The sequence below is a fragment of the Lathyrus oleraceus genome, chromosome 6, assembly GCF_024323335.1.
Source record: "Lathyrus oleraceus cultivar Zhongwan6 chromosome 6, CAAS_Psat_ZW6_1.0, whole genome shotgun sequence".
NCBI lineage: Eukaryota > Viridiplantae > Streptophyta > Magnoliopsida > Fabales > Fabaceae > Lathyrus > Lathyrus oleraceus.
Genome location: NC_066584.1, coordinates 374,138,862 through 374,210,950, shown reverse-complemented (window position 1 = coordinate 374,210,950; position 72,089 = coordinate 374,138,862). Strand labels below are relative to the sequence as shown.

The window sequence follows — 72,089 nt, the reverse complement described above, 5'->3', positions numbered from 1 at the left end:
GGCTTATATCCGACCCCGAATCGGTCCTTCTTCTCGGGGGACCTCCATCATTTTGCCCCAACCAGGAGCCTCTCCGTTCTTAACCACCTCAGTAGCCTGCTTGTACGAAGCGATGGATGGTTTCTCCTCTTCTTGCTTAGCAAACAGAGCATTCTCCACCTTGACGGTTTCAAATGCCTGACTAGGCGTTTCCCATATCTCTCCATCCATCTCCACATACTTAAACGAAGACAGGTGGCTGACAAAGATGTCCTCCTCTCCGCAAACAGTAACGACCTGGCCCTCCCAGATATACTTGAGCTTCTGGTGCAAAGTCGACGTAACTGCTCCCGCAGCATGAATCCATGGGCGACCCAACAAGCAACTGTAAGCTGGTTGGATGTCCATAACATAGAAGGTTGACTTAAACACCTCCGGGCCAATCTTTACTGGTAACTCCACCTCTCCAAACACGGCCCGTTTTGACCCATCAAAAGCACGCACTATCAAATCAGTCGGGGTCAAAATCAGCCCATCACAGTTTAGCTTCGCTAGGGCTTTCTTAGGCAACTCATTCAAAGAGGAGCCGGTATCAACCAGCACATGCGAAAGCACGGCTCCTTTGCATTCCATTGCAATGTGCAAAGCCCGGTTATGATTTCTCCCATCCACGGTCAAATCCATATCAGTAAAGCCCAACCCATGGCTGGCATGCACGTTGGATACGACCGTCTCCAATTGGTTAATTGTAATCTCTTGAGGAACATAGGCTTTCTTCAATATTTTCAACAAAGCCTCCCTATGCCCTTCTGAGCTCAGTAACAATGAAAGAATGGAGATTTTGGACGGAGTCTGCTGCAAATGATCCACCAACTTATACTCCGACTTCTTGATTATTCTCAGAAACTCTTCAGCTTCATCATCAAATTTGTTATCCGACCCCGCAGGCGCCGGTGTCATCACAGGAGTATTACCACTATCTGCCACAGCCTTCCCCTTTGCCCTGGCTAAAGCCTCGGCCTTTTCTTTCTTCTCTTTTTCTTCCTCCCCCCTCCTCAAAGCGTCGGGAGCAAACAATCTTCCGCTGCGAGTGAAACCACTGGGACCGGCATTATCCACCTTTAGCACGGTGGTTTCACTAGCGGATTGTTCCTCCAACCTCTCACCATTACAATATACCTCCCCACCATAATGCCAAGGTACGGCATCATCTTTGTCATATGGAATTGGCCCAGGTACCGTGATGGTAACTGGAGCCTCCTCCACCAGGTTAGACAAATCAACCGGGTCATAGAAATGGTTATGGTGGAGACCTCCTCCTTCTTCCCTTCAGACTTCTCGATCACAATCTCCCCATCGTCCATCAGCCCCTGGACATGCTTCCTCAGAAGCTCACAACCATTTGCAGAAATAGTGCACTCAGCACACTCAAACCCGCAGCCCGGGTAAACCCCATTTCTTAACAACTGCCTCTTGACCTCAGCCAAAGGCGTCTTCAGCTAATCAACATCAAATAGCCCAACTCGACTTTCCTCAGAAATTGCATTCACCCCCCTCTGACCATGCGCAGGCATGGGATTTGCGTTGACATTGGGAGATGGCGCAAAATTAATGGCTTTGGAATCCACCAGGTCTTGAACTGTGTGCTTAAAAGCTTTACAGTTCTCAATGTTGTGCCCTGGCGCACCCGAGTGGAATTCACATTTATCATTCTCATCATAACTGGCTGGCCTTTGATCAGGTCTCAAAGGTGCCAGAGTTCTGGTCTGCACAAGGCCCAAATCCTGCAGCTTCTTAAACAAGAAAGCATAACTCACTGGAGGCCTATCAAATTGACGATCCTGCGCTCTGCCTCGGATCTGATAACCAGCCCTTTGTTGTCTCTGCTGAAAGGGTTGTTGTCTTTGTTGCTGTTGCTGCTGTTGTTGTTGTTGCGGTTGTGCTGAATGAGACTCAGCAGGAATTGTTACCGCAGCGGTATGCTGGAAGTAACGGTCCCTACTGGGTCCACGTTGAGTGTACACTGCACTGGTGTCTCCTTCCTTCTTCCTCTGCCCGCCATTATTGCCAAATGGTTTCTTCGATCCTGACGAAGAAGAAGACGCACCCTGAATCTTGCCCAACTTCAACCAACTCTCAATTCTTTCGCCCGCCACCACAATGTCTGAGAAATTGGTCACAGGACAACCCACCATTCTTTCGGCAAACGGCCCCTGCAAGGTCCCCATAAACAGATCTGACATCTCCCTGTCCACAAGAGGAGGTTGCACCCTCGCAGCCAGTTCTCTCCATCGCTGAGCATACTCCTTGAATCCTTCGTTATGCTTTTGAGACATACCCTGCAGCTGGGTACGACTCGGAGCCATATCTGCATTAAACTGGTACTGCTTGAAGAACGCATCCCCAAGATCTTGCCAGCTTTTGATATCAGAAGATCTCAACTTGGTGTACCATTCCAGGGAGCCCCCAGACAGGCTGTCCTGGAAAAAGTACATCCACAGTTTTTGATCTGCGGTGTATGCCGAGATTTTGCGGACGAATGCCTGGAGATGGGTTTCCGGGCAAGAACTGCCATTGTATTTGTCGAATGCGGGCGCCTTGAATTTCTGGGGGATTACAATCCCCTCCACCAGCCCCATGTTGGACATATTTACCACCCCAGGCGTGGCATAGCTCTCCAGCACTTTGATTTTCTCAGCCAGCAGCTGAATTTCCTTGTTCTGAGGAGGAATGTCATAAGGCACAAAAGGCTCATTTCGCATAGAGAACTGGTCAGCCTCTCTATCTTCCTCCTGATCTTCGTCAAAACCATAAAACGGAGGCACAAAGTTGTCTTTCGTATTCTGCCCCGGTTGGCCACCAACACCACCAGCATTATTCACCAGACCAACTGTTGTTCTCTTTCCACCATCACGAGATCCCTGCCCCTGGTTGGAGACTCCATCCAGGTTGACCCCACTGTTCTGAGCAGAAACCCGCTCGAGTTTCTCAACCTTATCTGCGAGAGCCTTCTGACCAATGGCAAAACCTTGCATTATATTGATCAGTTCGGTCATTTTCTCCTTCAATTCCAGCATATCAGCACTGGGAAGCTCCATGAGTCTGGGAGTGTTTCTTCTTGTGTAATATCTGTGAGGGCGTGTTGAGTGCAAAGGTACTGTCCTTCGAGCGCGAGCAATGATTCCTGTCACAAGCAAGCACGTTAATAACAAACACCTGCAAAATAAAGCACAGTCATTATGATTAATGCATGTATGCAGTGTCTATCCATATGAAGGACACTTTGTCTCTCGACCCTGGCATCATCGAGACAAATAATAAGCCGGCATTAACATTCTGATATTCAGCGTTTGATTTTATCGTGCAGATCGGAGATATGTGATTTAGCATGATTCCCCCCAACCATGTGTGTGCTTGTGTAAGTGCATACGGTAAAGCAAATAAAGCTTGTCAACCAATCACTGAATAGAAACCATCATTACATAACCAAAAAGTGCACAAACAGTGCCATAGTCATACATCAACCCGATAAAATCAAATACAATCCTCCAGAATAGGAAAGAAATACAGACAAGTGAATTCCGTCAACAAGCCTGACGGTAATCCAACACAAATGAAAGATCTAACTAGATGAGAGTCCCACAGATGGCCCTATCTCATCTTCCATCCTCGCGAACTCTGCGGCGAACCTGAGCTCGGTATTCTCCTGCTGTAGTCTTCCAACTTCCTTCTGATGAATCTTCATCTGCCTGAAGTAGTGGTCTCTCTCAGCCATATAGTGATCTCTCTCTGCAATGATCTTTAGCTTCTCTGACTCCTTGACCTGCAGCTTCGCCTCCCACTCAGCAATGAGACCTCTGACTCTGTCATCTCTCTGATCCCGGACAATGATCTGCCTCCTCTTCTCATCTTCTATCACCTTTGATGCTCTGAACAGCTTCTCCTTAGTGATATCATGCTCCTTTGCTGAAGATGCCAAAGCCTGACTAACCTTCCCATAGTAGGCTGTATCCATCTCAAATCGCTTGGTCTCCAAAGCATGCCGCTTATCCTGATCTTCCATCTTTGCTTTGAGCTCCTGATTAACTCTCTGAACCCGAGCGACACTCATCTCCAATTCCGTCTTCTCTGCAAGTAGCTGATCTCGTTCCCGCTTCACCTCTAAGAACTCATCCATGCTGACAGAAGAACTTGGACCCTCAATCCTAGGACACACGGAGTCACCTCCAGGGAACGGTAGAAATGTAGACTCAATCCTCTTCCGCAACCAATCCTCAAATAGTGGAAAATACCGGCAGTTGACTTTGCCATAAGGAACCTTACCCTCCTCTGGATATCTCGCCATTCGTCCAATACCTGCCTCAACTTGGTCTGGTTACCATCAATCGGGAAATAGAAGGACTCCTGAATCTCTCGCCCGAGAGGAGGACCCTCTATAGCAAACCCCATCTGTCTCCGGAGAAGCATCGGGTTGTAATTAATGCAACCCTGAACTCCCACCAAAGGCACATTAGGTAAACTCCCACAACTGCATATGAAGTCCTGACCAGCTAAACCATTATGAGTCCAAGCAATGTCATCAGCCCGCAGACCCATCAATCGGAAGGACCACTTGACACTAGGGTCAATCTGAACAAAAGCACCTCGGGAAGGCAAATACCCCATGAACCATCTAAAGAGCAACCGAGAGCAGCATCTGACCAGACCCCCACGCCTCTTCTCATTCCTGTTATGCACTGAATAGTACACATCTCCAATCAGGGTAGGAATAGGGTTTCTCTGTATAAACAATCTGATAGCATTATGGTCCACAAAATTCTTCTGGTTAGGAAACAACACAATCCCATAAATGCTCACAGCAATCAGAGCACAGACCGTCTTCCAGTTACCCACAGCAGCATGTTCCTTGGCATTGGCCTCCAAGAAACTCAAATGAAACCCGGGTAGCTTTCCTTTTTCCTTCAAACCTTCCTTGACCATTTCCGGACTCAAATAAAGAGCACGTGAAATTCCAAGGACATCTGGCTCTGCTCTGGTGACATGAAAAGGAATCTGATCACGGATCTGAATACCCAGGATGCTGACATAATCCTCCATCAGAGGTCCCAACAGATAGTCTGGAAAAACGAAACACCTCAACCCAGGGTCATAGAACTGAAGAAGAGTGTGGATGGCGCTCCTGTCGCAGTCAGTGAGTCTGAAAACCATCTTCAGAATACCGCCGTATGACTCTCTAAACATTCCCACATGGTCAGGAGTAATCAATGCTATCATATCCTTGAGCACACCAATCTCTGGATCAAAGAAACTGTAAGCAATGTTGTTCTTCAAACCGGTCCTCATATTGGAGCAGAAAATCTCTCAACCAGAATCTCGATCAAAAGTGTCCCTGCATATGGGTAAACATGGGTTAGATGCAATTAATGCAAAATGTAATGATGCTGATGAATGAATGCAATGCGTTGCCATCCTCCAAGCCATCTGATCATTTGCACTGAATCTGGGCTCTGAACTGATCATAACCATCTGAGGAATGTACAATCCCAATTCTGACCCACGGGTTCCGAAATAAACGGAAGACAGATACATCATCATCACCATCATCACCAAACCATATCCGAGTAGACACATCACCCTTATCTGAATCGGCCCGGGGAACCCGAAATAAACGGATCCCCACTGATAAAATATCTCGGCCCGGGGAATCCAAAATAAACGGATCCCCACTGATAAATCACGGACAGCACTCCGGCGTCACGGCAATAAATGACCATAAATCCGACTTATAATTATGTCTCTGAATCACAGATCAAAAGTCACCATCTGAAGGCTATCTGAACAAACATCTGACAGAACAACCCTCCCCTCACAGGTAAGTTCTAATCAAGTCATCCTAAGGCGGATAATAGTCTCGACAAATCGGGCGGAGATACTCAATGGGTTTGCCCTTTCGGGTGTGCCATTGTAGCTCCCTTAAAATCGTCTAAACCAAAGATCCGGGAATGATCGGTCACCAGAGTCAACAACTCAAATGGAGTTACTCAAACAAAGCGGAATATCCACAGAGATGAGCACTATCAAGTGAGCCTCGTCCGGCTTGTGGCACATCACGCCGCCAGGCACATGTTGACTTAACATGAAAGAGGCAACGTGAGACCACACTAGTCCTAGGTGTATACTCGGGCCTGGGTTTTAGCCCCACTCAGAACACCCACCCCACACAACAGAACCACCTGCAGAGGACAGCAACAACATGATAGTATGATGCATGCAAACATTTAATGCAAATATATACACATTGGTTAGAATAATAAATGCAATAAATAACACAAACAAGCAACCTAAACTAATCCTAGAACGCTAGGAAGGACTCGCTTAGGGACGATGGACCAGCATAGGTCTACATCGCAAGTCCCCAGCAGAGTCGCCAGTTGTCGCATCCTGCGAAAAATCAACCGGCGAGCCTAAAAAAAACACACAGAGCCGCCACTAAACGTTATTTATCCCAAGATAGGGAAGGAAACGCTCAGAGAAACCTGGAAAGACATGGTCTCGCGACCAAGAGAATGGGTTCGGGAGTCGGTTACGCAAGGGGAAGGTATTAGCACCCCTCACGTCCGTCGTACTCGACGGGATCCACGTCCTAGAATAAAGAAAAGGTTGCTAAACATCACACACACACACGGGGAACGCAGGTGGGGTTAGGAGGAACGGGCTCGATAAGGCGTCGCACCTTATGCCTACATATCTTGTCTGGAACGAGAATCAGAGCCTCTGTAGTTCGGCTTACGCACGCCAAACAACACAAAACAATCATACAAACACACAAGGGTGGCAAACATGGAGCCCGACAACCACTGGATGGAATTACGTCGGCATCCGAACCAAAACATACTCAAAAGGGCAAACGTGGAGCCCGACTGCCAATCACTGGGCTTACGTCGGCATCCGAACCCAAACATACAGTTAGATAACAAGTAAACGCACGCAAAAAGAAAAAGTTGCCCGGAGTGGTCTCGCACGACCACCTGCCTACATACCTCGTCTGGCACGAGGATCAGGGCGATGTAGTTCCCCTGAAAGGGACTAAATTGCTAACCAGAAACCGGGGAAAGATACACAACTAGGGAGCTGAGACTCGAGCCTAATGTTGTCATGCATCGTTAACCCTAAGTTCGGTTTTCTATCCTACTTGCATAAGCAAACTAACCTAACCAGGAAAGAAGCTAGCACACAAGCATACAATCATATATCATCAAATGAGAACAGGTATCTCAAACAAGCATGTCAATCAGATATCCACATAACACGCACTATAGCCAAACAAGGGGCTCAATCAATCAGGTTTGACTGCCTAAGCAAGTCGTCTGTACCGGCTGTGTTTGCTCTTAACCTTGCCATTACGAGGCTAAGGTGAAGCAGATGAAAGGGTGAAGTGAGGATCAGACCTCACAGCTCTTATCCCTAACCAGGGAGAGCTGACAAATGAGCATGGGTCCAGAATAGGGGAACCCTTCTATACTCGATGACTCTGACACAACAGATCTTGGGCTTTTGATCTCAATGCTACAACCATGTAATGGGAGCAAGGAGAAGACTCACTGAATAGTGGGGGACAGGTTGCTTGTCCCTACCTTCCACCAATTGCCTTGCTTGAAGGACTTTTCCTGCTTGGGCTTAAAATAAACATACACAAGCATTGCCTCTTAAGGAGGACTTCAGACAATTTGCCCGGCCCGGTAACAGCCGGGTCTCCAGACTACATGAAGTAAGAAGGTTATACCTCTATGCAAGTTGCTTAAGCAAAGCAAAGCAAAGCAATAGTTCACAAGGAACTGAGCAACTAAAGTACCTGAAAACAATCAACCTCAGTCAGTACTCAATCAGACAAACTGTAAAGCAAACAGTTAAACAGCTTAAACAATACAACACAAAACAAGCCCAAGGCTTAAGCCCAAGCTCCAACACCTACAAAACAATGTTATGTTAGTGTACAAACATCCACAACATCAATTAAAATCAACTTGTATCATTCTCCATGTACATTGCTTTTTTGATCCTGAAAAATCAAGCAAATATTAGCAACTAGACCACTAGGCCAAGCCTAGGGTCCAAAAGCAAGAAAAAACTTAAAACAGCAAGGTATCCACCATCCAACATCAAATTATCATCAAACACAAGCAAACATCATTGGTCTCATGTTTATATCATCCATCATGTTCAATTCATACACAAAACAATCCATATGAGGTCAAATGAACCACCAAGCATACAAACAGAAGTATTGCATTCAAATCCCTATCAAAATAAATCCAAAAATTCTCAAATTAAATACACCTAAACAGGGGTCAATCAAGGTCTACCATGTCAAATTTGAGCTTAATTGGGCAAATGAAACCATGTCAATGAAAATCAACAAAACAGACACAATTTCATGCTTCAATTCACACCATCAATGCATACATCCAATTCAAAAATTCATATCTCATTGAAAACAAAAAGAAATGGATGAGACCAAAACAGGGAGGTCACACAACGTGTCTAGTTCATGCATATCAAATTTCATGGCCATACAATACAATATGAGGATTTCCCAATCAATCTACCAACATGTATCACATGAGCTTGCAATTTCAACAACCAGAAATGAAAAATCAAGATCAAATTGAAAATGCAGTGAAAAATTCTACAAAAATTCATACAACATCCTAACATATCAACAATTCACCATGCCAAATTTCATTCAATTCTAACATGCATAGGCTATCCAATTAAATTCAACAAGTTGACATCAAGAGGTGTGACACAAATTGTCACACCTAAGTTCCAAAATTCATATCTCAATGATCAGGTATCAAAAACTCATGAAATTTACATATAAATGAACATCATCCAGTCAACAATCATCACAAAAATTGTCAAGAATTTATTTTACATTATGAGCATTTCACATTGGATTTGGCAAAACATGTACAAAATGACACATACAATCAAACCTTAGGCATTTTAATTTTCTACACATGCAAAAAAAATCCACAAAAATCATGATAAAATTCTACACATTTCCAGAAGAACAATGCAAAAAATCTCACCAAAATTGGATAAAAAACGAGTGAGTTATGAATTTCTAAAGATCAGGCATCAGAATGAAATGAAATTGTGAAAAAAAATGAAATAAATGGTGCCAGTGGCAAACTTGTAAATACAGCGAAACATTTGAATCTGGCGCCTATATAAAACCGCGCGGTTTCGCTAAGCGAACCGGAAGCTTCGCTAGGCGAACACTCATCTTCTTCAAGCTTCGCTAGGCGAATGGATCACTCGCTAGGCGAATACGCGATTTCCTCGCGAAAAAAGACGACGGAACAGTGAACACAACACACACTTACGAACAAATTTTCACATAATCATGCAAGCAATATACCGATCGAAACGTCTCGTCATGTAGAACATCGAAACAACAAGCATTCATCCTAAATCTACTCATGCTAACCGGATCGAGCAAAAGAAAGTTTATCATCAAAAGTTCAGATCTACATATCTCATTCAATTCTTAACGAAAACGCATGATTCAAGTTGCAGTGTGTTCTACGTTGCAAGATCTACCTAAACCACATGTCAATTTCAAGAATCGAAAGGTTTGAATTCTGACCTTATGAAGCAACAGTTGCGAAATCGAGCTCCTCAAGGCTCCAATGGTGAAAACAGATGGAGTTTGTTGATTAGGAAGGTGAATGGAGAAGCTAGCTTAGCTCGAAACAGCTCCAAGTGCAAGAATCATGAAGATGTCATTGTTGTGCAAGCCTTTGGACAGTTGGAATTCTTGAAGATTTGGCCACGAATTCTGCAAAACAGTTCACCACAACCACATGTAGAACCTGAATCAATCAAAAACGAAGCAAATTGATGAAGATTTTGTGAAGAAATGTGAAAAAAAAAGTGATGAAGTTTTGAGAGAATTTGAGAGGTTTTGGAGGGAAATTCAGTTTGGATCTTGAAGAATGAAATGTGGTTAACAAATTCTGTTATGATTAACAATATATACCATCTCCTTAATCCACTTCTTAATCCATAATTACCAAAATCATGTGGTTAGTGCTAATGAGCTTTTTAAGTGCAAGGGCAAAATGGTCCTCTCCAAATAATGCAATGTGACAGCAAATGACAGCTCAAACAAGTTCTATTTGGCATATGGAGTGTATTAGAATTGGCCTTGCATTCAAAAACCATGAATTTGCAAAATGTCCATTTTTAGCACTTCATTTTCCAAGCCCAAATCCAATTTACATTCCTTAGCCATGAAATGAATATTCAAACACCCTTAAAATGCCATTCCTGAGGTGTTGGAAAAAGTCCCATTCAAAAATTCCAATTATTTTGAAAGTTGGACAATTTTGCCCCTGGTCCAATTCAGCTGTCCAGTTGAAAAGTGACTTTTTGCCTTGGCCATTTTTGGACAAATCCAATGATGCACCCTTGAAGTACATGTCAAATGGAGTTTGTGCATATAAAGAACTTGCAATTTGGACAATCCATGTGGAAGTTATGGCCTCCTGATTACGGGTCATTTTTGAAATTCACTGAGCCCCAATTTCCAAACCATACATTGGATTTTCAAGTTCTTGGACTTTTTGGAAAGGTGAGAACAAGATCTACAACTTTCATGTTGAACAAATTTTCATTTGAAGCTTCCTTGGACACGTGGCTTTGAGGTCCAAAACTTTCCATTTTTGGAAACTTCAGTTAAAGGTCACTTTCTATTTTTGGCAGTTTTTGTCCTGACTTGATTTCCTTCATTTTTAAGCTTTGAGATGTCATTCAACACTTGTTCCAACATGATTGAAGTGTCTTCAACTCATTTTCACCTCCAAATCCATCAGATCATGTACAGTTGACCACGGTTGACTTTTCATCTGACAGATGAATTTGGCAATGCATAGATCACATTAAGCCCCAATCTCCAACTGAAATGGCTCAAGGGTGAAACCCTAGCCTCAATAAGCACAATATAATCACAAAATGAACCCCACAACCATCAGAAACCTCATCTCCTGACTAAGCCCTGACTGGCCCAATGCAACTGATTAGGGTTGACCAGTGGTCAAAACCCTAATCTCAAGGAATCTTCTTCAATCTTCTGATGACATCCAACCATGATGATGATGATGTATCAATTCAATCAAGATGAAGATCAATATCCATTGAGAATCATAAAACCCTAATTTACAGCCCAATCCTCAGATGATCCATGACCAGTCAATAAACCCTAGGCTTGCACTTTACTTCCTCAGCTTCTGATCAAGACTTGGGAAGATGGCTTGCACTATGTAACCACATGCTATGCAATACGAGATGCCTAATGCCCTAAAATGATATGCAAATATGTTAATGTTAGTCCCAAGAGAGGAGGGCAAATTTTGAGGTGTTACACATACTCAGCCATATTGTTGGTACACTCAAAACATAGTCTAGCGGTGAAAGGCGTATGGCCACCCTTGGGGGAAATGATCACGACGCCAATACCGTTGCCCAATGCGTTAGACGATCCATCAAAAACCATAGTCCATCGGGATCCCACTTCGGGTCCTTCATTCGGTCCAGGTTCTTCATAATCAGTAACAAGCATGACATCCTCATCTGGGAACTCAAAATTCATAGACTGATAATCATTCACGGCCTGATGAGCCAAATGATCAGCTAGCACGCTTCCTTTGATTGCTTTTTGGGTGGTATACTGGATATCATACTCTGTTAAAATCATCTGCCATCTTGCTATTCTTCCGGAGAGGGCGGGTTTCTCAAATATGTATTTGATAGGATCCATCTTAGAAATCAACAAAGTGGGTTGATTCAACATATACTGTCTTAGTCGGCGAGCAGCCCAGGCCAAAGCACAGCAAGTTTTCTCGAGCAGTGAGTATCTTGTTTCACAGTCGGTAAACTTTTTGCTAAGGTAGTATATGGCATACTCTTTTCGACCGGACTCGTCATGTTGTCCCAACACGCACCCCATTGAGTTTTCTAAAACGGTTAAATACATGATTAGAGGTCTTCCCTCAACTGGTGGCACCAGAATTGGAGGTTCTTGGAGGTACTTCTTGATTTTGTCGAAAGCTTCTTGACATTCATCATTCCATATCATCTCTTGATTTTTTCTCAGTAACTTGAAGATGGGTTTGCAAGTAGCGGTCAAATGGGAAATAAATCGGGCAATGTAATTCAAACGTCCCAAGAAACCTCTGACTTCTTTATCCGTACGGGGAACTGGCATCTCTTGAATAGCTCTCACCTTGGCTGGGGTCGACCTCAATACCTTTACCACTGACAATAAAGCCCAAGAGTTTACCAGATCTTACTCCAAAGGTGCATTTGTTCGGGTTCAATCTCAACTTGTATTTCTTCAGCCTCTCAAACAGTTTGTATAAATGATCGAGATGTTCTTCTTCAGTATGAGACCTGGCTATCATATCGTCCACATATACTTCTATTTCATGATGGATCATGTCATGGAACAAAACCACCATAGCACGCTGGTACGTTGCTCCTGCGTTCTTTAAACCAAACGGCATTACTTTATAACAGAAGGTGCCCCATTGCGTCACAAACGTAGTCTTCTCCATGTCCTCAGGTGCCATTTTGATCTGGTTATAACCCGAGAATCCATCCATGAAGGAGAATACCTTGTGTTGAGCGGTGTTGTCTACCAGAACATCAATGTGTGGCAGTGGGAAATCATCCTTGGGACTCGCTCTATTCAAATCTCTGTAATCCACACACATTCGCACCTTACCATCCTTCTTTGGCACTGGTACCACATTAGCAACCCATTGAGGATAAGAAGTAACCGCCAGAAAACCAGCATCGAATTGTTTCATGACTTCGGCCTTGATTTTCTCGGACATTTCAGGACGCATGCGACGAACCTTTTGCTTAACAGGACGACAATCTTCCTTCGTCGGCAAACGATGCACTACTATATCGGTATCCAGCCCTGGCATGTCTTCGTAAGACCAAGCAAAAATCTCCACATAGTCATGTAGCATTTGAATCAATCTTCTTTTGACACTGATTTCCAAGCCTGCTCCTATTTTGACTTCTCTCTTGTCCACCTCGGTACCCAGATTTACAGTCTCAACTGACTCCTCATGCGGCTGTATAGTCCTTTCTTCTTGTAGTAACATTCTGGCAAGTTCTTCAGGTACTTCACAATCTTCCTCACTTCCATCTTCGGCTCGGTAGATCGGATTTTCAAAGTCATAATGAACAGTAGTAGAACTATTATCAACAGGATCCAGAGTGGATAGGGATCTGCAATTCGTTACGTGCGTGTGTGTAAGAAAACATAGCTCGTTTGAAAGATAATAGGAAAGACAAAGAGCGCAATATTTGAATGCAAAACGTCCATTGATTTATTGAATATAAATATGCTTATGAAAATGACAAAACCCTTAACAAATTAGCTATTGTGCCTCGGGCATAGACACAATGCTTTAAGAAGTTTGATTGTAAAAGAAAATTAAAATTTGCAATTCTAGAATAAACAATAACAATTACTCCTGACTAAAGGAAATCGGGATAATGTCTTCAGTCTTCCAATTGTTGAGTCCGTCACCAATTGTTGGGAAAATCCAGCTATCCAAGTCGCAATCACTATCAGCATCTTCCATAGCATTAATCTGATTTTTGACTATCTTTCCAGAGTTAAACCCCAGGCCAGCTTTATCAGACTTGTACGGTACATTGATCAGTTGACCCCAACCAGCACGATCACCATTTTCAATCGCGGCTTGAGCATCTTTCAGAGAGATCATGACAGGGGGAGCACGAACAACCTTGGGCACAAGGGGAGTTGGCTTAAGGACAGGACTGGGTGGAGGAACCACTTCAAATGACTGAGAAGGAGTCTCAAAGAATTCACCATCCATCTCGACGTATTTGAAGGCTTGCACACTACTGACAATATACTCTTCTTCTCCACATACAGTGACAACCATGCCTGCTATTGGATACTTCAGCTTTTGATGAAGCGACGAAGCTACCGCACCTGCCCCATGGATCCAAGGGCGCCCCAACAAGCAGGAGTAGGCGGGACGAATGTCCATCACGTGAAAGGTAGTGTTGAAGACTTGAGGTCCTATCTTGATAGGGAGAACCACTTCACCATAGACAACACTCTTCGCACCATCGTAAGCACGCACCACAACATCACTAGGTTTCAGTTCAATGCCTTTGTAGTCAAATTTATCGAGTACAACTTTCGGGAGCACATTCAAGGAAGAGCCGTTGTCGATCAACACGTGAGCCAGGGTGATCCCCTCACACTCGATGGAGATATGCAGAGCTTTATTGTGATTCTTTCCTGCTGGCGTCAGGTCAGCATCGGAAAAGCCTAGGCCATTGTCAACAGTCAAATTAGCAACATAATGTTCGAATTGATCGACGGATGTTTCTTGAGGCACATGAGCGGTCTTCAAGAATTTCATCAATGCATTGGCATGGGATTCAGAGGATAATAACAAGGACAACATTGAGATTTTAGACGGAGTATGCCCCAATTGTTCCACTACATCAAAATCGCTCTTACGGATGATTTTCAGCATCTCTTCCATTTCCTGTTTGGCAACATCTTCAGAAGTAACTTCGACCGATGTCTCTGACTGAGGAGGATTGACTGGTCTTTTTCCTCGAATTTCGGGAGCGGGAGGTGAGATTTCTGGGGAGTAGATCCTTCCACTTCGAGTAACTTTACTAGTCCCCACAATATCATTAGGATTAGCAGAACTACCAACTTGCTTTATGCCATGGATGTAAACGTCGCCTCCATAGTTCCACGGAATAGCTTTGCTGGAGGAATATGGCACGGGGCCAGGTGCGGTAATAATCAGGGGAGCCACTTTGGGCTCAGCGGTAATCTTCACAGGCACTCTAGTAGCGGTAATCTTCACTGGAGCTTTGGACCTAGCAATCACAGATACCTCTTCAATAGAGTTGTCCACCTTAGGAACCCTTTCAAATAGAATTGTACGATCATCCATCAGCCGTTGAATGCCGTTCTTCAACTTCAAACAATCATTGGGTCGGAGTACACAGAGATCGCAATCTTCAGCACAACCTGGAAATAAACCAGCTTGCAATAAATTCTTCTTAACGATCAGGAGAGGAGATGCTAAATCAGCAACGTCAGTAACGTGAGAATTGTCGTCCACAACATTAACATTCTGGTCATGATTAGGCATAGGTGCTGTGATGACATTGGGGGTCGCCGGAGGATCAAATTCAATTTCTCCAGCGTCGATCATATCCTGAATCTTGTTCTTCAACAACCAGCAATCATTCGTATCATGCCCGGGGCTATCGGAGTGATAGGCACACCTGGCGTTGGGATTATAACGAGGAGAAGTAGTGTTGGGATTTGCAGGAGGGCCTCTGAGGGTAATCAAATTGGCCTTTAACATACTCTGCAGTGCTTGGGTTAAAGTCATATTGATCTTGGTAAACTGTCTTCTCGACCTGTCTTGTCTGTGTTGGAAGTTCTGAGATGGCGGTGCGGCAATTGTAACTGCCCCAACAGTATGGTCACGATTCTTCTTGTTATGCTTCCTCTCACTGTACACAGCATTTGATTCACTCTTTCCCTGATAGGACTTTTTGGTGCTTGCAGAAGTAGCTGCCTGTATCTTTCCACTTCGAATGCCGCTTTCAACCCGTTCACCTGTCAAGATAAGTTCAGTGAAACCTGACGAGGAACTTCCCAGTAGATGGCTGTAGAATGGGCCAGTCAGTGTACCCATGAACATGTCCACTAACTCTCGATCAGTCATAGGGGGTTTGACTCTGCCAGCCAAATCTCTCCACTTTTGAGCATATTCTTTGAAACTTTCTTTAGAGCCCATAGTCATATTTTGTAGCTGTAGCCGAGTAGGCGCTAACTCAGAATTATACTGGTAGTGCTTGTAGAAAGCTGTTGCTAAATCAGTCCATGTGCGGATGTTAGAGCTCTCAAGCTGATAATACCACTCTAACTGTGTTCCAGACAGACTCTCTTGGAAGAAATGGATCCACAGTTTCTTATCAGTAGTGTGCGGCTGAATCTTTCTCACATAAGCCCTTAGATGCATCTGAGGACAAGAGGCACCATCATACTTAGTGAAAATGGGAACCTTGAATTTGCGGGGAATGACCACATCAGAGACCAGACCCAAGTTTTCGAAATCCAGACCGGGCACTTTCTGCCCCTCCATAGCTAGCATACGTTCTTCCAGCAACTTGTACTTATCATCCTTCGGAGAGTACTGTTCATGTTCATAATCTTCGTCGTCGTCCTCAGAATTGACGAGATTAGGATTCTCATCTTCCGAATCATTCTCGGTCTCTTCTTCTGAATCCTTCGGAATTCTAATCTTGACTCCTGTAACCTGTCCCTTAAGCCTTCTCCCCGGGTTGATGTAACCCACAGGTTTCTGGTCCTTCTTCTTCTCCATCAAAAGAGCTTTCAGTTCTTCCTGCCCCTTAGATAAGCTCAGCATCATTTCCTGGAATTGAGCATTCTGGGCCTGGAGATCTTTGACAGTTTGTTCGAGAGCCATTGTTCAATCTGTTTGAATCTGCTGGAATCTGTTTGATAGGAAAATCGTGAGAACACTGATCCTTTAGAATACCTGTTATGCGATGCAATGCAATGTATGAAATGTTTTCAAGGACTTTCGGGATTTAACTTTGCATAAACTAACAAAAAGAGCTTTTTTTTTTTTCTCTTTTGTTTTTGCTTTGTTTTTGTTTTTTTCTGTTTTTTTTTTTTAGCAGAGTTAAATCCCTAAATCCTTGAAATGGTTAGTACAATGCCATGATGTTATGATGTTATGTTGTTATGATGTCATGTTGTTAGATAAATAACAAGCACAAGCAAGTCACACAACAATCATTCCTAGGTTTTAAGGCTTGCGTGAGTTCCATAGGTAAATACCCTCCCCACTGAAGTTTGGTTGGTTCAACCTGTCTTAGAATAGTAACCGGGTTCTAGAAGGATCTCAAATCATTGACCTTTCCTTAAGTCCACTTCAGTGCAACACCAAGTGGTTGACCGAAGCTTCCCTAAAGTCCAATCTCAAAGAGTGTAGTATCGAGTCTCAACCAACTCCAGTCGGAACCGAAGCCAGTTATCTCACTACTTTCTAATGGCCAGGATGAGTCAATTAGGGTTCTAAAGGTCTGGTTAATGCTTTTATGACACCACGCGAATGCCAAATATTTCCTCAACTAACATGAGGAACATCAGGACATCCAAAGTGCCACATTAACCGTAGCCATCATTTTGACCATTCCAGTATACGCCGGACAGTCGCGATGATCTCTTGCTACTTACCTAAGGTACACTAGATCCGGGTGTAGGATCTTTCACTCAAGCATAACATACCCAAGCAATCCCTTAAAAATAAATCAGACAAATTGAATAAGTGATCTTGTTTTTAAGGTAACCTCTCTTTTTAAATATTCCGAGTCCCCAGCAGAGTCGCCAGTTCTGTCATACGGTGAACTGGACTTTTTGTGTTTTTTATCGCAATGTCGCGGTTAGCAAGAGTCGCCACCGACTTTTCTTTTATCCAATAAGGAAAGGTGGAAAAGAACAGGAAAGACCTTAATTTAGATTTTGGGTTCGGGAGGTACATTATACAAAGGGAAGGTGTTAGCACCCTTTGTATCCATGGTTATCCATGGGCTCTTAATTGCTCGATCACTTATATTATTTTTGTCTGAAAAAAAAGTGTTTGTGAATTGTTTGGAAAATTGTTTTTGGAAAGAGAATTTAACTTTGTAATGATTCTTGTATGAATGTATACAAAATGATTATCTCGTTTAGTTTTGAAAATTGTTTAGAAAAATATAACTCGGTAATGATTCTAGTATGAATGTATACCAAGTGGTGATTTTCTGAAGGTATTTTGAAAGGTGTGAGGTGTGAAAAAATGTTTTAGGTTGTGAGCCAGCAATTAAGAGTTATACCGACCCAAGGTCTTTATGAGCATTTCCTATCCTTATGAGGGTAAAACTGTCCTTATTATTGAGAAATAAGTAGTTTTGTCCTTTGGATGTTTAAGGGTCATCGATAGGTCATTGAAGGCAACAATTACGAGGATACCTTAGCATTCGAAGGGACTATCATCTTTTAACCGTAGGCAACATCGGAGGGTCATCGAGGGACAAAGTTGTATATTCGAAGGCAACATCCGAGGGACTATAATTTATTTTATGATGATTTAACCGAAGGGTCTTTGCTAAGGGTATCCCCACGTTCGCGGGACATGACCGTAATATCGTAATCGTAAGGCAACAAAGAGAGGTCCAAGATCACTTATTCAAAGGCAAAGTTTTACAATTAATTATATAATTAGGATGAAACTCCATATTAAAATTATTAAAAATTATATATTAAAAAATTAATACATTAGAAATTAATACATTAAAGAATTAATTTAGGGTGAAACTCCACAAGGGTATCCCACAAATAAAGTGGAATACCTAGCCAATAACCTTTTCCTGGGATATGTGAACCTTTACGAAACTCAAAAAAAAAGAAACATGTCAGAACACCAAATCAGGGTGCAATCGAAGATTACACCGGAGAAATATCACAACAATAAATAGGATAGGATAAATAATGCATGGCTATGATAAAACATAAAAAAAAACAGAATAGGCCACGGATTTTGAATTTGAAAACAGCCCCACGTTAGGAACTTTGAATTTTATGGCATTTTATCACAGGAATAACATGGTCAAACATTCAGGGTATTCAGGCATATTTAAATTCCCATACGAAAGCAAATTATATATCAACATTTAATCATGATGCATTATATATGTAGATATAGCCAATTGAAAGTATAAACAATAGAGATACGCAAACCTGTTTGCCAATTCAAGGTTGAAGGGATTGACCCCTTGTAGTATCGGAATAAGTTAGGCAGCGGGAATTGGACGGCGATGGCTTCGGTGCAGATGGGCTGCCTTCAGGGTTTCTTTACTCTGAATTCTCCGGGTAGGCAGGGTTCCTATGCCAAAGTTTCTATCCATCCTTCTCTGTTCTCTCTCCCCTTGTAGTATCGGAATAAGTTAGGCAGCGGGAATTGGACGGCGATGGCTTAGGTGCAGATGGGCTGCCTTCAGGGTTTCTTTACTCTGAATTCTCCGGGTAGGCAGGGTTCCTATGCCAAAGTTTCTATCCGTCCTTCTCTGTTCTCTCTCTTTCTTTTTCCTCAAGGTTTTGTTCCAAGGAAACCTCAGAGTGTTTTGCTTCTCTTCCTTCTTTCTCCAGTGAATCTCCCAGTGTAAACTCCAAGTGTAATTCCAAGTCTCTTCCCCTACTGAAGCTTCAGTATTTATAGACTAATTTCGTGGGTAATGGACTTGGAATGAGGGAGACCCAAGTCCAAAATAATTTGTTATATTTTTTTTTTTTATTTATTTTAATTATTTAATTAATTAATTAATTAATTAATTAATTAATTAAAAAAAAAATTCTCTTTTTTTTTTTTTTTTTTTTTTTTTTTTCTTTTTTTTTTCGTTTTTTTCGTTTTTTTTTCGTTTTTTTTTTGTTTTGTTTTGTTTTTTAGGAAAAATGATGGGTAATTTTTGGGGTATGACAGAGTCAAAGTATGATTAAGATTAATTTGAAAGAAGTATTATGAAAATGGAGTTTGAAAAAGTCAAGGACTTGGGTCCAGGTTTTTAGTTTGGAAAACATGAAGAAGTTTGCACAACACTTATGTCAAGTTTGGAAGTAAAGGTGTGAAAAAGGTTTAGGACATAATGGGGATGAATGGATGAATATGGATAGTAAAACTTCTCAGGAGGTTCACTTCTTGAAATCATATAGAGGATGATTCAAGTGTGTCCTTTGGAATGGAAAATAAGTAATGATAAAATAAGCAAACAAATGATACCGGATGCCACTCAATGGTCTTACTCCAATCTCACAAACAAAAGCGGATATCGGATACCAATTGCTGGAATTACACCAATCTCCTAAAACCGAACTGGATATCAGAGGCCACTCAATGGACTTGTACTAATCTCCTAAAACAAAATGAAACTTGGATACCGGATGCCAATCTGTCTGGACTTATACCAATATCCAACATATGATCATAGGAAAGCAAATGCCAACTTGCAGGGACTTACAATTGCATCCTCACATAAACAAACGAAAGCAAAACATGGATGTTAGATGCCAATCTGTCTGGGCTTACTCTAACATCCACAGTATGGTCCTAGGAATACAAATGCCAACTTGCAGGGACTTACAATTGCATCCTCTCATACAACAAACAACGCAACATGTGATCATAGGAAAGCAAATGCCAACTTGCAGGGACTTACAATTGCTTCCTCACAATCAAACAAACAAAACAAAAGCTATGAGTGACCAATGAGGTCTTACACTCTATCCTTCCATATCATAGGAGCAAATGGCCAAAAGAGATGGACTTACAATTGTCCTCAATGGGCAAACAACAATGATAGCATCACAAAAGCAAATGAGATGATCATGCATTAATGGCAATTGATGATGATAAATGCATAGCATACAGGCAAACAAGTGCATATGAAGCAATCAATCAATCAATGAATAGCAAACAGCACACTCTATAGCCAAACAATGGGGGGCTCACACAAGAGGGTTTGACTTTGAAAGTCCACTGTAATAGGTGAAGGTCGCTCTTAACCTTGCCATTGAGAGGCTAAGGTGAAGCAGATGAATAGGAGATGAGGGGTGTGCCTCATTGCTTCTATCTCAGGTCAGAGAGAGCATCAAATAGAAAGTGGGGGAGTTCAGAAAGGTGGAACTCTTTCCCCTTTATTGACTCGATTAGATCTTGGGTTTTTATCTCAATGCTTCAACCATGTAATGGGAGCAAAGAGAGGACACACTGAATAGTGGGGGATAGATTGCTTATCCCTACCTTCCACCAATTGCCTCAAATGAGGACTTTTCCTGCTTGGGACAATTTTAAACAAACACAGGCATTGCCTCTTAAGGAGGACTTCAGACAGTTTGCCCGGTCAAATAACAGACCGGGACTCCAGACTACATGAAGAAGAAAGGTTTATACCTCAAAGCAAATGCTAAATAGCAAAGCAAGCAAGTTCAAAGAACTTAAGCAACTAAAGTACCTGAAAAAGGCAAACCAATTAGTAAACAGTTCAGCAGATAAAATCAAAAGGAAATGAACCAATAGTCAACCACGGAGGGACCAATTGTGCAAGGCACAAAGACTCAAGTTACATGAGTCAACCTACAAAACAAGGGTTAGCACGTGATATATGATCCAACTCAATCAAATATGAATGGTCTTTGAGGCATTGGTGCTTAACCTGAAACAATAGCTCAAATGTAAGCTCAAAAGACCACTAGGACTAGCCTAGGGTCAAAGGTGAAAGAAAAAAGTCAAACAGCAAAGAAAAGTCAACCCAATTCATGTTCAAACATTTAAGAAGCAATCTCAATTGGATTCATAATCAAATCATGCATTATTATCATTTCATGAACATAGGAAGGCAATGCATGGCAAGAGAAGCACACAAAAAGGTCAACAGCAAGACTTCATTCAAAAGTCAACCCAAACAATCTCAAAAATTATCAAATAAATCACATTCAATCCTAACACCTAGCATGGAAAGCATGTCAAATTTCATTGCATTTGGATGAGAGGAAGGCAGTCAATTAAAATCATGAAGTCAAACCAAATTCAAGTAAGCATAATGAAAGTCAACAAGCATGGGTCAACTTCAAAAAATCATATCAATTTGAAAACAGCAGAGAAATGAGTGAGATTAACACCAATGCAAAGGTCAAGATGTCTAGTTATCACATATGAAATTTCATGGTCATACAATAAGATTTGAGAAATTCACAAAAGATATGGCAATGTGTATCACAAAAAGTCAACAAATGACAAAGCATGGAAGAAAATTCTCAAATAAATTGGAAACAGAACAATTAATTCCCAGAAAATTCATACACAAACTAGACATGTGATAGATGATTCATGCAAAATTTGGGGTCATTTGGATGTAGGGAGGCATATGAACAAAAATTGGGAAAATGCATATCATTCATATAGCACCAAATGTAACACATAACTTCAGAAAATCATAACTCTCAATCCACAAATGAGAAATGCACAAACTCTACATGGAAACAAAGGTCAATGTGTCTAGTTTCACCATAAAAAGTTTCAAGCTCATTGGATGCAACATGACAATTTCACAATTGAAATGGTAAGAGATATCATTTTGGCATACATGTTGAAAAAAACAATTATCATTTAAAATCCAGCCACTGAAAAATTAATTAAAATTCACAATAAAATAGAGGACACATTCATGAACATGATGGAAAAAAATTCATAATTTTTGGATGAAAATTGAAAGAGAAATTAATTTGTGAAGTTGGATGAAATTTGAGGCAAGCATGAACAAAATGCATGGCATGATGGAGTCAAAGCAAAGTCAACCGATGGCAAACTTGTAATTCTGGGTTTACTAATCAAAGCTATGCGTTTTGGGCAAGGCAAAGGAAATGTTCCTATTGGCTCTCAGCCAATGGAACAGTAAACATGGCCAAGGAGCATCAAAGTTCTGAGTTTCTAAAAAAACCCTAGGGTTTGCAGCATGACAAAGGCATTTGGCAACAACAGCAACACAAAAATTCGACCAGCAATTACAACAGCATAGCATTTAGCAACATTCTTCGTACAACCACAACATAACAACAAACCAAACACCATCAGTTCATGCGGAATTCTGGCCAGTTTATGGTTCATGCACAACAGCATAGCATTTCATCATCCAACTTCATCATCATGTAATCATCATCATCAAGCAAACAGCAGGAAAATTTCAATGTGCTTCATGTCATAAACATCAAAACAACACAAGCAGGAGCATTTCTGGAAACGAGTCTTAGAGTTTTCAAAACAGAACAACAGCAACAACAGTCAAACATATGCATAAATTCTGGGTTCACACGCAGTTTAGGGTTTGGCCAACAATGCAACACCAGCTTAAGCATTATAACAACATCAAACAACAGCATGGCATTGGCAAACGGCATCATACAACTTTAAGCAACAAAACCAAACACGATGAAAAAAATCTGGAAGGCAGCTAGGGTTTTTTTAAAAACAACAGCAGCAGGGTTTTAGCAGCATCTTCAAATTCATCATCCATGTTCATCATTTAAATCATCAACACATGAACAACAGCATCAACCAAAAATCGTGGCCATGAAATATCATCATTAAGCAACATTAATCAACAGCAAAACACACATAAACATAGGAATTCTGGGCATGGCAAAGGTTTGAACAGCAGCAACATAAAACTCAAAATCATCATGAGCTCGAAAATTTCATGTGCCCAGAAATTAATGGCAAGTATATCAACAGCATCATCAAACATCCCTCAACACAAATATGATTCCAATTTTCTCTAACTCATCATAACCAAGCCAAATCGATGGAAAATGCATTTGTTCATAAAAATGAAAACCAAGATTTCAGACAGCATAGTTCACCATTTAATGCAAACTAATATTCATTGCAATCAGCACACAACAAACTATCTAGAACATATCATGGCATGGTACAAGGAGAAGGTCGATTCACTTACTTATTTTTGAAGAAAATGTGAAACAGTGTTGCTTTGGTGATTATGAGTGCAAACAGATGATGCTTGTGCTTTATGTTGATGGATGATGATGCTTTTCTAGCTCGAGAATACTTGGCACTCTTCAAATCTCATCTTGCCATGGAAGTGCTCTTAAAGAAAACAGAACTCGAGCTGCAAAACAGATGGTGAATAATGCTTGCAAAAGGTCCTAAATGATGGTCATATCATGGAGGAACCAAGGGTATTTGAGGTTTGTTGATGATTTATGCAGAAAGATGCCAAATGCCAAAATGGAGAATGAGAGAGTATGAGGGTTTTTGGTCTGTGGCTGCTGTCTCCTAGAGAAAAAATCATGTGTGCAGTCAGTAGTGTTTGTTCATGACAGAAAATGAGGGAAAAATTCTGCTGGACAGTACAAGGCATTGTTGGAAGTATGGAGTGGAAGTGTCCTTTCCAAAATTTAAGCAAGCAAGGAATGGCTTCTTGTTTTGCTGTTAATTTTAGGCTGCAAGTGAGGCTTCAAATGACAGAAAAATGACTTGCCAATTTCTGTTTGAAGGTACCAAGGCATGGTTCAAATGCAAGTATGGAGAGCATGGGTGAAATTGTACCTTTCTTACAATTCAAGCAACCAAGCAATGGCCTTATGTACTGCACATTTTGACTTTGCAAACACACTTAAAATGACATTTCTGAGCTGTTCCAATTGGCCAAATGTTGAAAAAATGTCTATATCAAAAAGTCAACTCTTGGTCAAACTTGCATTTAAATGAAATAGGTCAAAAAATGCCATTTTGATTGGTGAAGTTTTGGCTCATGAAATTTATATTTTTGGAAAGAGGGGATCAAATGTGACTTGTAGGAAAAAACCCCACCAAAATTGGTCAAACGGTTTGAGAGATATGGCCTTTTGAAGTTCAAGATTTTCTGAAATCGATTCGATCATAACTAGCCAACCACACATGGGAATTGAGAGTTCTTGGACTTTTTGGAAATGGGAGAACAAGATCTTCAGCTTTCATGTTGGGCAAAAATTCATTTGAAGCTTTTATCATGATGTAAGTTGAGGATCAAGAAGTTTCCATTTTTGGCAGTTAAAATTACAGGCCCAGTTTCCATTTTTGGAAATTTTTGATCTGGCTTCAAATTCTTCCATGATGAGGTTGGACATGACATATGAGGCTTATATAAGCATGAATGAACTCCTTCAAATCAATTCCATCCATCAAATCACTGATTAAATGGCCAGTTGACCAAGTTTGACTTTCTGTTGACTTTTCTAGGGTTTTGCATGATTGAACCACTTCTGATGAATTTCAAACCCTAATCCCTTGAGACCTTGATTTCCAATGATGTCCCAAGTTGTATGAACTCTTGATTATTGATCATGGTGCCCAAATTCTGCAAGAATGGCCACCATCCATTGCTTTGACTGACTGTTGACTGTCTTTGACCTAATTGCTGATAATTGCTTCAACTGCAAGCAACAAGGTTAGACTGACAATATTTTTGTACTTTTTGGATGATAAACATATGAAAAGCAATAATATACAAATGCAAAACATGCTTGGTGATCAAGAACCATACACACAAGGCAACCTATCCACTAGGAGGGAAGCAAAGGCATGCAATGATCCTTGAGGCTATGATATGAGATGATATGGGCCATGAGGGATCTTAGGGCCAAAATTGGGGTCTTACACCTACCTAAAGTTACCCAATGCCAACCCCACAACTTTTTTTTTTGTGATGGGGGACAAAGACCCAAAGGAAAACAAACTACAAAAACACCTTCCTACACCAACCACCTCAAACCAAATTGAGAGAACAAGTCAATAAAAGAGCAATCAACAACAGACAAAATCTAGGGAAAAACTAGAGCTTTCTAGGATGGCGGCAACACCAAAACATAACAAAACCACATCCAAGGAAGGTCGAAGTCACTTATACCGCTATTGACTCAAGAGTAAGATAGGATTCTCAAGTCAAACCGAGAAAGCACAAGAGTTGTTCATAGACCTACCAAGATACCATTTCTAATCCAAAAGGATACTTGTGTCTTCCACGTCTTTCACTGTCACATGTGAACCCAAAAATATTATATCATTATGAGACTTTCAAATCATCCAAACCACGCCATGCCAAATCATCAAAAACAAACCCTAGTCCTGGCCACTCCAGTCAACAGGATAAACATATGGAAAAGAGTCAAGGTATCTCTAGGCAAAACTACACACCATCCCAACCTATTCAAAATCCTATACCAAATAGTATAAACAACCTCACAGGTCACAAAGAAATGAGAAGACATCTCAATGAACGTCTAACGTAAAGGGAAAGAGAGGGGGTCCCCCTCTTAAGCAAGTTTTCTCTAATGGAAATCTGATCTTGAAGAAGCTTCTAAGAGAAAACTATGACTTTAAAGGGGCCAAACTACTCCAATTAATATGCTAACTCCACATAAGTGATCTGATTATCAGAGAGGAACTCACAGACCAGAAGTAAGAGTAGGCGGACACCATATAATAAGAACCATCGCTAGAGTGTCGCCACCTCCACGCATCACTCTCTAAGGAAATAGTTAAATCCCTAATCACATTCATAAGACCACCAGTAAGAATCAACTCGTGATAAGAAAGAAAAATTCTCCTCCACTTAAGCTCTCAGACCCAATTCCCATCCTCCCCCGCGGATTGAGTCGTGTGATCGAAAATGCAAAAAAGACTAGGAAATCTAATTCTTAGAGGATTGGTCTCAACTCAGAGGTCTTCCCAAAAACAAGTTAGGAGACCATACTAAACTTTCAAATTTAGGCCTTCCATAAACCGACCAGAGAGATCCTCGACTTTGACTCTGAGAAGAGAAACTCATTTCCACCGGGATGAAGCTGATCGAAAACAACTAGCTCTTATGCCCAAGATAGAAGTAGAAGTAATGCCCTCATATCCGACAATGAGAATGTCACACGAAAGACCTGAAGCTCTCGAGATCAGCCTCCAACTCCACTTACCAAAAAGGACCAAGTTAACCAACTGAATATCTCGAAAAGGTTAGAGAGAGAGAGAGAGAGTTATGGTTCATCCAATTCTTAGAGAACTTGAGAAAGAGGCAAGAAGAGAACCCTTGAGCTAGCAGAGGATAGTAAAACCATTGGAGAAGAAACCTGATGTTGGAAAATCTAAGGTAAGCAGAGGATTCTTCATCTATGGGTGCGTACTTCATGAAAGGATAAAGAGATTTTCCTTAACCTCCAATATGACTTTCTCCTTGTTGTTGATTGAGTTGGGTGATGAATAATATGATTACTATTTTGTTTTTATGACATGATTTACTTGCAAATTTGTGTACTGTTTTGCCATGAAAAATAATGTTTTCTTGTTGATGAATTCAGTATAAATGGTTATTCATATGTTGTTGTGAATTGATGAACAAAATATGTCAAATCCATGATTAACTGAGTGAATTGTATGATAGTTGATAGATAATTGATGAGGTATTGTCGATTTAGAGGTTAAAATCATATTATAATTATTGTATGATGAATTCTGAGCGTTCTGATTTTTATGGGATCGAAATCGGAGCTCTGGAAGTGCTCCAACGGGGGAAATTCACAAAATAATGTTTTTGGGTTATGCGTATTGCTAAGGGCTACCGTAACAGCTCATGGACTTTTGTACCATGTGAGATGTTTTCGAGCGTAACTTGAGTTTTTAGAGTCGAATTGAGACGCGGTTTAAAGGATTGAAAAGCTAACACACATGGCTACATCATGGTAGTGCCTTGTGAAATTAATTGCTATGTTTGAATAATGTATGAGTATATGTTATGAAATATGTGTATAATTGCATGACTTATGATACATGTTTGATGATGAATAAATGTTGTGATGATTTAACATGATTGATTGTTGTACGTGAGTGTGTGTGTGTGTGTGTGGTGTGTGTGTGTGTGTGTCTATATATATATATATATATATTATATATTATATATATAATATAATATATAATATTATATAATATATATTATATATATATATATATATATATATATATATATATATATATATATATATAATATATATATATATATATATATATATATATATATTATGTGTGTTATTGTTTGGTGTATTTTGAGGAAAACGAGTTGAGTAATTAAACATATATAATTACTTGAGTAATATCATGCATTAATGTGAATTATGTTTAATCGTGATTATGTGTGATAAAAGTGCAAGTATGATGTGATGTAGATTTTGTGCATACTTGTTGATGAATTGATGAAACGTGTGATTTGAGATATGAGTTACTGTTGATGCAGTGAGTATATTTGTTTATAGTCAGAGTGAGGTTATGTTGCATATGCTGTATTGAGTGGTTATATATAGTCATAGTGGGGTTGTATTGCATGTTTATATGAAATTCATCATATGTGTCTTTATTGTGAAAGAAGCATGTTCGCTAGTTAATAGTGGAGACTAGTTACTTGTCTCAAGCATTGAGTGAGGGTTTGGAGCTCAGAGTGGGGGCTCGAGATTCACAGAGATTAGGACCAGGTTCGTATGGAGAACCAAACATCGAGTCGGTACTGCGTGCATATAGAGTTGATTTGTGAGTCCGGTTCAGAGTGGGAACTGTGACGAGCATGAGTCGGGTCATTTGTTGCATTATATTGCATAATTGTAATTGGATGGTTGTGATGTGGGTGGGATGTAAATACATGATGTTGGTGTGTTTTCTGATTATGTGGATAATTGTGTAAATGTATGAATCTATCCTGAATGTTTATGCTCATTTATTATCTCTCGCTTCAGTACATAGTAGCTGTCTCTCTCAAAACAAGACTCTAACAACTATTTCACCCGTCTCTCTCCAAGCGAAAACCTAACAACTCTATCACTCGTCTCTCTCATATGGAAACCCCAAACGAAACTGTAACATCAAATCTTAATCAATGGGTATTTACAGATTCATTTTCTCTATAGTTTTAAAAAAAACTGTTTCAATAGATTATTTCATGATGTATGAACTTTCTTCTTGTATTGACTTGTAGGTAGGGATGCTTGTTTCAATAAAGAGGACGAAGCTAAAGTTAGCGTTGCAAACTTGTAGGTATGGATGTTAAGTTTGTTGCTCTAACTTTAACTTCATCCTTATTTCATTATGGACACATCATTATGAGATATGTAAGGTACATTTCTGAAGCATTCTATAACTTGATATGTTGTATTTGCTGTTTATGGTTTATTGTTGATGAATGTTGTTGTTAATGTTTGTTTAATGGATGAGTTTATTATATATTATGTTGTTTGAGTGTTTTTCCAATCCCTGACCGAATATATAACTTTTCAAATTGCATTAACAAATACTGATATGATAGATAAAATTGTATTAGAAAACAAGTACACGTTTAATACTTGACAAGAATTCTTCACACCGTTAACTGCATGTTGTTCTTTGTCAGTTAGAACTTGGTTTAATGATTGTAGGTCTTCAACCGCCTCCCTCTCCACCTCTAATATTATTTGTAAAGTAGATAATATTTTTAAAAAAAAGTAGAGGTGAAGGCAGAGACGGTCGAAGAACTACAATCACTAAATCAAGTCTGACTGCTAAAGAGCAAAATGAGGATAAGGAGTTGAAGATCTCTTCTCAAGCATTGAATGTGAACTTGTTCCTCTAATATAACTTAATTTTTCATATTATAATGTTCTAGTGCAGATTGAAAAGTTATATGTTTAGTGAGCATTGATGAAATAAGTATTCCACATAATTTATAACAAACTCAAGTCTATATATCACAATGGTTGCTTAGCAAAATCGTTGTTAAATATGTTTCATTCAAGGATATCACACCGGTTGTTTAAAGTAACCGTTGTAATAGGTAGCGCGCTACGTAGATACAATCACTATCGCATGTCAGTGGTGAAAATCATCATATATAGAATCACACCTTATCTCACAACGATTGATCCGACGTGGTGATATCCGTTTTCCAACCGTTGTGATGAGTATTTTTCGTATTAGTGGTTGTTGCGTTTGTGCTCCTCTGGAGTACAGATAATCAAGTACATGAGTAAGAGCTTGGGGTTAAGGACATTGTTGTGCCTCTTTAGTCGCTTGTCGTTCGAGTCTATAGTGGGAGTTGCTCTGATACGTAATACAAGGGGATTGGGTTGTCCTATATTTGTTTATGCTGCGTATCTTCCTGTTTGTTTTTATTCCGTGATGAACCGTTTTTCAAACTAATACTATTGTTGAGGCTTTTATACCAAGTGTTTTGTATTTTGCTGCTTATCAAATGTTTTAATGTTAATTTATATAACTCAAAATGGTTTTTGATTGTACAGTAATATCCTACTTGATGTTTAATTGTCATATACATGTTTTATTTATTTAAAATGTTAAATCCGGAAGTTGGGTATTACACCAAGCCCCCAGAAGATATAACTTTAGAAAGATTATTTTGGGTTCGAGGCCACATGGTTTTGTTTGACAAAGAAGTCACCCATGCTTATATTAAAGATAACTATGTGGCTAACCCGAGAAAATTAGATTCGTTGTTGTCCAATTGACTAAAGGAATCTGGGATTATAGTATTTCATGCAAATTTAGGCAATTTATTCGAATAAAGATATTTTTATCTCTTAGAGAAACTATGTCCTTGATCTGTTGAAGGAAAAAAAACTTGAATGTAAACTTTTAAATGTTCCTTTTGAGAAAAATCATAAGATAAGCTCTGAGGAAGAAAATTTCAAAGTTGATAAGAGTTAGTGTTGTAAATATTAGATTGTAAATAGTAATTATTTCTATTAGTAATGAGGCCCATTAGTCAAAGCCCATTAGGTCTTCTATTCTCTCTTATTTAAAGTATGTAGATGTAACATGTAAGAATCACTTTTTAATATATCAGTAAAATATTTTATAACATGGTATCAAGAGCTCCCGATTTTGGGGGATTCGCTTCCGCCTAAACCCTAGCCGCCTTGTAGCGGAGTTTTTTTTTACTGCAGTTTGCAGTTTGTTGTTGTTTTTGGGTGTTTGGGTCATTGTTGTTTTGCGTGCTTCTTGTTTTTGTTCACTCATCTTTGAAACCCTAACCCATCTTGTTTCTTGGTTTGTTTTCTCTCGATTGTCCTTTCAATGGCTGAGATTATTAACGATCAACCACCTCCACCTCCACCTCCACCTCCACCTCCCACAAATCCACCAGCCCCATTTAATGCTAAGGATTTTGTCGTTCAAAAAGGTTATTGGCTTACCGGCAAAAATTATTTTCAATGGTCTCAGTTCATCAGACACACTCTTAAATGTTGCGACATGCTTGATCATATTGAAGGAAATCCTCCTTTGGTTACTGCTCCTAACTTCCCTTCCTGGGATAAAGATGATTCTGCTATTATTACTTGGCTTTGGAACTCCATATCTCCAGAAATTAGTAGAAATTGCATGTATCTCTCAAGTGCAAAGGCAGTTTGGGAGTATCTTCGTCGCAGTTATTCCATGAAACAAGATATGTCTGCTTGTATGATTTAAAGAGGAAAATCTTCAACACTAAGCAGGGAAATCTTTCGATCACTGAGTATTTTGGAGTTCTTAATGGTTTTTGGATTGAGTTGGATCAGTATCAGAATTTGAAGATGGAGTGCAGCAAGGATACTGCCACCTTGAATACTGTTGTTGAGCGGGATAGGATCTTTGATTTCCTAGCAGGCCTTAATGCTGAATTTGACCCTATTCGGGTGCAGATTTTGGGTAAGGAAAAATTTCCTGATCTTAATGAAGTTTTTTACACTGTCCGTAGTGAGGAAACCCGTCGTCAAGCTATGCTTCATGAACAGCCCCCGGATGTGTCAGCATTAGTAGCTAGCAAAACAACAAGACAAGGACCACCACCATCATCATCCAAGAATGTTCGTGACAAATTCTATTGTGAGCATTGTAACCGATCAGGGCATACAAAGGATAGGTGTTTCAAACTTCATGGGAGGGAGCAGGTTCTTAGCCGAGGTGGCGGTTCTCGCAACATGCACCAGTATCAGGCACATGTTGCTACACATGTCCAGGATACTGAAAGCTTTGAAAAGAGGGGAACTGATCTTTCCTCCTTCAGTCAGAATGATGTGGAACGGTTGAAATCTATGCTTGACTCCATGAGTAAGCCTTCTGGTTCTGGGTCTCTAGCAGTTACTGGTAAGAGTTTGTGTTCCCGATCTCTTACTGTTTGTGGTAATATTCCTAAGAATGCGTGGATTCTTGACTCTGGTGCTACTAATCATATGACATTTGATTCCACATTATTATGCTCTTATACCACACCTTCGAGTATTCCTTATATCACTGTTGCTGATGGCTCTCATGCTTGTGTTGTTGGCACTGGAAATATTGACTTGCAACCTCCATTCCAATTGCAATCTGTGCTTCATGTTCCCACACTTTCCCACAATTTAATTTCCATCCATAAGCTTACCCGTGATCTGAATTGTAAAGTAATTTTTTCTATGTCCCATTGTGTTTTTCAGGACCTTACCACGGGGCAGACGATTGGAATTGCTAAGGAAAAGGAAGGGTTATACTACTTCTATGATGACCATCCAAAGGTGTTGTCCTCCTGTTTCCAGTCTCAGTCTTCCTCTTCAGCCTCACAAATTTGGCTTCAGCACAAGCGTCTCGGTCATCCTCCATTTTATATAATTAAGTCTATGTTCCCGTCGTTGTTCTTACACCATTCTGTTGAGTCTTTTAAGTGTGATGTTTGTCAGTTGGCAAAACACAATCGTGTATCTTTTCCTTCCAGTTTTAATAAAAGTGATGAACCTTTTGATTTGATTCATTCTGATGTTTGGGGACATGCCCCTACCTCTAATATTTTTGGTGCAAAATGGTTTGTCTCATTTATTGATGATTGTACTCGGGTAACTTGGATTTTCTTGATGAATACTAAATCCGAAGTACCACAAATATTTATCCAATTTTATAATATGGTACAAACGCAATTTGGGAAAGGCATAAAAAGAATTCGTTCTGACAATGGTAAAGAATATGTCAATCATACCTTTTCCAACTTCACTAGTAAACATGGCATTCTCCATGAATTCACATGTGTTGACACCCCACAACAAAATGGTGTCGCAGAAAGAAAAAATCGTCATTTACTTGAAGTTGCTAGATCTCTCCTTTTTCAAATGTCTGTTCCTACCTCTTATTGGGGTGAGGCAATTCTTACTGCTGCCTATCTGATTAACCGGGTCCCATCTCGAGTGTTAGGTAATCAAAGTCCTGCCCAATTTATGCTTTCACGTTTTCCATCTGTTCCTATCTTACACACTCTTGAGTCTCGCATTTTTGGTTGTGTTGCTTTTGTTCATGTTCACAAACAATATCACAACAAATTGGATCCCCGTGCTGTCAGATGTATCTTTCTGGGTTATGCACCCAACAAAAGAGGGTACAAATGTTATCATCCCCCGAGTCGAAAATTCTTTGTCTCCAAAGATGTCACCTTTCATGAAAATGTGTCATATTTCACTCGTTCTCAGTCTCAGGGGGAGAACATAAGTGACTTAGAGTCAGAGTTAGAGTCTGAGTCCGAGTTTCTGATCCTTGGTCCTAGCCTCCCTAGAACACCTATCAGTGTTCCCTCTCTTGAACCCGAGTTGTCACCTAGTTTGAGTTTGAGTCCTAGTTCAACACCTGAATCTGAGCCAGTAAGTGTTCCTGGTCCTTCAAGGCCTTCTGTTTTACAGGAATCAGCACCTCCAGCACCAACTCTAGTGTATCAGAGAAGAAGTAAACCTGACCTTCTCCAGAAACAAATTCAATCGCCTGAACCGGAGGTAAGTACTGAAAATGATTCCTCTAGTGATGATTGTGCCATTTCTGATACTTGTGACACTAATCCAGTTGATTTACCCATTGCTTTGAGGAAGGATAAAAGATCTTGTCCCTCCCTATATCGACACCCTATCTCTCAATATGTCTCCACTAAACATCTTTCCACACAATATCAAAGTTTTGTTGCAGCTGTTGATTCTGTGAAAATCCCATCATCTGTTGAAGAAGCATTGCAAAATAAAAATTGGGTCCAGGCTATGGATGAGGAAATGAGAGCACTTGAAAAAAATGGTACTTGGGAGATTATTGAAAGGAAAAGAGACAGAAGTCCAGTTGGATGCAGATGGATCTATACTGTAAAGTACAAATCTGATGGTACACTTGATCGGTACAAAGCAAGACTAGTGGCAAAAGGTTATACTCAGACGTATGGTATTGATTATGAGGAGACATTTGCCCCAGTGGCAAAGATGAATACTGTTCGAATTTTACTATCTCTTGCTGCTTCATGTGGATGGGAATTGCAACAGTTTGATGTTAAAAATGCGTTCTTGCATGGAGACTTAGAGGAAGAAGTGTATATGGAGATTCCACCAGGTGTTGGCATAACAAATGGAGCTAACAAGGTGTGTAAATTGAAGAAAGCCTTATATGGACTAAAGCAGTCCCCTCGGGCATGGTTTGGAAGATTCATAAAGGCAATGATGTGTTTGGGCTATAAGCAAAGTCAAGGAGACCACACTTTATTTTTTAAACATTCACAAGGAGGAAAACTGACTATACTTCTTGTTTATGTTGATGATATTATTGTTACAGGAGATGATTTGACTGAGAGACATTTCCTCAAAGAGAAATTATCAGCAGAGTTTGAGATGAAAGACCTTGGGCAACTCAAGTATTTATTGGGAATTGAGGTAGCCTACTCAAAGCAAGGCATCTTTATTTCTCAAAGGAAGTATGTGCTTGATCTTTTGCAGGAAACTGGCAAACTTGGATGCAAACCTGCAAGTGTTCCCATTGAACAAAATCACAGGATAAGCTTTGAGGAGGAAAGTGACAAAGTTGACAAGGGTCAATATCAGAGATTAGTGGGAAAATTGATTTACTTGGCACACACTAGACCAGATTTGGCATATGCAGTCAGTGTGGTGAGCCAATTCATGCATGATCCGAGGGTGAGACATTTGCAGGCTGTAGACCGCGTTCTACAATATCTTAAAGCAACTCCAGGGAGAGGACTTTTGTTTAAAAGAGGTGGAAATCTAACTATGGAGACTTACACTGATGCGGATTATGCCGGATCAGTGAGTGACAGAAGATCTACGTCAGGCTATTGTACTTTTCTATGTGGTAACCTTGTAGCTTGGAAGAGTAAGAAGCAAAGTGTAGTTGCTCGATCAAGCGCCGAGGCAGAATTTAGAGCTATGGCATTAGGAATTTGTGAGCTATTGTGGATGAAACAAATTCTAGAAGACTTAAAGATACAATGTGAAGGTCCTATGACATTGTTTTGTGACAATAAATCGGCTATTAGTATTGCTCATAATCCTGTTCAGCATGACAGGACTAAACACATTGAGATTGACCGACATTTTATCAAAGAGAAGTTGGATAGTGGACTGATAACTACATCTTACGTTCCTTCCGGGCATCAACTGGCAGATGTGTTAACAAAAGGCTTACCAACAGAAAGATTCAGGCAACTTACTTGCAAGCTGGGAATGATAGATATCCATTCACCAGCTTGAGGGGGAGTGTTGTAAATATTAGATTGTAAATAGTAATTATTTCTATTAGTAATGAGGCCCATTAGTCAAAGCCCATTAGGTCTTCTATTCTCTCTTATTTAAAGCATGTAGATGTAACATGTAAGAATCACTTTTTAATATATCAGTAAAATATTTTATAACAGTTAGTATTAGAGATTTGTGAAAAAATTGATTTACTTTGCACACACTATACTGAATTTGAAATATGCAATCAGTGTGGTGAATCAATTTATATATGATCCGAGAATGAGACACTTGCAATTTGTAGACCGTATTCTACAATATCTCAAATCTACTCCAAAGAGAAGACTATTGTTTAAAAGAGGTGGAACCCAAACGCCTACATTCTTAATACCTCATTGAACTATGCTGCATCCTACAAGATATTGTCCGATTTAGGTGTGGAAGTCTACCACAGTTTTGTCCCTTAAAAAAACTTATTATTGGGCTGAAGAGTGTGAATGTTATATATTAATTACCCAGACTCTCAATTACCATTTGTTTTATTTACAGAAACAGCAACTCAATTTTTAGAAAAAATGATTATGACTCAACTTGTTTTGATTTAGTAATGGGTGATTGAGAATGTGCTATTTATTTTGGGAGCAACATAATTTCTTAACAATTTATCTTGATATTAATATTCTATCTATGTAATACTCTGATTAAATGGAACTAAAAATGATACTGATTCAAGATGATGATCATTACAGAAAAATAAAATTCTGATTTTAATTCAGTTTAGTATACTCAGAGGTGTGGCCTAGGAACAGCCAAATCTAGAATAATCTGTTGAGCTGAACAAAGTTCCTGTACTACAAAAGAAAGATAATAATTGAAAACCAAACAAAAGTTATATACCACGAAACACAACATAATCACGGACACGACGTAACATTGATATTATTAAGAATATGAAAATTATTGAATATAACTTTATGTATCTGAAACGGGGTGGTGTCAATTGTAAAACAAAGAAAAATTTATATGCTATGAAACACTAACACGAACAAACATGAATATCAAACACCGTATTGACATGTACACAAATAATAATGAGAAAATGAATATTAATTATACGCGATGATATCAAACACTGATACATGTTGGATATTAGACACGCTATCCATATGAAATGCCAATGATACATTGGTAATATGCATGCTTTCAAAGTAATAAATTGGTCATGAACCAGAAACTAGAAGTTCATTCCAAATGATATCCATATCTAAAGATGGCATTCTACTTAACTGAACAGTTTCCACATCACATATCTCATTCTGCATACTTTTGCTTCTCTCATTTGTGTCACCTCCAACCTTCAACTCCTTCATAGTTTCATTTCCATTTTCAATCTCATCAACATGCTTATTATTTGATCTAGCTAGTGAATCACCTTGCTTTCTATGAGAATTAGAAGAAGAAGAAGAAGAAGAAACACCTTGTTGTGATATTGCTTGAAGTTTTGCTTCAACAAGTGAAGCAGTTGTTCCATTCAACGAATTCGCTCGAATCACATGCTTTAAATCAGGAAAATTCAACTGAGCACATTCACCTCTTAGTATATATGCTGCTGTATCATATGCAATTGCAGCATCTTCAGCTGTGTCAAATGTTCCTAACCAAACCCTAGTCCGGTTTCTTGGTAGCCTAATTTCAGCAACCCATTTTCCCCAATGTCTTTGCCTCACCCCTTTGAAAAGCTTCCCTCTTCCACTATATTTCATAGATTGAGTCTTTGTGGCACTCAACCAATTTTCATTGAAAGTCTTGTTATAACCAACCTTCTGTTGATGCTGAGTTAGGCCAAATTGTGGCACATGATAACTTGGATTTGAAGTTATTGACATGACTTCATTACTTTTGATATGTGATGTTGATGAGTATATCATGGATGGTTCCTGCAAAAACAAACTCAAATTCGGATACTTCGGTGTATCAGACGAAGAACCTATAGATTCTGTTGTCTCATCAAACACTGGATTTACGCTCCTTGTCGGGAGAGTTTCCAAAAGATTTAGAGGAAGAAAACCATGTTTTACATCTGAGGCAAAGACATTAGAAGTGGTTAAACTTAAAGGTGCTACCTCTTGTTTCATTGAAGTAGAATTTGAAGCACACCAGAAAAAGTTTTGTGGTGATGGTGAAGAAGTGAGAGAGTAAGAGCCTCTTCTTATAATTGTATCTTCCAAATACTTGGATTCTTGCAAACAAGTTGGTAATTCCTTTTGTGTAAAGATTTCCATCTTGGGAAATGTATCTTCCATATAGATTCTTTATACAATGAATTATGAGATAACAAGAAAACAGTGACAGATAGAAATGATTCAAATGTCACTACACCAAATAATTTTCCTTAAAAGCTATAAGACACACACCTCATGTTGACATTTGAAAGGAACCTACTTTGTGTTTCATTTGACAGGTTCTTATTTCTTTATAAGAAATTCATTTCTCCTAAAATATATTATGCTTGCATTCTAATTCACACTTTTCTTAACAGCCAATAGGAATATGACAGATCATGCTTTTTTTTAAGTCAGCTGTCTTACAAGGTACTAACCATTAACATGATAATTAACTATATAACACCGACTCCTTTGAAAAAATACGTGTTAGTATCTGAATCAGTGTCATCATGACTGTCAACATTTATGATCACGTTTAATTAATTTATTTTTTAAAATTATTATCGATATTGATATCAGTGTGTCAGTGTCGGTGTCATTTGATTGTGTATGTTTCCGTACTTGATAGATAATTAATATTTGCTCTATTACAACTACTTCCTTAACAATTGTATTAGAAATGTCTTTCTGAGGTGGCAAACTTCATATTTTACATTACCTTAAAAATTAAAATGCATTAATTTTTGAAGGCTTAGTGGTGGAGGCGACAAAATTTCATTATATATATTATCATCTAAATAAATATTATATATAGTATTTACCAAGGATTTAATTTTAATATCCTATGTATTAATTTAATGAAGTCATAGCCACCTTTATGTATTAAACAAATGACCAAATTGCATGATCACAACATAGGTATTTACTTTTTGGACCACATTTCAATGTCTCTTTAGGATGGCTTAAAGACACTGAACCATTCTATTATTGTTGATGCAGAAAACAAAGTATAACAGAATCTCATGGCACTGTCCACACCTCCATATCTGAGGCTATGATCATTATAGTTGCACTCTTTTAAGTGGAATTCATTGCATTCGTTTCTTGACACATGTTGCGACAACTATTACTCCGACCTGATTTATATCAAAAATGATAAATTTTATGTTTAGTAAAAAATATAATTAAATATATTTAATTTTTTTGATTTTTTGTGAGAAATAATACAATTAAAATTATTTTAAGTGAGAGACAGATTCTAGGCATCATTCACTCTACATGTAACTTTATTATTGCACTTTATAGTATACTATTTATAATAAGGTTTCTTTTAAATATTGTAGCTGTTTTCTCAATTACTTTATAATCCATGCACATGGTTCTGACCAAGAAAGAATGTGATGCATACCATTAACTATATTGTTATGTAAAATAAAACAAGACAAGAGGTCATGTATAAGATGTTGCTTTAGTTAGCTGTCAACTTTTCCTACATCCAGCATCATTCTTTATTTATTGTCTTGTTTTGTACCTCATCATGATGATCATGAACATGTTTATTATTATTAAGAATTAATCACTTCCACATTATCTCTGCTTAAATTGAGGATCATGGTAATGCAGTTTCTTGAGTTGATTATGTATTCATCACTTGATGAGACATTATTATGTCGAAGGTTAAGTGAAAGCATAATAAAATACTATCATGGTTTATTTAATTATTGTGATGTTTTGTTTGTATTGAAGCGGAATTTGAAAGAAGAAAAAAAACGAACATTATGGAGTAGTAGTAGTTGAAATTTTCTTGCAGTTGTTTGTAATTTCTTTTCAGTTGTTTTTTGTTTTTTTAAGAAATAAGAGTTGTACAGGCACACTCATATACAAAAGTAAAATCAATTCATTTCAATAATTTGTGCAATATAAGAAGAGATTGAAGATTACTATGATATGCAGAAAGAATGTAGGTATTCAGTTTTTATTTGATTATGTCAGTAAATCTTAATATGTTTTTGTTATCGTCAATTTATTATCGCAAAATAAATTTATAAGACTTTCACATTGTATTTTCAAGTCTTCTAATATTTGTTTCATTTATAATATTTTACAAATTCCTTGTGTTATATCTCTAGATTATGCTTCAAGGTTTGATTGAGCAACAACCTTTTATTTCTTACCCCCGAAAACAACTAGATTCCTACACAAAAAGGTACAATAGTATGAAGTAGATCTTCTATCACTAATTGAACATGCATAGTCTGCATTAATGTAACCTTTCATAGTTAAAAGAAAATAAAAGAGTTACTGGAAATTTCGCGTCTCAATGAAAAAAAATTGTGTCACGATGTCACGCCGCGAAAAATATCTGAACGCATCGCACGCTTGAAGATGCAATAGAATCGTCACTGAATTTTATTTATTCCAAAAGGAAAGGGAAGATATTGATAAAACCCAAGGGGAAGAGGAAAGGGGAAGGAAGTCGATTATGCAAGGGGAAGGTATTATCACCTCTCACATCTGTTGTACTCAACGGGAACCATTTTGTTTGTTCTTTGCTTGGATGGTGTTAGCTCATATTTTCGACGCCCATTAAGAATTACTAAAAAAGGAAATCATATATATAGTTGTTTTTCGACCAAGAGGTGATATTCGACCAGCTGGGGGTGATTCGACTAGACAAGGGTAATAAGGATCAGCATACAGTTGAGACTCCAGAAAGATCTCTTAAAAACAGTTGAAAACGGTTTTCGATCAAAGATTCAAAATTCAAATCAGGGAGGGAACTTCGCCCTTATCGGAAACCGTTGAGAGTACACGTGGAGCAAAATGGATAGTTGCATACATGCAAGGCGCCATGTGTCTCGACGTGATTGAAGAACCATCAGAAACGGTTATCTCGATCCAGTATAAATATAGGGTTTTAGTGTTAGAAAAAGGTGTGTCAAAGTATGTACAAAAACCTGTAAATTTACCAAGTACTCGTGTGAAGAAGAATCGTAAATCACAGAATGTACGTTTGTTTACACCATTGTTAGTTACTTCAAAGCAATACAAATTTATCTTTACTTTTTTTCTTCCAGAAATACATTTCTTTACTTCTTCATTCCAAATACTCTTCTTCTACTTCGTCATTTACAGTCTTAAGATTTCCTTGCTTTCAACATTTACTTTTGTCGGTTGTTTATTGCTACAAGTCCTTTACAATTTCTCTCATTCATATCAGCCTTTTTATTAGTTTTCAAACTCTAATTTTACGCTTACTATTGGAGTGTTCGTTATTACCAAAACTCATTTTCAAAACAATTAGCACATATCCTAGGATCAATCTGATTGATCCTGCAAGTAACCAAATTTAGAAATTTGGAAGATTAGCGGTTGTTTACCGATTTTCAAGGAAAACAAATTGGCACACCCGGTGGGACCAGTGCTAACATTACGAATTGTATGTAGTTCTGGTTGTTAATTCTTTTTGGGGGGGGAAAAGATTCGTTGTATGTTATTAAGAAGTGGTAAAGTAGCCATAAACAACGAACAACGAACAGGGAGATAATCCTATACGAGGATGGCAAATGTGAATGCACCAGATACCAAAAACTCTCAAAATCCATCAACCAGTAACATAACGCCCCCTTCTTCTTCGATAGGGGCAAACACGGCCACAACGCATGTGTCTGAAGTAGTTTCGTTTATGATGAGTTTGATGCCTACGCATTCGATCTCCCATACTGAACCAACTTTAACATACATTGGTCCTAGGTGACCTCCTCATACTCCCCCACTAATTAGAGATATTCCAAATAGGTCTTTGTTACCCCCTGGTTTCTCAATACCATTTGGTAGTCGAGAACAGCCGTATGGAATGTCAACTTCAGTAATGACCAATTTACACAATGTTGGTTTTACTTTTTCAGAACCAGTGGTTAACATAAATTCTCCAGTACAAGGGTCTGGAGTTAACATGGGTCGAACTAACCAATCTTCGGGTTTGAGACACCCAACATAACTACCTACTCTTACCAATAACCCTGCGGTAGCATGGAGGAAACAAATAGACGAAAGCAACCATGAAATGGTTCAGATATTGACCCAGACTTTGACCACCGTATTGAATCCTCTAATTTAAAATATGACTTAGTCCAATCAACAGATGACACCACAGGTGGCCCGAATGTCCGAATTCCTTGGTGTACCGCAACACCAACGACACCCTCCTAGAGATTGGGTAAGAGAAAATCAAGAGGCCACTTTTGAAGAAGACCTCAATATTAACCAGATCCCACAAAACCAAGGGGGAGTAGCAGTATCCCCTAGGATCGAACCACAAATACCAAGGGAACCAAGGGTATTAATGGTGAATAGAAACCAAAATGATAATGATATCATACGGCAAGTTCGACATGACGATGTGGCAGCATATAATAATCTAGCAACTATAGTCGAAAGAATTATGGTTCGAAATGGGGTAAATTTCGGTCTTAAAAGGCCAAATTATACGTCACCTTTGTCAGAGTATATCTTGCAGGAAGAAGCACCCCTTAGAACCAAAATCCCCAAATTCGCTAAGTCTTATGGGGATACCACTGAATCCACTGTAGAGCACGTGGCTAGATATTTAATTGAGGCAGGAGATATGTCAAACAATGAGAGCCTTAGGATAATTTTTTTTCCAAGTTCTCTCACAAAGAATTCTTTCACATGGTTCACCACCTTGCCCCAAAGTTCGATCCACACTTGGAACCAACTGGAAAGAATGTTCCATGAGCAGTTTTACATGGGGCAAACGAAGATAAGTTTGAAGGAATTGGCTAGTATCAAGCAAAAGTTCACTGAGCCAATTGATGACTATCTAAATAGGTTTTGATTGCTCAAAGCTATGTGTTTTACACAAATACCAGAGCATGAACGGGTCGAAATGGCCGCTGGGGGCCTCGACTATTCGATTAGGAAGAAATTAGATACTCAATACCTGAGGGATATGGTCCAATTGGATGATAGGGTTCGACAGTTGGAACGTATGAAGAAAGAAAAAGCCAGGGAAAATAAAGCTAAAAGGGTAGCCTGTGTCGATTTTAGAAATGATGATGAAGGTTCCTCTCACGGACTTTAAGACTTCGACAATAATGACATCGACCTTGCTGAATTGACGCAAGGGCCATCATATGCGTGCAAATTTTTAGCACCTTCGAATGGGAAAAATCCCGTCGAACCAGAAAATAGTGACAAATTTCCTAAGAAAACTTATACGTTCGACGATACAAAATGTGACAATTTTTTTGACTTGTTAGTCAACGATGGTCAAATGATAGTACCTTCGGGTGCTAAAGTACCTCCTTTAGAGCAAAGAAAGAAAAGAGGGTTTTGCAAATATCATGGTTTTCTAGGTCATAGAACGTCTCAATGTTTTATTTTTAGGGATCTTGTGCAAAATGCCATCCATGAAGGAAGACTCAAGTTCGAAGACAAAACACGGAGCCAGATGAAGATCGACTTTGATCCTCTACAAGTAGTTAAGGCCCATTATACTGAACCTGAAGAAGTGAACATTATTGAAGTCGCTGAAGATTTCAACATGATTGAAGTCACTGAGAACTTCGTTAATGGACCTGTTATGGCGAAGGTTCATGAATACTTCGAGCAAAAGCCTCTTGACGATTTCTCTCAAAAGGATGCAGGAGATATCACCAACAAAAATGTTGATGCCTCCAACGCTGAGGACGCTGAAAGTTCAAAGCTAATGATGATCACCAAAGAAACCGATGATGGTTTCGTCCAGATGGACAAGGCTACTGAGGGCCTTCAAATTTCCAAAGGTTAGATATCACTGATGATATCCACATGGAGGTCAATATGGTCAAGGTATCTCAAAAGACCTCCGTGGAGGTCGACGATGAATGTCGACAGGAGGAGTATAACAAAATCGCCTTCCCTCAAGAGGAAGAAACGCTATCTTACTTCCTTCGAAGGTGTCAGAAAAAGAAGTCGGAAGTCATGATGTGCCCTCGGTGCAGTGTTGTATTCGACAAGAAAACAACTCAAAATCTTGAAGGGGTTAGGAGAGTAAATCACCTAGATGGTCGAAAAGCCATCCAAAATCATCAGGTGGGTAAGCCAAGAAGGGCTTTCGACCCTAGGATATATCCTGATCCAAGACGACCCATGGTGAGGCTTGGTGAAGCTAAGCAAGCAGGGTCAAATATTAAACTCATTTCCTACAAGCCTAGTGTCAAAGGGTCAAATGGAAAGTGGGTCAAGCCAACTGATTGCATGAAATGCGATCATGGAAAATGGAAGAACTTCGAGGTCGAGAGAGGTTCATCATTGGCTTACCGCAAGGAGTTTCGGGCTGACAAAAGGACCTCACATGTGTCTGAGAACTATAAGGGAAAGAACCCTATGACCAGATCTCAATGGAGGAGAGAACAAAGAAGGATAAAAGCCCAGAGAGAAGCTAGTGAGAGAGACCAAGCTGAGTCGAGTACCAATGTGACTGCGAAGAAAAGGGAAGACTCAAGCTTCGTCAAAAGAAAGCTCAATAATCCAGTTAAAACGGTCAGGTAAAGACACAATCAAGTGGCCGCTGAAGATGAAATGTTGACTGACAACTTCGACTCAAGGTCGGGAGCCTCCCTAGATATCCTAATCGGGGTGGTATCTGTGATGACAAGGGAATTCAATCGGATTACTGAAGTCGAAGACACCGACAACATCATAGAGAGAGAAATGGTTGCTCACAAGCTAGTGTGTTACTATGTGATTAATAACGGTTGTGTTGAAAAGAAAAATGCCTTCTTCGAGAGGCCCAGTGAAGTCATGAGGAGCCACCTTAAACCCCTCTTCATCACTGGAAAAGTTGAATACGTCCTCGTTAATAAAATATTGGTGGATTGTGGAGCGACTGTGAGTATAATGCCTCGCCACATGCTGAGAAAAATTGGCAAGTATGATACTAATGCCAAACCTCATAATATGGTGCTAACTAACTATGAAGGTAAAGTGGGTTCCATAATGGGAGTCATCCAAGTCGAATTAATAGTATGGACAGTCACAAGATCCACAATGTTTATGATTTTGGAAACAAAGGCTAACTATAATCTGTTGCTTGGAAGGGAGTGGATACATGGGGTCGGAGTTGTCCCATCCTCAATGCACCAGAGGATAATAGTTTGGCGCCCAGATGAAATTGCCAAAAACATAGAGACGGATTAGGGGTACTTCAATACCCCTATCAATCATATCGACATGCGCCAATTTGATAAGCATTTGGCCACCAAAGCTCCCTGTGATTCGGCTGAGTTTGCATTCACCCCTGATGACAACGCTTATTGTTCCCTGTCACTACACCCTCACTATGGTTTTCATTGGGACAGCAAAATAGTAGGCGAAGACGACTTCGGATATTTAGGAGTATCTGGAATCGAGCCCACGGGATGGGGAAGTGAATTCAGTAATGATGACTGAGTTTACAACGTTAAAAACTATTTCGACTTACATAGCCGAAAGCAAACAACAATTGACCTTAGAGGCTGAAGTCAAAAGCATGGTTATTAAAGTCAGTGAAGTTTCTCAATTGATAGGTCTTGGGAAGGACTTTGAGCCAATGTCACCTGACAAAGGTCAAAATGAAGAGCAAGACCAGAGGCTCGATGCGATCTACGACGATGAGCCTTTGGGTTTTGAGAAGGATCCGCTAGCAACAAACATTAAAATGTTGGATCATAATCCCCTTGAAGAAGTAAACTTGGGAGAGAGAGAGTGATGAAAAGTCCAACTTACATTAGTGCCAATATCCATCCTTAACTCAAAGTTGAAGTGGTCCAGTTGCTGAGAGAGTTTAAGGATTGTTTCACACGGGACTATGATGAAATGTCTGGTTTGAGCAGAGAGATGGTCGAATTGAAATTGCCGATCAAGCCTGGAAAGAAGCCTGTGAAGCAGAACCCAAGGTGATTTACCCCAGTAATACTTTTGAAGATTAAAGAAGAAGTCAAAGGGCTCCTTCACTACAATTTCATTCGCATGGCCAGGTATGTCAAATGGTTAGCTAATATTGTGCCAGTTGTAAAAAAGAATGGTACTTTAAGAGTTTGCATGGATTTTAGAGATTTAAATACTGAAACCCCAAAAGATGAATATTCAATGCCAGTGGAAGAAATGCTAGTCAATTCCGCTGCAGGCTATGAATATTTAAGCATGCTTGACGGGTATTCTGGGTATAATCAAATATTTATTGCTGAAGAGGATGTCCCGAAAACAGCATTTTGATGCCCTAAAGCCTTAGGCACCTACAAATGGGTGGTGATGCCTTTTGGTTTGAAAAATGCTGAGGCAACCTACCAAAGAGCAATGAATTCGATCTTCCACGATTTTATAGAGACTTTTATGCAAATCTATATAGATTACATTATCATTAAGTCTGTTTTAGGGAAGAGTCACATAGACCATCTTCGAATATCTTTTGAGAGGATGAGAAAGCATGGTCTAAAAATGAATCCTTTAAAATGCGCTTTTTGTGTGCAGGTTGGGGATTTCTTAGGCTTTGTGGTCCATAAAAAGGGGATCAAAATAAACCAAAATAATACCAAGGCCATCATGGAAGCGAAAGCGCCATCAACGAAGAAAGGTTTGCAGTCACTACTAGGCAAGATCAATTTCCTAAGGAGATTCATCTCAAACCTTAGTGGGAAGACACAAGCTTTTTCACCATTGCTTCGACTCGACAAGGAAAGGTTAGAATGGGGGAAGGCTCAACAAGAAGCATTTGATAAGATTAAAGCATACTTGAGTCATCCACCAATCTTGACACCACCTTGTAGAAACAAAAGTATGAGATTATATATATCTGCAGCTGACAAGACTTTAGGGAGCATGTTGGCTCAAGAGGATGATAATGGTGTTGAAAGAGCCATCTACTAGCTCAGTAGAGTCTTAAATGATGCAGAAACTAGGTATAGCATAGTTGAAAAATTATGTTTATGCTTGTATTTCTCTTGTACAAAATTGAAGCATTATATAAAACCAGTTGATGTTTATGTTTCATCTCATTTAGACGTTATTAAACATATGTTATCTAAACCAATTTTGCATAGTTGAATTGGGAAATGGGTGTTAGCACTAACTAAATTTTCTTTAACATACATGCCATTAAGAGCTGTTAAAGGACAAGTGGTAGCAGATTTTATAGTCGACCACTCCATAGATGCAAATGCATTGAACTATCTCGAATTGGAACCTTGGAAGTTGTACTTCGATGGGTCTAGTCACAGGGAGTGGACTAAGGATAAAAACTTGTAGATCATGTTCTAAAAAGGTCCCAAAGTCTTAATGATCATGAATTTACCGCTACTGAAATTAAGTGGCGACTCTGCTGGGGAGTAGTCTTCAGTGGGTTTAGCCTAATTTTTTGTGTATGTATATAATTGTATATTTGATGTATGCATATTTATTTGTATGATATAATATGCTTGTTATGCTTGGTGATCTCTGAGTGGTGAGATAAGTTCTAACCCGAACTTGAGTGCAATTAAGATATGAGGATGGTATAGTCATGTTCGACTTGCGTGGAGTAGTCCTTAACAAGTTGGCTTGAGACCCATCTACTTAGTGGAGACCCTTTTAGAGGTATTGATGTCACACAAGTTATTTGTGGTTAGGCATTACTTTCTCTGATTTGGGGTCCGAGGAGTTGAGGATCGTAGAACATTTAACCCATCTTGGCCTATTTAGGACATAGTGTGGAGACTGTTTAGGTGTAGACTTGATAACAATTTTTACACAATACTATACTCAGACGAGTTTCTCTTGAGAATATTATGGGTTGATGAGTCAGTAATCCTAACCTATAATATCCGATAGATGGAATTAAGACTCTAGGAACTTTTTAGAACATGATCTACAGGTTTTTATCCTCAGTACACTCCTTTGGGATGGTTCTTAACCTGACTCCATGCTCGTGACTCACAACAAACCCTTTATTCTTGGTTGATCCAATCAAGTCTTGTCAATATCAATGGAACTTGGGTGTTGATAAGGTGAAAACCATCATCCACCAAAATGGATGATTGATCTTGATAATGACCTGATTCATCCCCTGACCTTTGTCTGCCTTGTTTGTGATCCCTTATTTGTGATTGTTGCATTCATGCATTCATACACATCATGACATTCATCACAAAAAATTAACTTCAAGGAACTGAGGTTTTATTTGCAAATATTTTCTGACCATGGATTGTGGATGAAGGAACACTAAGAAGTACAATTTCAGATGTCCGGATTTGAAAGAGCTAAGGAAGCTATCATATTTTGTATTAGATCCCTTAGACTTCAAGCAACTTCATGGGAAGCTTCTATCTGTGTTATCTGCTGATGTGGTTGAATGACTCTTGAGTGTGTTAGTTCAGTTTTATGACCCTCTCTACCGTTGCTTCATTTTTCCTAATTATCAGCTTGTTCCTACGTTGGAGGAGTATGCCCATCCCTTGGGAATGCCCGTTTCTAGCAAAGTGCCTTTTAATGGATTGGAAGAGATTCTCATATCTCATATTATAGCTGAAGCTCTTCACTTGAAGAAGTCTGAGATTAAGGCTCATTGGGTGAATAAAGGAGGAATGTTTGGGTTGACTTCTGAGTTCCTCATCAAGGAAGCTACTACCTTTGCTCAAGTCGGTAGTATGAATGCTTTTGAAGCTATCTTTGTGTTGCTCATCTATGGGTTGGCTTTGTACCCTAACATTGATGGTTTTGTTGATGTTAACGCCATTAGAACCTTCTTGATTGGAAATCATGTGCCTACTTTGTTGGGTGATATGTATTTCTCTTTGCATCTAAGGAATTCTAAAGGTGGTGGAACAATTGTATGATGTGTTCCTCTTCTGTACAAGTGGTTTATTTCACACTTGCCTCAGACGCCTACTTTTGTGGAGAACAAACAATGTCTAAGGTGGTCTCAGAGACTTATGTCTCTCACTAATGATGATATAGTTTGGTATGATTCTTCATTGAGTAGCTTGGATATTATTTATTGTTGTGGTGAATTCTCTAATGTGTCTCTCATTGGTACACAAGGAGGAATCAACTACAATCCTGCTTTGACCCGTCGTCAACTTGGGTTCACCTTGAGAGACAAACCTAATAACACTCAGTTAGAAGGTCTTTTCTATCAAGAGGGTAAAGATCCCTAATTTTTGAAGCAAAATATGATTCATGCTTGGCATAACGTGCATAGGAAAGGAAGATCTGAGCTTGGTCCGCGCAACTGTGTAGCTTTGGAAACTTAGACTCTTTGGGTGAAGAAGAGAGCTTTGGAGTTGAAGATGCCTTATGCTTGTGAGAGACCTATGTCTATGGTTATGGTTAAGTCATTAACTCTCCCTAACCAAGATGTAGAGGAGTTGGAAGACGCACTCGCCAAGATGAAGCAAGAGAATGATATGTGAGAAGAGTGATTCCATGCTTTGAGCAGAAAGCATGAGGAGTTGTAGCTTGAGTTTAAGGACAAAGATGCACTTATTGAGCTTCTTGAAGACCGAGCAGTGAAGAGACAGAGAGAGCCATAGGTTTCATCTTCCTCTAGTATGCCTCAATCTTCCGGTGCTTGGAAGAAGATTGTTGATCATCTTGTCCTTGAGAAGGCTCAGATGAAGACTTCTTTTGAGTCTGAGATCTGACGCATCCGAAGGAAATACGCGCCTGCAACCAGATCATCTGACACCACTGTTGTTAGGGGATCCTTAGGATGATTAGTCTCCTTTTATTTTGTATTTGTATTTTGGTTTCTGAAATTGTACTCAATGTAATCCTTCCAAATTATATAAATAAAAGAGATTTTATGGTCAATCAAATTGTTATTATTATATTTGAAAATAAAATAGTATGTTCCTTGAAAATAAAAACAATTAAGCATTGCATTTCATGCATCATTTGCATAGCAGGTTTTTCTTCTGCCAGATGTCTTATTGGTTATTCTTTTGTGCTTCAGCCAAGCTGACTCATCGATACAATACCCGCGCCAATCATCTGAGAATCATGGAGCACTTAGAACAAGAGAAATAAGAGCTAAAGGACGAGGTCGCCCTCTTGACTGCCATGATTGAGTCAGTTCTAGCTGCTCAAAGTCAATCTTCTCCAACACCCGCAACTCCTCCTCCTTAGAGGACTGTCATATCAAAGGTTGTTACTTCAATTGTGTCTGCCACTCAGTTTGCTCCTGTCATGCCCACCGGATTCCCGTGGGAAATGCCACCCAATTTTGTGCCTGAAGGTTTTGCGCCTACTTTTGCTTCCATGCCGATATCTAGCCCGATCATGTCTGTTCCTCCTCCAGTTGTTCACACGCTGCCTCGTGTTGAGGACACCATCTACCATTTCGAGCCGTCTAAGGGTCCAGATGTTTATAAGAAGATGGACGAGATGAAAGATAAATTCCTTGAGCTGTGAAAGGAGTTGAAGACCTTAAGGGGAAAGGATTTGTTTGGTAAGAGTGCTGCGGAACTGTGTTTGGTTCCTAATATTAAGATCCCGATGAAGTTCAAAGTCTATGACTTTGAAAAGTATAAGGGGAATACCTGTCCGCTCAGTCATCTCGTCATGTATGCTAGAAAGATGTCGACGCAAACTGATAATGATCAGTTGCTGATTCATTACTTCCAAGACAGTCTGACTGGTGCCGCTCTGAGGTGGTACATGGGATTGGATTGTGCAAGTGTTCGCACATTCAATGATCTGGGTGAAGCCTTTGTGAAGCAGTACAAATACAACGTTAATATGGCGCCTGATAGGGACCATCTGAGGTCGATGTCTCAGAACGATAAAGAGACGTTCAAAGAGTATGCCCAGAGATGGAGAGAGCTAGTTGCTCAGATTACCCCTCCTTTGGAGGAAAAGGAAATGACCAAGATCTTTCTCAAGACCTTGAGCTTATTTTACTATGGGGATGAGGTTAGAAGAAGGTGTCCATGAGGGACGGTTGTCTAAAGAAGAGGTATCTTAGAGCAAGAGGTATGGTAACAGTTTCGCTAAGAAGAAGGAAGCTGAAACCAATGCAGTATCAGTTGGGAGGCAGAGGAGGCCTCACGTCAGAATAAGTCCACAACCCCGTCGACACCATCATCAAGTATCATCTGTTATTCCAGTATTTTCCAACAATCAATCGGTGCCAGTTCAACAACCACGTCAACAATAGCCACAACAAAGAACAAACAACTACACCAACAACAACACTAATAATAATCATCAACAACAACAAAATTTTGAGAGGAAGAAGGTCTCTTTCGACCCGATTCCTATGACTTATGTTGAATTGTACCCATCCTTGGTTCTCAAGAACCTTCTCCAACCAAGAAATCCGCCGCAAATTCCAGAACCACTTCCATGATGGTATAAGCCAGAGCTTCATTGTGCCTTTCATCAAGGGGCCCCTGGCCATGATATCGAGAATTGCTACCCACTGAAGTATGAAGTCCAGAAGTTGGTAAATAGTTTGATGGTGTCCTTTGAGGACCGTGCGCCGAATGTGAAAGCTAACCCATTACCTGCTAATGGTAATTCCTCTGTCAACATAGTAGAAGGTTGTCCAGGGAGTTTCCAGATGTTTGATGTATGACGAATTCGTCGATCGTTGGTTGAGATGCATAAAACCCCGTGTACTATTAGTGATTATGAGCATGATCACGTCGGTTGTGCAGTCTGCAGTGTGAGCCCTCGTGGGTGTTCGGTTGTCAAGAGAGATATCCAGAGGTTGATGGATGAGAATGTAATCTAGATTCAACAGTCTAGGGATATAGATGACGTCAACGTAATAATACCAGTGTTCAAGACACCAGAGAGGGTGGTAATCCAGTTTGATAGCAGCAGTAGTAACAACATCAGCAATAGATCGGTATCACCGTTGGTAATATGGTTAGCGGGTTCGTTCATGTACGCATCTGATAGAGTTGTTCCATATCAGTATAATGCTACTATTTTAGAGAATGGTCAAGAGGTTTTGTTGCCTACAACCAGTTTTGTTGTGAGCATTGCTGATGTGACGAAGGTGACCCGTAGTGGTCGTGTTTTTGGGCTTATGTTCCCAAAGAGTGTAGAATATGTATCTGTCTGTAAGAAGGTTGATGTGCTTGTAGTAGATCCGGTTAGCGCTCCAAGATGTCAGTATGGTGAATCCAACAGTTTGAAGCCTAATGATGGTGATGAGGTACTTCGTTTAATCAAGAAGAGCGAATTTAATGTGGTGGAGCAGCTGCTCCAAACTCCTTCCAAGATTTCAGTGTTGTCTCTGCTCATGAACTCTGAAGCGCACAGAGAAGCATTGCAAAAGGTATTGGAGCAAGCTTATGTAGAGCATGATGTAACAGTAGACCAATTCGATCATATTGTGGCTAACATTACTTCCTGCAACAACTTGAGCTTTTGTGATGAAGAACTTCACGAGGAAGACAAAAATCACAACTTAGCATTGCATATATCAATGAACTGCAAGGAGGATGCGTTGTCAAATGTATTGGTTGATACCGGTTCTTCTCTGAATGTACTCCTTAAGTCAACTCTTTCCAAATTGTCGTATCAAGGAGCTCTGATGAGATACAATGGCGTGATCGTCAAAGCTTTTGATGGTTCTCGCAAAAATGTTATAGGAGAGGTGGACCTTCCGGTGAAGATATGTCAGAGTGATTTCCAAATTACTTTCCAAGTAATGGATATTCACCCGGCCTATAAATGCTTGTTAGTAAGGCCATAGATACACAAAGTTGGAGCTGTTACGTCAACTCTGCATCGAAACTTGAAGTTGTAAAGAATGGTAAACTTGTTATCATCGGTGGAGAGAAGGCTATGTTGGTGAGTCACCTGTCATATTTTTTGCATGTTGAAGCTGAGGATGAGATTGAAACTCCGTTCCAAGCTCTATCTATTGCTGAAGAAAAGAGAGTTGAGGCGCATATGTCCTCTTTCAAAGACGCACATAAAGTTGTTGAAGACGGTAATTCTAATTAGTGGGGTCGGATGGTAGAGGTCGCCGAGAACAAAAGCAGAGCTGGTTTGGGATTCTAACAAGGGACGTCTTTGATTAAGGCTGAAGATGTGCAACCTAGTTTCCGTAGCGGAGGGTTCATTCATGGTAATGAACAACACTTAGCTGTCGTGATCGAGGGGGATGAAGGTGAAGACAACACCAATTTTATGACGCATGGAAAAGCCTGCAACAATTGGACCGTTGTCGATGTTCCTGTTATTATGCATCGCTCTAAGTAATTTCTTTTATTGTTTTTGAAAATCCTTCTCCTATGCCTAAGGGAGAAGTGAACATTGTTTGGCATCTTTCAATTTGATCATTAATAAAATGCAATTCTATTCATCCACATCTATGATGTTTTATCTTTACTTTTTGCTTTTCTGAAAATGGTAATCACAAAAAACATAAATAAATAATAATTTTCCATCTGCATAATATTTGGTCACAATACACTTCTCTAAAATCAAAATATCAAATCATTATGCAGGTTGGTTTCTAAACCCATTGAATACAATGATCATACTCCTTCTCCAAATTTTGAATTCCCTGTGTTTGAGGCAGAGGAAGAAAGTGATAAATAAGTGTCTGATGAATTGTCTCGTCTACTTGAGCACGGGGAAAAAGCCATTGAGCCATTTGAAGAGCAGATTGAGTTAGTCAACTTGGGTTCCGAGGATGATGTGAAGGAAGTCAAGATTGGATCTCAATTGTGTCCAGAGGTTAAGAAGGGGTTGATTGATCTTCTACGAGATTATTCTGATGTGTTTGCTTGGTCCTATCAAGACATGCCTGGTTTAGATTCTCATATTGTGGAGCATAGATTGCCGTTGAAGCCAGAATGCCTTCCAGTCAAGCAGAAGTTGAGGAGAACTCATCCTGATATGCAAGTAAAGATCAAAGAAGAAGTGCAGAAGTAGGTTGATGCTGGTTTCCTTGTTACTGCTGAGTATCCGCAATGGGTGTCCAATATTGTGCCTGTTCCGAAGAAGGATGGAAAATTCCGCATGTGCGTTGATTATAGAGATTTGAACAAAGCTAGTCTGAAAGATGATTTCCCTCTGCCTCACATTGATATGTTGGTAGACAATACAACTAAATTTAAAGTCTTTTTGTTTATGGATGGATTTTCCAGTTATAATTAGATCAAGATGGCACCTGAGGATATAGAGAAGACCACATTCATTACACCCTGGGGAACATTCTGTTATTGAGTGATGCCTTTCAGTTTAAAGAATGCTGGTGCAACCTACCAGAGAGCAATGGCCACTTTATTTCATGATATGATGCACAAAGAGATCGAAGTCTATGTTGATGATATGATTTCCAAATCCATTAATAAAGAAGAACATGTTGAGCATTTTTTGAAGTTATTCTAGAATTTGAGGAAGTATAAACTCCGCTTGAATCTCAATAAGTGTACTTTTAGTGTTCGTTCTGGTAAGTTGTTGGGGTTTCTTGTCAGCGAGAAGGGTGATGAAGTTGATCCTGCCAAGGTCAAAGCAATACAAGAGATGCTTGCGCCCGAAATTGAGAAGCAAGTCAGAGGTTTTCTCGGCCGCTTGAATTATATCTCAAGATTCATTTCGCACATGACTGCCACATGTGCACCTATATTCAAGCTTCTTCGGAAAGATCAGTCTTGTGATTGGACCGAAGACTGCCAGAAAGCTTTTGATAGTATCAATGAGTATCTGCTTGAGCCTCCGATTTTGTCTCCGCCTATTGAAGGAAGACCTTTGATCATCTATTTGACTGTGCTTGAAGAGAATATGGGTTGTGTTTTAGGTCAGCGAGATGAAACTGGAAAGAAAAAATATGTTATTTACTACCTCAATAAGTAGTTTACTGACTGTGAGACTCGGTATTCTATGTTAGAGAAAACTTGTTGCGCATTGGCTTAGGTTGCTAAGCGTCTGCGTCAATATATGTTGAATCATACCACTTGGTTGATATCCAAAATGGATCCAATCAAGTATATTTTTGAGAATCCTGCTTTAAATGGGAGGATTGCCCGATGGCAAATGTTGTTATCAGAGTATGATATTGAATACGGATCTCAGAAAGTAATTAAAGGTAGTGTCTTGGCTGACCATTTGTCTCACCAACCAATCGAAGATTACCAGTCAGTGCAGTATGATTTTCCTGACGAAGAGATCTTGTACTTGAAGATGAAGGATTGTGATGAACCATTGCTTGAAGAGGGGTTAGAGCCTGGTTCCCGTTGGGGCATGGTATTTGACGGAGCTGTTAATCAGTATGGTAATGGCATTGGGGCAGTGATTATTACTCCTCAAGGCACCCATTTTTCGTTTACAACCAAATTGACTTTCAAGTGTACAAATAATATGGTTGAGTATGAATCTTGCATTATGGGGCTTGAAGAGGCCATTGATCTCAGAATTAAGTATCTCGACGTCTATGGAGACTCAGCTTTGATTATGAATCAGATCAAAGGTGAATGGGAGACGAATCAACCCAGTTTGATGCCATATAGAGACTATGCGAGGAGGATTTCAACTTTCTTTACAAAGGTTGAGTTTCATCATATCCCTCGAGATGAAAACTGGATGGCAGATTCTCTTGTGACGTTGGCTTCAATGATTGTGGTGAAGTATTGGAATGAAGTTCCTAATTTGACTGTGATACATCTTGATAGGCCATCTCATGTGTTTGTTGTTGAAGAAGTCAAAGATGAAAAGTTGTGGTATCATGATATCAAGAGTTTTCTCCAAAGTCAGATTTACCCGCTTGGGGCATCTTTGAAAGATAAGAAGTCTTTGAGAAGATTAGTTAGCAATTTCCATTTGAATGGTGATGTGTTTTACAAGAGAAACTTCGATATGGTTCTGCTCAGATGTGTGGATAGACACGAAGCAGACCTATTGATAACTAAAGTCCATGAAGGTTCCTTTAGTACTCATTCCAATGGACATGTTATGGCAAAGAGGATGTTGCGAGCAAGTTACTATTGGCTGAAAATGGAATCTGACTGTTGCAAGTTTGTGAAGAAATGCCACAAGTGTCAAATATATGTAGATAAGATTCATGTTCCTCCGACACTATTGAATGTCATTTCCTCTCCATGGCCCTTCTCCATGTGGGGAATTGATATGATTGGCATGATTTAGCCCAAAGCTTTGAATGCACATCGTTTCATTCTAGTGGCTATTGACTACTTCATAAAGTGGGTTGAAGCGGCATCGTATGCGAACATAGCCAAGCAAGTTGTTGTAAGGTTTATCAAGAATCATATTATATGTCGTTATGATGTACTGAGTAAGATCATTACTGACAATGGATTGAACTTGAATAATAATATGGTGGAAGCTCTTTGCAAAGACTTCAAGATTGCACATCATAATTCTTCTCCCTACAGACCTAAGATGAATGGGGTTTTGAAGCTACAAACAAGAACATCAAGAAAATCATTCAGAAGATGGTTGTAACGTACAAGGATTGGCATGAGATGCTCCCATTTTCTTTATATGGGTATCGTACATCCATCCACACTTCAACAGGGGCAACCCCTTTCTCACTTGTGTATGGTATGGAAGTCGTGCTCCCGGTAGAGGTTGAGATCCCATCATTACGTGTGCTGATGGAAGCCAAGTTGACTGAGGCTGAATGGTGTCAAACCAGGTATGACCAGCTGAATTTGATTGAAGAGAAGAGGTTAACTGCCATGTGTCATGGTCAGTTATACCAGCAGAGAATGAAGAAATATTTTGATAAGAAGGTCAGACCTCGTGTATTCAGAGAAGGTGACCTTGTGCTCAAGAAGATTCTATCTTTTAAACCAGATTCTAGGGGAAATGGACTCCTAATTATGAAGGCCCGTATGTTGTTAAGAGAGCCTTTTCAGGTGGTGCTTTGATTCTTACAACTATGAATGGCGAAGAGTTCACGCGTCTTATGAACGCAGATGCAGTCAAGAAATACTTCGTCCAAAAAAGAAAAGAACGACTCGCTAAGTTGAAAACCTGAAAGGGTGGCTTAGGCAAAGATGAGCGTCTCGGTGGATTGAAACCCGAAAGGGCGATCCAGGCAAAAGTTAGAGACATAAAACATAAAGGATTATCCCTATAAATTGATTATCCCACCTTGGGGCAATTTATGAAAAAATTAGGGATTATGGCAAGTAACTGCATCCTATTGATCTTCAGTCTTGAAGACATTCTTGAGCACAATGCTTGGTTCTGATTCATCTTCAACCAAAGCTAAGAGCACAACCGATATTGAAGGTGGTAGAAGGATTAGTGATCATTGTATTCAATGTAGCCCTTTTCCATGTAAATTACCATTTTTCAACTTTTGTAAAGATCTATGGAGTCTTGTCATTTACAGACTACCATTCTATTAAATAAAGTTAAGCTTTTTATCCAATTGTTTCCACTCTTATTTATTCAGCCAATTAGAATTAAATTTTATTGTGATCATTTTAAATATTAAGTTTTAAAATAAAAAGCATATTCTCTTAAATAATGAAAGCAGTTATTTTTAAAAAGCAATTAAAGGAATATCAATAGCGGTTTGAAAAGCGGTAAGCCCTAAATGCGAAGCATTGTTGGTTTTTTCCCAAGCGGTTGGTATGATCCTTATTTCATCCCCGCAGCATTTCAGCAGCCGAGTTTAGTTAGTTTCCCCAGCTAAGTTTGTATTTGCCTCCCGTGAGTTGTAGGCGCGTCCTAGCAATAGTTCGCACAGTTCGGCAGAATTTTGCTTCCCCGCAAGTTGCCATCAAAGTTATCCCTAACCTCTTTTAGCTCTGATTCTGAGCAATTTTGTAGTTGTCCCCTGCAGGGTTGCCTCCCATTTGGTATGGTGTTGACGTAAAATTCCCCGTAGAGTTGATGTTGCAGTTTCCTCAATAAATCCCCTCTTCTTTTCCCCAACCTAGGTTTGAGCCTTTGAGGTGGATGATTCTTGTACATTCCTTTTGCACCTTGTTCTCTCCAGCAGTTGTTTCCTCCCTTTGTGGATTGGCGGAGAATTGTATCAATGATTCAGACCAGTGACATTTATATCCTTTGTGATCGTTTTGTCTGCATAATCATCATATATACATATACATATACATTCATTTCATTATTGCATTACTAATACACTTTGTGATTCATTATTTCCCTGATCCTCTACTACGGTGGTATACTTTTCCCCATGCAGATTTAGTTTGTCTATCCTCTTTCAATTGTAGAGTGTCAACCCCCTAAGCAGAAAGAATTTAACCTTTCTCGTTCCCCACTGAGTTACTTCCTTGTGGATGATTGTTATTTTAGTTTCCTCCCCAGTTGATTATCTGGATGGAACCACTCCCCTTGAGTTATATCCTCATTGGGTTGAGTCTTTGATTGACCTTTTCTTTCTAGATCTTACCTAGATAGATGTTTTTGGTCCCCTTGAAAGTCTATTACCCAGTAACTAGTAATATTCTTCTCAATTTTTACAGATTTTTTACTTTTTGCCCGATACCCGGCAAAAGTAACCCTTTTCTCCCCAGCGGATTCGTTTGTCACATTTCCCCAGGAAGTTTATCCTTGATATGTTCATCCTAACCAATGACGGATATTTTCTTCCCCTGCTCTGAGTTTATCCTTGATATGTTCATCCTAACCGATGACGAATATTCTCATTTTGGTATTCTACCCAATAAAAAGGTAGTTGTAATCTCTATTTTATTCCCCAGAGAGTTAATCCTTGATATGTTCATCCTAACCGATGACGGGTTTCCTTTCTTTGCGATCTTCTGCCCAGTAACCGGTAGTTGTAAATCCTGCTTCCCCTTGGAGTTTATCCTTGATATGTTCATCCTAACCGGTGACGAATATTCTCTTTTCGGTATTATATCCAGTAACTGATAGATGTAATCCTTATTTCTCCCCTCGGAGTATATCCTTGATATGTTCATCCTAATCGATGACGGATATCCTCTTTTTGGTGTTCTATCCAGTATCCGATAGATGTAATTCCTACTTTTTCAGGTCGTTTATCCTTGATATGTTCATCTTAACCGGTGATGGGTATCCTTCCTAATGTCCCCAGGTAAGTTTATCCTTGATATGTTCATCCTAACCGGTGACGGATATTCTTCCCCTTTGAGTCTATCCTTGATATGTTCAATTTAATCAATGACGAATATTCTCTTTCTTTGTGGTCTTCTGCCCAGTAACCGATAGTTGTAAATCCTATTTGGCTTTTCTCCAGCAGTTCATTCTTACCCAGTAACTGGTAACGAATGTGTCTCCTGGTTTCCCTCAGCGAGTCATCCTTGATATGTTTACCCTAATCGGTAACGGATTCCCTCCCTGTCAGAATTTTTTATACCCTTACCCAGTAAATGGTAATGGATAATATACTTCTGTCCCTCCTATGTTAAAGATCGTTTCTTCCCCCCAGTTGAGTTTAAGTGCATGTTTCCTCGGTGAAATCGCATTCTCCTACTTGGTTCGAGTATTTCAGCTCTGTTCTGATCCACCCGTTTCCCCGACAGATGTTTTTTCTTTCCCCGACTGAGTCTTTCCATTGATTTATTTTTATGGAACCCCTCGTTTCCCCCAGCAGTTTTTAAAGTCGTAGCCTGGCCTACGCACAATGTTTTTCTCCAGAGACTCTGTCTCCCCAGTTAGTTTTCCTTACGGAATGCACTGTGCTCCTACGGACTTTCAGTCTCTCCGGATTCTTTTCCTTTGTGGCAATATTTTTCCCCACAGAGATTATTTTAACATTCATATCATATGCATCATGAGGTCGCTTAGGGACCAAAATTTGTTTCTATATGTTGTTATTTAAGTCCATTCTACTGAGTCTATGCGAAGATTTTAACCATCATCTCCTCAACTAGAACGTCCTTAAATAGGGGCAGCTGTAAGACCCCAATTTTGACCCTAAGATCCCTCATGTTATTCTCATCATATGCATTAGCATTGACATCCTCCTTACACCTCATTCATTGGGTTGGAATTGGGAGATATCACCAAACATCATTTGATTGTATCATACTTTTTATCTTTATTTTACTAACCCAAATACCAAAAGTATGTCATTGTATAATTTAACTCTTTTGTAGGTAGTGCACATGCTCACCTATGCTCTATCAAGCTCACATCTAGGGTTTAAGACCCTCATTTCAAGGAGCTCAATCAAGAAGTCGTTTACTATGGCTCTAAGTATCATATATGTATCCCCATGATCTTCACAGGTTATTCTGATCAAGAAATCATCAAGAGTTTGAAGTTTGTTTGCCTTGGAAACCCTAATTCATCTGGGTATCTTGTGTAACTTCTTCAACAAGTTTTTTCACCAATTGATCAAATATCTCAAGGGATGCTTCAAATTTCATCATCTCATGCATATATTATCCTCAATGAGTCCCAAAATACAAGATAGTATCAAGCTAGCAAGTTGGTTCATGGTGGTTGACCAGAGGAATTCAACTGATTAAAACTGGGGTTCCCTAGACCCTATCTCCTACAATTTTTGTCATATGAAAATTATTCCAAGAGAAAAGTTACTTTATATGACATTCCAAACAACTTTCATGTTGAAGTCTAGAGCTAGTTTTGCTTGGAAAGTCATTTTTTATGGTGAATGATTATATGTCATTTTGTTTAAACCCTAATTTGGAGGTCAACTTCCCAAGACTATAACTTGCTCAATTTTTATGATATGAAAGCTATTAAAGTTGCACAATAAAATTAAAGATGTCTAATTCAACTTTTATTTTTGGAGGAAGAGAAAATTCAACTTTTAAATGCATGTGATATGAGGAAACATTATAGGTCATTTTGGGCCAATACCATTGAACAAGTGATTTTCCTCAACTTCTAAAATGCATAACTCCTTCATGCTTAATTCAAATGAGGTCAAATTTATGACCAAATTGAAGGACTTTAATATAGATACAATTTTGACGAAGGAACTTTTCTCATTTGAAGCCCATAGAAAAAGTTACTCAAGGTGGAAGAAGTGAACATATGACTTGGTACTTAGAATTTTTTTTTGATATGTTTGATTTTCCAAACTTCCACCTCAAAATTCATCATGATCCAAGCTTCAAATGAAAAAGTGTCCAACATGAAAGTTGTTCCTCTTGATTTATTTCTATCACTATATGATTTAAGTAAATAAATATTCAATAAATAAATATTTAACTATCACTATATGATTTATTTCTAAAAGTCTAATTATTTCAATTATTACTAAATGATTAAAATCATCTAATATTTCATTATTTAATCAATTAATAATTCCAACTCTTATTTATTTTATAAAATTCTAATTCTCAATTATTTAATAATTAAAACCCTAAAATAACTATTTTACTTTTAATTCCCCTAATCCACTAATTCTCTCTAGATATTCAATTATCTAATTATTTTTATTAAATTAATTAATTTTATTTTCTTCACCATTCTAAAATATTTATATATTCCTATAATTTAATTAAATTATCAAAATATCCCTAAATCCCACAAAATCCCGACATAACTTAAATAGTCAAATAATTCAAGCAGTACACATATAAACACTCAAATAATTAGATTAAAATTAATAATCTAAAAATTGGGGTGTTACACATACAACGACGCCATCGTTAAGGACCATGGTGATATATCTAAATTTCGATATATATATATATATATATATTATATAATATATATATATATATATAATATATTATATATATATATATATATATAATATATATATATATAATATATATATATATATATATATAATATATATATATATAATATATATATATATATATATATATATATATATATATATAAAAAGTTCTTTTTTTAAATTAAACGTTGTTGATTTATTACCACGACTTTTTAAAACATATGTTTTATGAGTTCGATTCTCAGTGTCTGCTAATTCATCATTTCTTCATTATTTTATCACTGCCTTTCATTTTTATTTATAAAAAAAAGCTTATATCACCACAGTTATCAAAATACACCGTTATAATATAGTTTTCATTATTTTTTATTATTTTTTAATTCTTAAAATTTGATCTTTATAAAATATCATTAACGTAAATTTATATCGCCACAGTTGTCTAAATACACCATTATAATATAGTTTTCATTATTTAAAAAAATTAATTGCTTAAAATCTGACGATTTTTTTATAAAATATCATTAATGGAAATTATATATCACCAGAGTTGTCTATATACACCGTTAAAATATATTTTTCATTATTTTCAAAAAAAAAATTAATTACTTAAAATCTGACGTTTTTAATAAAATATCATTAATGTAAATTATATATCACCGCGGTTATGTATATACTTCGTTATAATATATATTTCATTATTTTAAAAATTTTGCTTAAAACCTGGCGTTTTTTTATATAATTTCATCATATATCACAACGGTTTCGATTAACAACCGTGGTGATATGTTTTACTAACTTTAAAAACAAAGCTAGCTAACTTGTCTCTTTAGTTTCATATTTTCATTTCCATCAAGAAAACCACCGACGAAACAACGTGATTTTCAACCAAACAACACCATTTTCAACCCCAATGAAACAAAACCAGTTCCAACCCTAACAAAATGTACAACACCATCTTCAAACATGAAAAAACAACAACATTTTCAACCAACGTTTGTGCTTTCGTACCATCAAGGGAGGAGCCGACACCGTGTTCTTCATTCTTAATGAGCGTTCGATTTAGCAGTCGAGGATGAACACAAAAATTCTGACAATATTTTTTTACTTATTCATCATGTTTCCAGTACGTAAACTTTTTCCCCATGCATCTACAGTATCACTATTTTCCCTTGGTGTTTTTGTATTTGTTGTTGCTGATGATGTTTGTGTCTTGATGCCATTGTTGTTGTTGATGACATTTGTTGATGAGGCTATTGTTGATGATGTTTGTTGATGATGCTATTATTGATGATGTTTGTTGATGATCGTATTGTTGATGTTGTTATTATTAATGATGTTTAAGTCTTCATGTCATTGTTGTTGTTGATGATGTTTGTGTCTTTATGTCACTGTTGTTCTTGATGATGTTTGTGCATTGATGTCGCTATTGTTGTTGATGATGTTTGTGTCTTGATGTTATTGTTGATGATGTTTGTTAATGATCCTGTTATTGATTCTCATATTGTTGATGATGTTTGTGTCTTGATGCCACTGTTGTTGTTGATGATGTTTGTTGATGCTATTGTTTATGATGTTTGTTGATTGTTTTATGTCTTGATAGATGGCATGTTCTTCATCTAGTAACGACTAAGCTATGTATATAAATGAAACAAGTTCAAATGATTCTCAATTTGTGATAGGGCAACATAAAAAAAACATCAAAGAGGTGCCACAATGATGGATAAATTAGCAAAAGTCTGCAACTCGGGTGTGTCAAGCTTTCGGTCGAGTTTAGTGTTATTTATACTATTCTCGATGGTCTATATTCATCGCTTTTTAAGGGTTATGTTGTGTTTCTTAGATGCAGCAAAGTCAACATATTGTTAGATGATTTGAAAGATGTAGCTGCTGAGGTGAAAATAGCATATGGACAGACGTTTAAGTATATTAGTTTTAATTGTCATCGATTCGATATTACTTTATAAAAACACTAATACATACTTATTGATGAAAATGTGTAGTTGACGTTTGAGTTTAGTGATGATCCTAAGTTTAAGAAAAATTGGATCACTTATGCTAGTACAACTCGGAGAAGTTTTAAGTCACGACTCACTAGTGACTACATTACGAAGTCTAAGCCTAATATTGAGCGCCTGTGAGTGAAATATCCTTTTCTTGACAAGAAGGTTTGGAAAAAGTTTGTGAATTCTCGTAGTTCTGAGGAGTTCTTGGTTAGTACGAGTTGTATTTTCTGATAATTTTATGGATACGACCATTGGCGTTAATATTTTTCCTATGATTAAAATAGGTTAAAAGTGAAGTAAGAAAGTTGAACGAGTCTAAAAACAAATATCCACATAGATTATCTCGTGGGGGATACAGGAAACTTGAGAAAATAATGATTGCTGGAAAAACACCAACAACTAAGAGATGGGGACTACATGAGTCGTGATCGGGAACCATCTCCACCATCATGACATGAGAAGTGGAAAAGGATTCGACAAATATCAAATGGATAATATACTTCAGATGCCTCAAGAGCAGTCGTTGAGAAAAGTGTAAATAGGGTTTATTATGCATATGTTATGTGCTATTTAAATTCTTTTGGTAATAAACAATGTATATCTTATCATGTTGTGTATGATTTGTTGGTTAACCCAGCCTATGAAGGTTCCTTTGTTCCAGAATAACGACATGATATATTAGTATAAGCAATCAGAATAAATGAGCATGTTGGGCGTGTCCGTGGGGTTGGAGATGGCATCAACATGATAGTGTTTTTTGGCACGTCTAAAAAAAGCACCGGACAGGTGCAAAAAGAAATATAGGAAGAGACTTAGAGGAAGATAGATACTCAAAAGAAATAATTTGAATAGAAGTTAGAAGCAGGGGGGAAACTCGCAGGAAAGAATTAGAAGAATTAAAAGAGTTATATGCGGTATGTGAGAGTGAGAATTATGTTATCTGAAACATATGATATATATTGTGTTAATTTTTTTGTGTGTTACTGTATGTTTCTTATGATGTAGAAAATCAGTGAAACTGCCTCATAGTGTACAAATGAAGATGATGATGTTGATGATCAATTGTCTGATATAAATGTTATACATGGTGCAAGCACAAAAGACAGTTGTTGAGCCTCCCCATCGGTAGAGAGATCCATAACGGGTTATTGACTCCCTCTGAAGAATCATATTCCAACATGTTATGTTACGTTATGCGCAGTGAAAACGCGGTGTTTACTCTTCTGCTAGAACATGATCCAGAGATAGATGGGTTAAAGGAATTATTTATGATTCCTAAAGATATAAATGATATGATTGTTGGAGAACGGTGTCTGGACGTATGGTTACTACAAGTTTGGTGCACGTAAGTATATTTCATTAAGGTACATTCATAGTTTTGTATAAAAGTAATTTCTCACGTATTTTTGTATTTTGTTTAACCATTTAGGTACATTCACCGTGTTTGTATAGAATTAAATAAATCGAATACTTATAGATTGTTGGATCCATTTAGAGTACGATTTACAAATAATTCTTCAAAAAAACATTGAAGAATACTTAACATCGTGAATAACGCAGGGGGAGGGGGAGGGGGATGTTAATTAACATCATTCCTCAATAAGTGAGTAATTTTAAAATTATGATGTTTCTATTATAGTTAGTTTTTATGTTTTACCAAATACTAATTATATATGCTTCTATTGTTCATACAGAGAATATTATCAATTGATCATCATATCTCTTCGGACGAATATGGTAACTACATTATGTTCGTTACACTATGAGTTTGATCCTATGATAAAATAAATTATTACTAGGTAACTTTATGTTTATGAGGCTTTTAGTAATACTTTCTTTGACTTTGTAATTATCTTAGCGTGTAATATTTTAAAATTATTTTCAATATACAAGACTGTGGAAAGACACTATACGTTGAACAACTTTAGAGAAAAAACACGTATTTTGTGAGCGCAAAGTAAGTGAATTAATTGTGAAATTCACTTATATATATTCATAAAATGTGTGGTTATATATTCATGAAATATTTAAATTTGTAGACTAAGAAACAAGCACAGAGATATGAGTATGTGTATTATGTAATGAAACACATGCTTAACATCGTCTCTACCGGCATTGTTGATTCGTGGGATCAGGTATATATAACGTCATGAAATATTTTCAATAACATATTAATTTACTATTATAATTCAAATCACGTGATATTCAATTTTTTTCACTTGTTTATGTAGACGTTTAACGTCATGACATCTTTCTCTCCCGAAGACTTAGATGACATATGTAGACATTGGATATTTATTTTCAATGTGTTGGTTGAAAAGTGAAGCATAGTTGTCATACATTTTCATCAAAGATTGAAGATCGGCAGATTTCTGAAATTGAGAAAGAAATTATGAATAATTCATATCGACTATGATTAGTGTATGTTCGACAACTTGGATTATAGGGGGATATGTTGTAATAATATATAATTCAAGTTGTGTGAGACTCAAACCCACAGTTAATTATGGTTTAAGGTTGTTATATTTGTTACTTAATAGTCAAATCATTTATGTCTATATAAATATATACTTTGTAATCCAGTTTGTACATCATTCAATAATACAATTCGTATTTTCTTATTCTCTCTCTTTCTCTTCTCACTAAAAATACCTCACGTGTAACATGAATCTCATTATATGAGATCATCCTTCGATAACAACTTCTCTTCTTCAATCGTAAATTCCCAATATGCCATAAACATAAAATTGGTTATAGTCAATCACCTTTGTCATATAAGACGTGCACTCGACAAGAGCTTTCTGATGACCCGTTGACACATCTCAACTAACGAGTTTCAATCAATGTCAAAAAACAAAGCAAAGAACTTTTTCAAAGACAGAAGGAACACAAATGGTTTTGACATAACATACATCTATTTTACATTATAAATCATTACAATAACTAGTTATGACTCACATCATGATTTTGATACATGTATCATACTAATGTATCTTATCTTAATATGTAACCTTTGAGGTGTTTTGCATTCTACAAGCCAAAAAAATTGATTAAATTTAAATAAAATATTACTAAAAGCTTTAAAAAGACCTTCTACATAACATTGCTCTCTCAAAAATGAATTGCAATAAAAAATATAAAAAAACAACACTTAGTCATTATATATATCAAACAAGCACACAAAAGTCTAATGGCGATGATGATGATGAAAAGCCATTGCAAGAAACACCTTCCTCTTTTCCCTATAATACTCAACAAGTAGCTCATGGGGTGGGAGATTGTTTTTTACAGCAGGAATTTCCAAGAAATTCTTCACCCAAGAGTGAAGATTAGGAAATGCATCAGTTGTGATGAACTTGACTCCAACAATTTCTTCCATCACTGGTAGAGTATGTGCAACCCAACCCAAAGCTATGTCTGCCAATCCAATTGTGTTGCCACCAATGAACATTTTTTCATTAAGCCCACTTTGATTTTCTATCACTCTCAAAGTTTCCAAAGTTTCTTTTATTGCTCTCTCTTGTCGTTCTCCATCATATACAAAAAATTCCATCATTTGCATTGACTGTGAAAATTAAAATCATTTCACACCAAAGATTATATACTATAAAGTTTTATAAAAAAATACATCAATATGTAATCAGAAAAATTGATATGATTAGGCAAAAATGGAGATCATAAAAACTATATACTAGTACCTTAAAAAACTTATAAACATCTCAATATATATATATATATATATATATATATATATATATAATATATATATATATATATATGAAATTGTTGTAGGATTACTTTATAGGAACTACTAAAAGATATACTTATATAAGTAAATAATTATTCAATATTTTATTTATAATCAAATTACTTTTTACAAAATTTTGTTTAAAACTACACTCAATTGTTACAATTATCATATGTAATTTGTTTTTTTTGATACAATTGCGTATTAAAATTTTCATATTATTTAAAAAAATAAGGTTGAACAATATAAGTGAGAAGATATATAAATTTTATATAGTAATATTTTAGATGAAAATGTGATATCTAGTCTATTTATATAATTATTTTTTATATAATGTGATTGTCGATTGTGCCACTCTTAATTAAAAAGTGGTATGACTCAATTAAGAGATCCGTTCTCTATATAAAATGATGTTGTGATAGTGAGTGTTTAATGAAAGAATTTTTGTTTGGATTAGGGGTGACAAACGAGTATGTCCGTTTTATTTAATAAAAATCTGTAAAAAAAAATGGGGCGGACCTTGCAGATTTTTAGTATAAGAATATAAAATTATATTAATGTTCGTGCCCGCAAAATCATAGGAGAAAAAAAATTGTACAGTCAATCATATTAGAGATGCAGGGCTAAAACCTTAGTACGCTCCACACTAAAGTACGGATAAAATAGACATGACCAACAAACTATATTCATTTTGCCACCGCTAATTCGAATGTACCGACATTAAAGGGAAAAATATTTTTCCAAATGTGAGTTACAAGTCTCGACTTGAAAAAGTGAAGTTTAAATTATATATAAGTAAAATGATACATGAATCAAGTGACTTAAAGTTTCACTATCACTTATATAACTTATATAGTTGCTATTGACCAAATATAAATATTTTTTATAATCCAACAAAATCAAAATTAATGTAAAATGTAATACATCATCCATTAAATACAAAATATTCTTAAGACTTCAATTGAGATTTGGTTCTTCTATTCTAAAATTCACCATTTTTTAATTTCCATATTAATTTTTTTTTAATGTTTTAGGTCCTTCATGTTATTTTAAAGTTCATTTTGAAGAATTGGATTTGCCTACATGGACAAATTTAAGATGCCATATCAACAAAATATTCTTTAGAATATTAAATTTGTGGATCTAGCCATTATCAAGTCAATTAAAAATAAAGGGAGAACCAAAACTTTGAAAAACTTAAAATTAAAATTTTAAAAAAATAATTTCTAAAATAAAGGGGTCGAAAAATCATTGTGGTAAAAATAAAGTGACAGAAATTACATTTAAGTCTATTTTTAAAATCCCTACCAATATTTTCAAAAAAACTTATATTTACTAGTATAAGCAAATACAAAAGTAAAACTATTAAATTACTTCTAACAAAAAAAATATATTTGATCACCATGCTTTACACGAGCGTCTGTCTGATATGATATTTTTTCGCACAAAATTTGCAAAGATATTATAAAAAATTAATGTAACAGTTTTTAGAATCTGATTGCATATAAAAGATTATCCAATATCTGTATACAGTAATTAAAAAACGAGCAAGACACAAAGGTTTGCAAATTAGTTACCTTATCCTCTATGAACTTTGACCAGAAACGAACATTGGACCTCTCATAAGCATCTTGAGACAAGAGAGGCATTTGAGACCAAGTTTCCTCAATATACTCAACAATCACCATTGATTCTGCTAATGGTTTTCCATTATGTACAAAAACAGGAACCTTCTTGTAGATTGGATTGTATTTCAGTAACATGTTGCTCTTATTTGCAAGATCTTCACCATAATACTCATAACTCACTCCTTTTAATTTTAGTGCCCAAATAACCCTTTGAGTGAATGGACTTGACCATAGACCAAAAACCTTAACATCCTCCATGTTGTATGATATCTTAATGAATATTGTTTATGTCTTTGTAAGGGTGATTTTGTATGTGTAGGTGAAATTAATATGGAAAATTTGTGACTCTTATGAGTCGAGAAAAGTTTGAAACGCAAGATGAATATTCAAAACGTATGCTTCGTGTTCAAGGATTAAAAACTTGACTAGATTGGTCTATCACCCCACTTACGCGGCTTGAAAAGTATATACCTTTATATAAAATGTGGTATATCTATAAATTGTGTTCAATTCAAATTCAAATTCCTCAAAAAGGTTTTATGATTGTAAGATTGTTGATTTTTTTATTATTATTTTATTTCTCATTACTATTATACATTAGTGTTGATTTAATTTTCTTAATAGGAGTGCAATTACAAGTAATAAATACTTATAACTTAATTATAAAAGGTCGGCAGACGATTAGATTGATCCAAAAATCATAAGAATTCTATGAAGGTTTTTGGTGAAGATATCAACAATCTAGTATTGGGAAGGAATATGAAGTACGCATGCCTGACCATGGACGATCTTCACTCGAAAAAAGTGAATGTCCATCTCAATGTATTTAGTTCGTTAATGTTGGTCATGATTGTCGGATAGGTAGATAGCACTAACATAGTCACAATACACCAAAGTAGTTCGAGAAAGGGGAGAATGAAGATCCAAGAGAAGGTTGTGGAGTCAACATGATTCTACAATCACACTAGCAATGCCTCAGTACTTAGCTTTTGTACTGGAACGAGAAAGCGTGGATTGTCTCTGGGAAGACCATGAAATTATGTTATCACCAAGAAAAACACAATAATTAGAAGTAGATCAACGAGTGTCGGGACATCCACCCTAATCAACATTTCTGTAGGAAACAGGCTTCTCGATAGGAGAATGATAGAGATGCAAACCATATTGTAAGGTGCCCTGAACATAACGCATGATACGTTTCAATGCAAGCATGTGCTCGGTGCAAGGAGCATGCATGTAAAAACACACCTGTTGAACAACATAAGAGGTGTCAAGACAGGTAAATGTGAGATACTACAAAGCACTGACAAGACTCTGACATAAGGTAGGATCGTCATATGCAGTATAGACGGATGTATTAAGCTCATGCTTGGTGTCAATTGGAGTAGAAAAAGGTTTACATTAGGTCATGTCGGCTCAAGCAATAATGTCACCGATGTATGTACTATGACTAAGGAAAAGTTGATATGCATGTTTGGTCACTAAATACCCAGAAAATAGCTCAACGGTCCCAAATCCTTCATAGAAAACTCTGAGGCAAAAAATGTCATAATATATTTGTGTAGGTCATTAGAGGAATTGATGAGGATGATGTTATCAACATAAAGTAAGATGTAAGCCATGTCAGAGCCACACTTGTAGATGAAGAGAGAGTGATATGCGGTGTTGTGCTGAAATCCAATAGTGGAGACATAGTCAGCGAAATGTCGATACCAAGCACGAGGCGCTTGCTTCAAACCATAAAGAGATTTCTGCAAGTAGCACACATAATTTAGGTGATGAGGATCAAGGAAACCTAGTGGCTGGTGCATAAATAGTCTCGTGAAAATCACTATGCAGAGAGGCATTATGGACATCTAGTTGATGAATGGCCAGGACTTGGAGAGAGCAATGGTGAGAACAAAGTGAATAGTCGTAGGTTTCACCACAAGGCTGAAAGCCTCATCACAATCCACTCCTACAAGACGATCTTTGTAACGCTTAAAACAACCATTAGATTTCTTTTTATGCCTGAAAACCCACATACAATGAATACTATTAACATCACAAGGTCAAGGAACTAAATCCCACACAATATTTCTAATAATAACATTAAATTTAGACCGCATTACAAATTTCCAATTAGGGTGAGCAAGGGAAAATTTATGGTTTTGGGGAATAGGTGAGATGGTCAGATCATCAATGGTAATAAACATGTTAAAGAGTTTCCTATGTTTGTAAATACCCCTCATGCTGGAAGTGGCCATGGTCTGGATAAGAGGTGCGGGACGAGCTTATGGTGTAGGTGAGGGAGAGGTATCTAGGTGATTCGAATAGGAGGAGAAGGGAGTGGTTGGAGAAGCTGGTGATATATGTTGAGGGTCAGGTATATGTGAGTGTCTAAAAAGGACATTTGGTGGAGACTTTAAAGAAGAATGAGTCCAATAATGTATAATAAAGGGGTGTAAATCATTAGTGAAACAGTCGTATATAGGGGCATGTGTGGAGGACATGCAAGCGAAGGGAAACTGAGTCTCATCAAAGATGATATGTCGCGAGATGATGATTTTTCTGTGCGACAAATCAGAACATTTATAATCTCTATGATTAAGGGGATACCCTAAGAAAACATTGAGAGTGGAGCGGGGTTGGAATTTGTTAATGGAAGTGGAGGGAAACAAGGGATAACAAAGCCAACCAAAAACGCAAAGATCAATGTAAGATGGATCACGATGATACATAAGTTGAGTATGAGAGAGATTAGACATAGTTTTTCGGGGAAGAATGTTAAGAAGATGTGTAGCCATTTGAAACGTATGATGCCAAAACGAGGGAGAAACAAAAGCATGAGCAAGAAGAGTGTGAATCACGTTGTTAATGGTGCATATTTTTCGTTACGCCTTGCCATTTTGTGATGAAGTGCGAGAGCAAGAGAAACGAAAAATGAGGCCATTAGCAACATAATCATTATGAAAAGATATATTGTCATATTCTCGCTGATTATCGCATTGAAAACATTTGAAAATTTGAGAAAATTATGTGCGAATTTGATTTGAGAGAGAAGTGAACAATTAAAAAATTTGATATTTATTTGTTCGAGGAAACATCCACAAAAAATGAGAAAAATCATCCAAAAATTAAACTTACATTACTACAAATAACTCCATTTCACCTCGGACGCGAAAGGGATATAACCTCGGTTACACATGCGAGGTAACAAAATGCGACATGAAAACCTACCATTTTACCCCTCAAATAAGAGGAAAAGTGGCACTGGTCATGGGTTCGATCCCTAACAACTGCATTTTTTTGGATTCTCAAAACTGCGCTACTTTTTACCTTACCGAGGGGTAAAGTCCTGTTTACAAAATTTTATTTTTAACCTGTTTTTTTTTTTCATTTTAATCTGCAAAGCATCAAATTTATTGACAAACTCTAAATCTTCATTATCATCAACAACAACAACAATAACAACAACAATAACAACAACAAAAACAACAACAAAAACAAAATCAATATAATCCTTAAACATTAAATCTCAACAACAAAAACAACAACAACAACAATACCAACAACAACAATAACAAAATCCATGGAATCTTTAAACATTAAATTTGAACAACAACAACAACATATAAACAAAAATCAATAGAATCGTTAAATACTAAATTTCAACAACAACAACAACAATATTAAACATTTTACTTGATACACCTACATCTAACATT

At 38.0% G+C, this 72,089-nt stretch overlaps 3 protein-coding genes across 3 annotated transcripts; 1 reads left to right on the top strand and 2 right to left on the bottom strand.

Annotated features, from left to right (window-relative positions):
- The first annotated feature begins 30,791 nt into the window (after positions 1–30,791).
- Positions 30,792–31,184, top strand: LOC127095722 (uncharacterized). Its single transcript, XM_051034371.1, has one exon. The coding sequence runs from the start codon at positions 30,792–30,794 to the stop codon at positions 31,182–31,184; it is 393 nt and encodes a 130-aa protein (XP_050890328.1).
- Positions 31,185–36,309: 5,125 nt separating this feature from the next.
- On the bottom strand, positions 36,310–37,631 carry LOC127091162 (ethylene-responsive transcription factor ERF062). Its single transcript, XM_051029718.1, has one exon. The coding sequence runs from the start codon at positions 37,516–37,518 to the stop codon at positions 36,436–36,438; it is 1,083 nt and encodes a 360-aa protein (XP_050885675.1). The 5' UTR covers positions 37,519–37,631; the 3' UTR covers positions 36,310–36,435.
- Positions 37,632–65,890: 28,259 nt separating this feature from the next.
- Positions 65,891–68,828, bottom strand: LOC127091161 (probable glutathione S-transferase). The gene is made up of 2 exons (XM_051029717.1): positions 68,332–68,828; positions 65,891–66,571 (listed from the first exon to the last, which is right to left on the bottom strand). The coding sequence occupies exons 1-2, from the start codon at positions 68,638–68,640 to the stop codon at positions 66,194–66,196; spliced, it is 687 nt and encodes a 228-aa protein (XP_050885674.1). The 5' UTR covers positions 68,641–68,828; the 3' UTR covers positions 65,891–66,193.
- Between the last annotated feature and the right edge of the window lie 3,261 nt (positions 68,829–72,089).

Coding starts and splice junctions, on each gene's coding strand:
- LOC127095722 (XM_051034371.1), top strand. CDS start 30,792: ATGGCTGAGATTATTAACGATCAACCACCTCCACCTCCACCTCCACCT.
- LOC127091162 (XM_051029718.1), bottom strand. CDS start 37,518: ATGGAAGATACATTTCCCAAGATGGAAATCTTTACACAAAAGGAATTA.
- LOC127091161 (XM_051029717.1), bottom strand. CDS start 68,640: ATGGAGGATGTTAAGGTTTTTGGTCTATGGTCAAGTCCATTCACTCAA. Junction 66,572..68,331: donor CAAAGTTCATAGAGGATAAG/GTAACTAATTTG, acceptor TAATTTTCACAG/TCAATGCAAATGATGGAATT.